This window comes from Labrus bergylta, chromosome 5 (assembly GCF_963930695.1).
Source record: "Labrus bergylta chromosome 5, fLabBer1.1, whole genome shotgun sequence".
Lineage (NCBI taxonomy): Eukaryota > Metazoa > Chordata > Actinopteri > Labriformes > Labridae > Labrus > Labrus bergylta.
Genome location: NC_089199.1, coordinates 33,264,946 through 33,337,034, shown reverse-complemented (window position 1 = coordinate 33,337,034; position 72,089 = coordinate 33,264,946). Strand labels below are relative to the sequence as shown.

At 40.8% G+C, this 72,089-nt stretch overlaps 4 protein-coding genes across 4 annotated transcripts; all 4 read right to left on the bottom strand.

The window, feature by feature from the left end:
- Positions 1-29,864: 29,864 nt before the first annotated feature.
- Positions 29,865-32,890, bottom strand: LOC136179298 (odorant receptor 131-2-like). Its single transcript, XM_065955405.1, has 2 exons — positions 32,741-32,890; positions 29,865-30,656 (listed from the first exon to the last, which is right to left on the bottom strand). The coding sequence occupies exons 1-2, from the start codon at positions 32,888-32,890 to the stop codon at positions 29,865-29,867; spliced, it is 942 nt and encodes a 313-aa protein (XP_065811477.1).
- A 4,650-nt stretch (positions 32,891-37,540) lies between these two features.
- Positions 37,541-38,947, bottom strand: LOC136179297 (odorant receptor 131-2-like). The gene is made up of 2 exons (XM_065955404.1): positions 38,788-38,947; positions 37,541-38,308 (listed from the first exon to the last, which is right to left on the bottom strand). Exons 1-2 carry the CDS (start codon positions 38,935-38,937, stop codon positions 37,541-37,543), a joined length of 918 nt encoding a protein of 305 aa, XP_065811476.1. The 5' UTR covers positions 38,938-38,947.
- A 3,588-nt stretch (positions 38,948-42,535) lies between these two features.
- LOC136179296 (odorant receptor 131-2-like) lies at positions 42,536-44,707 on the bottom strand. Its single transcript, XM_065955403.1, has 2 exons — positions 44,555-44,707; positions 42,536-43,303 (listed from the first exon to the last, which is right to left on the bottom strand). The coding sequence occupies exons 1-2, from the start codon at positions 44,705-44,707 to the stop codon at positions 42,536-42,538; spliced, it is 921 nt and encodes a 306-aa protein (XP_065811475.1).
- A 17,580-nt stretch (positions 44,708-62,287) lies between these two features.
- LOC110002357 (odorant receptor 131-2-like) lies at positions 62,288-63,415 on the bottom strand. The gene is made up of 2 exons (XM_020657960.2): positions 63,260-63,415; positions 62,288-63,170 (listed from the first exon to the last, which is right to left on the bottom strand). Exons 1-2 carry the CDS (start codon positions 63,413-63,415, stop codon positions 62,358-62,360), a joined length of 969 nt encoding a protein of 322 aa, XP_020513616.2. The 3' UTR covers positions 62,288-62,357.
- Between the last annotated feature and the right edge of the window lie 8,674 nt (positions 63,416-72,089).

Sequence of the window (72,089 nt, the reverse complement as noted above, 5' to 3'; positions counted from 1 at the left end):
AAACCCGCCTCAGCTCCAGCTCTCAGCCTGTCGTTAGGTTGACTGAAAGTTAGACTGAGACAGCATTTCCAACATGGAGACCGCCATCGATGGGACTCCAGCGCCCCCCTGCAGGAACAGACAGGGGACTGTTATATCTACAGTCTCTGGTTCAGGACTGATTTGACCCTCTTTACAACCAAATTTCATCGTTGAAATCTCATCAAGACGTGTTGGAGAGGTTGCATGAATCAGTGCAGCGCCTGGCAGTTTTTTCCTTCTCCTCACATACGCTGACATTTCTGTTTTCCATTCATCATCTTTAAACTTTACTATTCACATGTTGAATGGAGGTTAGTGTGTAACAGCCAGGCTCTTAAATCATTTTGATGCAGTAAGATGGAGTTCATGCTCGTTATCAGACAAATTAGTGTAAAAAAAAACCATGTCGTGTTTGTTTTAGATTCAGGAGAAATTTGTTGCAAATAGCTGTAAGTAAATACCAAAGTTTCCTTGATAATAGTTTATTTATCACTTTTCATACATCCAACAATATTATTACACATCACATTTTTTTTTCATATTATGCAGCCTTAAGAGTAACAGACGTAAAGTTCAATGAAGTTGATTTAGCTCATATTGAAGCCCATGAAACTCATTACATTTAATATACATTTATTTATTACATTTATTATTTGGTAGAACTTCCTGTTTTGTTTTTTATCCCAGTCAGAAAAGATATCACACTGCCAGTTTTTTCAATCAGTCAGCCTTTAGATGGTGGCCCCCTTGAAGATTTTGGGCCCATTTGCCTGTTCACCACGGTCAGGGCGGCGCGTTCTGATTTAAGGCCTGCCATATCCGATCTTTTGAGTGTGTTGTCACTATGATTATATTACTGCTCCCGAACAAGTCGGAGCCTCCCCCCTCTGGAATCATAAATGTCAAACATGTCTGATATTTATGATTCCTGGTCGGATTGCCTCAGACGGAAAACCTGAAGCAGCCAATGAGTAGAGCTGGGAATCTTTGGGTGTCTTACGGTTTGATTTCGATTTTTGATTCAAAACGATTCTGGATTCAAAGTCTATTTATGAATGAGTACATACTAGGGGTGTGAACGGTTACACAACGTCATTTTTTTCGTGTACACGGTTAAGAGAAAAGTGGACCGCAGTCATGCTATACAACCAATGGAGGGTGCAGCCGCTTTTCAGAAAGATTCCTCCGCATCACTGCTGCCACTCAAAGTTGTCAGACAGATACAATTGTGCTTTATGAAGTAGGCTATATAAGTAACACAGAAAACTTGCCATAGAATTTGTAAAAACAAATACCTGTATGTATTTATTTTAGGCCTATAACAAGGCTATGATAAAACAACTACCATGATGAGTATGAAATCTCTATTTTTTAAAAGGACAAGAGACAAAGGATTTCTGCGTTAGTTTCTTTTCCTCCGCTTAGTAATATGGTCGTAGTCGAATGGGCCTGACCCTGCGCAATCCCCCCTACCCGGATGAAGCGGAATAGGTGCATTTGTGAGTGCAGTAACGTTGTCAAAGTGGAACAGTTGTAGCTTTATTCATCTCTAAATAAATAGTATTTGTTATTTTTGATCAGAGATGATTGAATGTGTGTCTCTAAAACATTTTAAAATAATAAAAAATAATAATTAAAAAAAATAATAATAAACGGTTTTCGTTGAATGATTTTTCCTAAACGGTTATGATTTACTCACCGGTTACACGTGTACACGTGCACACCCCTAGTACATACTTCAGGATCTACTCCAGTCATCTGTGAGACTGGCTGAACTTCTTGATTCTCCATTTGGCGTTCTACTGAGTTAAAGAGCTAGCATTAGCATTAGCACTGAGCAGGGAGTGACTGATAAAATAAAATAGATTTTTGGACGTTTTGGATCGATTTTAAATCTCAGAAAAGAAGAATCTCGATTTTTACATGAATCGATTTTCTTTCCCACCTCTAATGAGAGCGAGCAGACTTGGAACCGTCACCAAACGGGTTTTGCGTACTATGACAACAAACCCTCAACTTGCAAATTAAATAAAGCTGCTCATAATCTATCTTCCCAGCCAGGATCACATCCGTATAGTTTTTCAGTTTTCCCCTGTGAATGCTGCAGGAGAGCCAGCTAGCAATGTGGATCGTCCTCCATGTTTGATCATGTAAAATCAGAAGTTTGGTCCCTCGAGTTTCTGTGAAGTCGTTTCTACAAACAGCAGGTGTGGTCTCCTGTTCTTGCCAAGTCGTCTCGTGTGTGCGTTCAGAAGACTCTAATATTAAAAATAATCTGAAGCTGTCCTCATGTTTTTGGTCTCCAACATTTTTAAAATCGGTTTATATTTGAGAATCGTCTTGTGTGTGGCCAGCTTTAACCAAAACTCTTCAGACCCAAATGTTGTTGTTTTTTGTACCAGGCTGTGAATCTGATTATTTCTGCTGTCAGAATGGGCATTTCACCATGAGTGTGTGTGTGTGTGACTTCTGCTGACAGCCCCAAGTGGAAACTTGAGGAACTGCAGCGTTTTTTACTTCCGTATTGATTTCATTTCTTAACTCTGGATGCTGCCGCTTGGTTTAGCTGCAGTCCACGGTTTGATGCTTGTTCTCACTGTGCAGAGCAGATACTTAGTTAAATGCTGTCTGAACATCTTGTCTCGTAGGCCGTACACGATGGGACTGATGAACCGGGGAAGGATCTGGATGATGATGTAGAAAACGAAGCCTACATGTACAAAATGTTTAGGAAACCAGTAGATCAGAGACATCTTCATCAGATTGTAAACATATGTGAGAATAGCCAACAGCAGCTGGAAACCATGGAGCAGGATTGTATTCCTGGCCTTCTTTGCATCTCCGTCTGCTCCTTTAGCCGCTGTGAAGATCATCACGTAGGTGTACAAGAGTGTGAGCCAAACACCAATCAGGTAGATCGTATAGCACACATTCTTCTTTTGCTCATGTACCGGGTGTCTGAACACGTTATTAATCTCACAGAAAATGGCAGAATGAAACACCTGCACAGGTTCAGTTGCCAGAAAGATGAAGACGTCGGGCAGTGTAGTGACAGCACTCAGGGCCCAAATCCCACCAATCAGAGCATATGTTCTTCTGATAGTACACAACTCAGCGTGTCTCAGAGGTAAACAAACAGCGATGTAGCACTCCATCGCCATGACGGCTAAATTTAGTGGAGTGTTGACAGTGGTGAAGACAGCCATCGTTACGATGAGGCAGCAGAGTGAAGCATTAATTCTGTAGAAGATATAACTTAAGACAAACAGGCTTATTGTTGTAGTGAGCTGGATCATATCGTTCACCACCAGGTGGATGAAGAGGATGTAACGGGGATTCATGTAGAATACCTAAAGGAGAGAAGAAGACAAAAGTTATCCAGGCCATCCTGCACGCTCAGTGACCAAAGAGCCCCGCCCCCTCCTCGTGTCAGAGTGGGTGTCGGTGTTTACAATCATGGGCTTTGTGCTGAAATGCTTTAGCTCGGTGTCACTTGAGCCCAGGGCAGCGCGGTTAGCATCTCCATTTCAGCAGTTCTACCTGCTGAAGGTGTTTCACCTGATGTCTCGTTGTCTTCAGTCCATGATTTAAAGTAACGGGCTGTGGCGGTGACTTGTTGTCAAAGGAGCAGCTGTAAATGCTGTTGCTCCCGACAGAGTAATAGAAAATCAACAAATTCTTTCCATGAAAGACCCTATTTACTATCTTTGAAATGCTTTTATTTTGAAGCAGCCGGACCAGGAAATAGGATGTTTTCAGCAGGAGCTACTTAAAAAACTCAGAAAGTACAAACACAGGAGAGAAACAAAACTCCTATAGGCGCCATAATGCATATTTTTACCTCAGTTGATTATTTGTTATGTTATGCTCCTTTATATGGGTTTGATAGGATTTCCGGTAATTAGCAGTGGGCGTGGCTTACCTTATTTTTACCTGTGCATTAGGGGTGAGGGGAGACTAGACAAAAAGAGTGAGTGGGTCTGAAACATTTCCTGTTGACTGTCATCATCATCATCTTTTGGACTTTTCGTTTAGAAATAGTTTTTCCCTGTTTTCTTTAATGAAGCTACAAACATATCTGAATGTCTTCACCTTAGTCTCTGTGTGACATTATCCAATCTAAGCTGCCACAGTAACTCCAAACCCCACAGCTTCAGTAAGAAGCTAACACACAGAGACATGTTTCTCTGGTCTAACTACCTGAACACATAATAAACTCTTTCTGTTTACGAGCCAGACAAACAGCATGTCAGTATATAGCTCAAACATTTCACTTCATAAAACAGCCTCATTCTTGAATACTATAGGCTTGATTATGAAATAATATGTTCTTACACAATACTGCTGAACATAAAGTGGCTGATTTAAATAAAAAAAAGAGTAGCTGGTAGATTTCTGAATCCACCAGTCACGGTGGCAGGTAGATAGAAAAGGTCATTTCCAACCCCGATGTTGAAGCAGAGGTGGACTGATCAGAGAGAGCGGGACATGTTTCCCCTGCACCTTAAGGGCTCACAGGACAATAAAGACAGCAGTGATGACAAATGAAAATGTCTAGGTCTGCAACATGGTGCATTCAGTGTTCTCTGTCTCTTTGCATGAAAGACCTCAGTTAAAAGCCAGAACAATACAGATAACCTTCAGAGTAGAGATGGGACCGATCCGATCTTATATCGGTATCTGGTCCAATATTGAAGTCATTTATGTATCAGATATGGGACTGACTGCACCGATCAACATCACTGATCAAGAAATATGGTCGGGCTCTTCAGACATTCTCAGCTCACTGAGTCTCACTTTGAAGATATTCAGACTGAACTGAGAGAAGTGTCCACAAACCGTCTCCATGACGACGATCAGATGAGATGGAACCGCTCCTTCTTTATGTTAAGTACACATTTTACACTTCAGTTAAAAAGATTTAATTTGAAAAACTTGACAGCTGTTGCTACTTCCTGTTTGTATGTCAAGCCAGCACAATGCAACGAACTGCTGGGTTTACTCCAGCTTTGTGTAGCCTCACACATAATACCAAAAACAACTGTTGGAGCCATGGATTGGTGTAATTGTCTTATAGTAATAGTAATGATATAAGATATCAGAATCAGAATCAGATTGGAACTGAAAACATGTGGATCTCTATTTCAGACAACTAGCATAAATCTTCAGCTGAATTTTCACACCCAAAAAGATTGATTCCTCAAATCTCTATACGAGTCAAAAACCATCCTCAGTTTACACTAAAATCACAAACAACAACAATAATCTCAGTGAGGAGTGCTTTCCATCTTTTAATCTCTGAGGCCTCCTTTAGGTCTCGACTAAGACAGTCTGTTTTATCTTTAAATAGACCTGCTTGCTGTAGATTTATTCTTATGCACTTGAAAAAGGCCACTCCAGAAATAAGTTAAAAAAAATTAATACAAGATATTTTTTGCTTGTAATAAGCAAAAAAATCTGCCAGTGGAACAAGTGAAAATTCACTTGATAAGATATCTTGAAATAAGACATTAGATTTAAGCTTTACAAGATAGGAGAGATCTTGAAAATAGCTGGGAAAACTCATTCTTAGCCATGTTTTTCAAGTATTATGACGTTTTGTGTCTCATAATAAGCTTAGAATGCTCAAAATTTGTATTTTTCCTCTCAAAAGTAGCATGTTGTCCTCTTCGTTTGAAGTCTATTAAACTCATTTTTAGTTCTATAATAGTGACACTGTTCTAGATTTAAGTCCACAACCGACTTGACATAAGATTAGAAATTGGCATTTTGAGACAAAATGTCTTGAAGTTAGCATTGCTTACTAGTATTAGGCATTGCTTTTTTTGCCATAATTTTCCAACCCGTAATCATTTCAAGTGTATCTACCTTATTGTAAGCTCTACAATAGTAATACTGTTCTAGATTCAAGACATTCAAATACTTCTTACAAAACAGAAAAAATGAAAACTAGTTTTGCATTAATCCAACACATTTATTTTGTGTTTATACAGCAAAAAGTCCCATAAACTGAGGACTACATAAAGAAAGACATTTTCTTTTTATAAACATTTTGGCTCATTGTGTGTATGGAACTGCAATATGTAAACATAGCAGAACAGTCCAAATATGTGAGCGAGTAGTTACGGTCGGATCCAAACATCTGACCCATGAGCCCCTCAAGACAAACTACTAGGCACACAAACTGCTCGGCCTCTGACATCCATTCTTAATACTAAGTGCTTATTATTGTAACATTCAAACTAAAAGGTTTCAATTACCATGAACATGTGACCAACTTGTCCCCGATACGCCAATGACCATTGTATTATTATTACTATTAAGCATGCACGATAATGGATTTTTTCCAATATCAGCTATGCTAACATTTTACAACTCAACTGGCCAATAACAGATACCGCTATGTTCAATTTTATCCCAACCTAAGTCAGTTAACACTTTCACATTAGAAAAGCCTAAATTAGCAACATCTGTTGAACAGACTGTTGCTAAATCTCAACATTAACTTAAAACTTGAAATGAACTTAAAGATAGGCACGACTGGACTGCATTGTTCAAACTAAACAAGATATGCAGTTTCAGTCTGTAAAGATATAACATTAACCTTGTGCATTTAATCACAGAATAAACAACACTATATTTTTATCAGTTCGATATAACGGTGGATATCGGCATGTTGGTTGACATTGTCCTGTGCCCCTTATTAACACGGGGATAAATTCCAACCAAGAATCAAAAGCAATGAATGTGGACTGTAGTAGCCTTGTAGGGAGAGAGGAAGCACTTCTGACCACATCCACATCTGACCACTGGTTTTATTGGCCAATAAAAGCTCTCCACTCAGCCATGCTCTTCTTGTAAGATGATGTGAGATCTCTCTCATGACTTTTGTCCAAGAGGACCTCCATCTGTATGACTGAAAGCAGAGTGGCTACACACTTTGGGTACGTAAGGTGTAGTGTATAATAGTACGCCAAGAGGTATAAAGCACCCTCAGTAACTTTGTCTTTTGGAAACGTAGTTATTGGCACATCTCCTACCGCTAGGAGGCAGTTGGACGGACTCACAATCAGGACCGGACAGGAGAGAGGGCGCTTCTTCAAGTAGACATTAGGGTCTTCTTTTTCCTTTAACACACAACACAGACATCATTCTATAAGGATAATGCACTTCTGTTTCAAGGATCATTTTGGTATTTTGTAACCAGTACCCTCTGTAGTGTTTACAGCCTGAAGTGAAAACCAAGGCTAGGCTAGTCTTGCTTTTATTAGGATGATAAAATCTGCTACCATGTGATGCATCCATTTTTGTACATATTGTGACATTGAGAGTCACAGACATGTAACCAGTGAAAATCATCTTTCCAAAAACAAGGCTTAGAACATACCGTATAGGAACAGAATCGTCAAAGGCATCACTTTCAGTTCTAATTTTTTTAATACTGCAACATTTTACACAGCTCACCTCAAGGACATGCGCCAGAGCCTCACTTGCATCCCGTACTCTCTTTGGAGGAGCAGACATGGAGGGGAACAGTGATGGCAGCACACGTAGGATCTCAAGAGCCTGTTCAGCTGTAAAGGAAAACATTCATTACTTGACAAAGTGCACATTGTCAAATCTGATTAAAGATATATAATCGATACAGTGCTTTAAAAAACAAACATTCAGCAAGTGACGGGATAGCCATCATAGATGAAAAAGGATGACAAGACACTAGTACATCTACTTGACAATTAACATACCTGAAGGTCCACCCTAAATACTGATCACTACACCAAACACCAAAACATCATTTCTTACCTTGGTCCATTCCCATTGAGGGTTTCAGCATCTTTTTCCATACACCGAAAAACTGCACCTTCTGGCAGAAGTCACACCCTTCCCTTCAGTTCATCGATGAAGCTGCCATTATCCCTATCCAAAATGCGTTGAAGCTCCTCCATCACCTATTAAATATACCAATACAGACGTTTGAATGTATCACTTAGGAGGAGGAAATTGGTATATTAAACATTATGGTTGTCATCATCATGCAGTCATTTCTGACTTACATGTCCAATGTCCTTGAAACAAGGATATGCTTCTAGAACTTTATCGTGTCTGTCCTCCTCGCGAATGGTATTTGAATCAATGAATGCTCTTCTAGCTACAAATTCCAAATCCAGGAGATGAGAGACATCTTGGTGGTTTGGATTTTTTCTTTTATACAATGTTTGTAGGGTCTTGTAGTGCTTGGCCAGGGTTGCTGGACTGGAAGTGTCTGGACTGTCAATATCTGCAGGCTTGTTTGCTGGAAGATACAAAAATACCTAATCAATGTGCCTCACTTTAAAAAACTTCATCTCATGTTGTTAAATGACAAAAGATGTGTCAAAAATCTGCCATAAAAAAATCATACATTTATAGAATACACTTTTAGGGAGTTTATTTTAAGAAACTTCAGTCCTGATCCTTACTACCAAATACTAATTCATTATTCTCATTTTTAACCATTTGAATGCGAGTTCATTTCAATAATGCAAAAAGCAAAAATTTAATTATTTTCTGTTTACTAAATGCATTATAACAACTTGCTATAAACACATATGGTCATGCAGTCAAATACAATTGCAATTAGCCACAAAAGTACACCCCTAAAAAAATTCACACACGCCCACCACACACAGCTAGGAGGCAGTTGGACAAACTCACTATCAGGACTGGACAGGGGAGAGGGTGCTTCTTCACTAAGGCTTCGGGGTCTTCTTTTTCCTTAAACACATAACAGACATCGTTCTGTCAGGATAATGTACTCTAAGGATCGTTACGGATGTGACATCTCGCTACCACAGCCAAACAGTGAGGACAATTGATTTTGATTTAGAAGTTTAGACTGTCAGAATAAAAATTTCAGTTGCTTATTATCAGAAGCCCTCAAATAATTTTAACAGTTCATTTCAGTTAATAGTGTAAGGAATCCAGCTAGCAGTCATTTAATTCAAGAAATCCCCTCGGTAAATTACATAATAGGTCCCTCATAGTTTTAGTTGACTTCTCAAGACAACACAAAACTGATGGTATAATGCCAGATTTCTGTTGAGTTAATTTCTAAAATAATATTAATGAATTGATAATAAAACAGCACCAATATAGTGTAAATGGCTATCCTCAGATGTCCATTTTAAAGCCTTTTACTTGGGTCATGTCAGGACTGTCATCTTGACTCAATAATGTTTTTTTTTTTAGTTTATCTGAAACATAAATACCTCACAGGGGAAATGTGTAAATGCAATGTTAAAACTCACCTTCTAGCTCATTTTGTTTACCGTTCCAGTCTGGGCTGCTACTCCCTTCTGTGGACCGATCCAGAATGATGGTTGAGTCACTTGACTCAATTTCATCTGTGTCTCTTGGCAGCTCAAGACGACGCCTCTTTGTAGAGCTGCAAAGATAAGTTAGTTCATCAATTAGTTGTCAACTATTAAATTAATCCATCGACTTTATTTGTATAGAACTTTTCATACAAACAAAATGTAACACAAAGTGCTTCGTACAATAAAAACCAAAATCGAAAGCAATCACTTTGTAGTCCTATAAAACACTAAAACAGGAGCACTCATTAAATACTGGAACTGAACAACACTATCGCAAGTAAGGAATCACTAGAGGCAGAACACTCAGTCACCTAGTACTTTGACATAGTTGATCATTTTGAGTCATTCCTTTCTTTTTTGTGTAAATTACTGTCCAATTATATTTCATCTTCTGAAATGTGAATATTTTCTAGTTTGTTTAGTCCTCTATGACCGTGAAATGAATATCTATAGGTTGTGGACAAAACAAGACATTTGAGGACGTAACCTTGGGCTTTCACAACTTTCTTCCATTTTATTGATAAAACAACTGATCAATTAATCTTGAAAAATTATTAACAGATTTATCTTCAATGAAAATAATTAGTTGCAGCCTTACCTCTTTGACTGTCTCCCAGTAGTGTTTTTTTGGGGGGAGCTCACATTTTACAAACTTTTATATAGCTGTGCATACACAGTAACATGCACAAGACATTTAATACATTTTTCAAATCGCTAATAAAAATGTCTTGACATGAAGCACTTTGGTCATCAACTGGATGCACTTCACTTACCCATGTATTCTTGATGCCTTCATCCTGCAGCATGGGGTGCTATTCTCTTTGCCATTGCTGTAATTTCTGGTTTTGATGGATATCTGTGTGATTCTCCATCGCTCTTCACCTTTCTTCGACAACTCAAAGTATTGCTGTCTGACTTGCTCAAGTTCGGTGTCGGTGTGCAATACATATTCTGGAAAGGATACCTTCACAACCTTTTCAGGGGTTGCGTACTTTGCAGGAGTTGCACTCACAGGACTGGATGTCTGTCGCATGGGTGATTCATTAATGGAGGAACTGCCGGTAATTTGGAGTCTTCTTGGCCAGTTTCCTGTAAAATAAAAGATAAAGAACTACTGCAAAAGGCAACTTTTCTTTTTCCCCCTGTGATAACACAAATTGCAATGTAGCAGTGTCAGCTCTGCACAAGTATAACTAAACGATCTGTTCCATTTCAGAGGTTGAATATCTCAACCAACTGAACTGAAATCAACTATATGAACACCTATCAATTCATCTATAAACCAGTATTTATTTATTAAGGAGAAATTATTGTTCATTAGTTATAAAAATGTGAAACACTCTTGCAAACAGATGTATATGCGTTATGACGCCATGAATATGCTTAGGTCAGACATGGAGGACTAGTCCTTGATGACATGCTCACTCCATTATTCCCTTTTTTTGACACAATGTGCTTTTAGCTCAATGTGCTGCTGATGACTTAAATACCACATCAAACGCATCCTACAACTCCTCACCCTCCAAATCGAACTTGTGACCTAATGTCACTTGACATTAGGTCACAGCTCCGCAATGAATGAAGCGCATAACCTACATTTGATTTCAAACACACAGTATGAGGCTCAGATTAACTCACCTTGGTTGAAAAGTGGATGAGAGATGCAGCAGGAGGTAGAGACACAAAACTGCAGTCCGGTCAGACAGTCTTTTACTCATCCATCCGCTGTTGTAAATGCATCCAAACTTAGTGAATAGTTATCCAATATTGAAATAGGTGTTGATTGTTGAAATCAGCAGGGTAAAAGCTAGTTAGCTAACTGGAGGAGTGATTAGCATTACTAATGATGCGTTCAAAGTGGGCTCAGTAAAATGACTATTAGGCAAAGGTATATAAAGTGTCATCATGATGTGTTCAAATGTAACTTCAAGAAAAATAAATTTAGGTACACTAAAATTAAATAGCTGTCATAACTTTTTTAGAGATGACTGTAACAGTTTTACATGTATAGTTTATTGTATATCGATTAGATGTATTTAAAGAAGATAAAATAATATACAGATGATTATAAAACAGGCTCAGGATAATAACTAGCTAGTGTATAAAAGGGTAGGATTAAATAAGTGTATCCTTTTTCCTACTCCCTTTCCTGCATTAAATAAAAAATGTCTATGTCCTTTCTTCCTTTCGCTTTATTTTTTCCCCTTTTTTCTTTTCTTGTTCATCTGTTTTCAAGTACTGTTTTATTTTATTTGCCATTTTAGTTGTGATTTTACATGTTTGAAATAATGACATGAGTCAGTAAAAATACACCCATCTTGTACCTTTATAGGGAGAAATCTATCTTACCCAGGTAGTTACTGTCAGATTGTCTGGTGTAGCTACCAACCAATGCCAATATTTTCATTTAATAAATATGTTTGTTGTTAATGTGTTTCAGAGTGGATTTCAAGAAGATGGTGAGGGTCACATGAATGTTGACCTTTCTAAACATGCAACTGCATTTCTTCTTCAAGCCAGAGAAACCCATCGACTGACACAGGTAATTTAAGCCATTCAAATTATTTAATTTAATTTAAGCAATTTAAGCCAATTCCAATGAATTGTTAGTAGCAAGCTTAAAAGCGATGCACTTTAACTGTAGAATGACTTAGGCACTGTTTAGACCTGGCATCTTGGCTGATCCAATCACAAGTGGACAGCTTAAGGTATGTCAGTTAAACACCTGACTTAAGAATGTGTCTTCAGCCAATTTCTAATGAATTTACATATTTTAATGTAAACATTGTCATCAAATTTTACATATTGTACGTTAAAAGCTGCAGAAGGCAATATTATTTAATTATAGTTTTGGTGGACGTAACTTAGTTTGATCATTGCATGTCACTAACAATATTGAATGGAAGGTTTTTTTTGTGTCCTTCCCAGAGAGCTGTTAACCAAATGGTGAGTGGAGTCCAGCAATATCAGGCTGCATTATTGGAGCACCTAAAACAGCAAATGAGTAATATGATTGAGAGACATTCTGGGGACCTGGATCAACTAAAGAGTGAGGCCATTGGAGTATTTGACCAGTTTGTGGACCCTTTCAGTCAAATTGCTTCTACCATTTGCAGGATAAGACCATCAAAGAACTGTTACAACCAGTTGAACCCGAGATTGTTGTCGCAAAACAAACAGTATGTTATACGAAACGTGGAGACTTCAGAGTTCTAACCATTAAGGACCATTGTTTTCATTATATACCATTGGTGAAAAGTTTGGAGCAGCTGCTATTACATCCAAGAATTCTTGCAATGATTGACGAGAGGCCACAGCCATGCAAGGATGGATTTTTTCAAGATTTTTAAGTCGCATCCACTGTTTTTGAAAGTTCCCACAGCATTGCAGTTGATTTTATATACAGATGAAATTGAGCTATGCAATCCTTTTGGATCTCGGGCGAACAAAAAACAGGTTGTTACTGATTTATTACACCTTAGGTAATATCAACCCTAAATACAGATCAAGACTTGCTGCCATCCGATTGCTTGCCATGGTAAAATCAAAAGATCTTTCCCGTTGTGGTATTGATGAGATATTTGAGAGGATTAACTGTGACTTAACTGAGCTGTCTGATGTTGTCCAGGATGTCACTGCAAAAGGTGAGAGGACAATTTATGGGGCACTTATGTCTGTGTGCGGAGACACTCTAGCTCAACACGAAGTGGCTGGATTTAAGGAAGGAGTAGGGTTTGCCTACAGTAAATGCAGGCACTGCGAATGCAACTTTGAAGACATGCAGAAACAATTTAATGAAGATATGTTTGTTAAAAGGACAATGGCAAGTCATAACATGCAATGTAATGACATTGAAAAGGCAACTACTGACTTTCTGAAAGACTGTTTAAAAACAACATATGGTATAAAAAGGAGAAGCAAATTAACAGAATTTCCTCAATTTAATATAATCAATCAAACCCCACAGGACATCATGCATGTTATTCTTGAAGGTGTTGCACCATATGAAATCAAATGTGTTTTTAAGCATCTTGTGCTTTCAGGGGATATGGACTTAGACACATTCAACAGTGCAATTATTTGTTTCCCTTATTCTCCTGTGGATGCGAGGGACAAGCCTTGCCCCATATCTGTCAATACACTGTCATCAAATGACAATAGATTGAAACAGTCAGCTGGGCAGATGCTGGTTTTGTTAAAGATCCTGCCATTTCTCATTGACAAAATTGGAGACAATGATTACACACAAATGCTACTTAAGTTGTTAGAGATAGTCAAAATTCTGTTTTCACCTATTATTGCTTTCTCAACTCTTTCAAGGCTGAAGCTTTTAATAGAACAACACTTAAAACATTTCAGACAACTGTTTCTGGATGCAAATATCATTCCTAAACAGCATTACTTGCTGCATCTTCCTTCTCAGATTAAGGCACTTGGTCCTGCAGTGAGGCATATGTGTATGCGCTTTGAGTCAAAGCATTGTTTTTTTTAAGCAGTGGGCTTTGAAAAGTAGTTTTAAGAATATTTGTAAATCTCTTCTGAAGCACAACCAACTTTATGAATGTAGTCAGAATGTGCATGAGAAACATCCTATTTTTTCAAGTGAAGTTGACATGGGCCCAGCCTCTGAGGTGAAAAATGTTCACTATGTTGAAGGAAAGATTCAAGACTTTTTAGGAATAGAGCAAATTGAACATTTAGTTTCAGTAAAGTGGATTATGCAACATGGAAATAAGCATACATGTGAAAAATCTTTGGTTATTTCTAATGTCATCACTGATACACCAGAGTTTGCACTTGTGAAAAACATCTATATTGTAAATGCGTCAGTGTATTGTTTTGAATGCCAACCTTTCTCTACAGCTGGGTGGAATGATCATTATTCAGCTTACGAGGTAGAAGTTCCTTACCTAGCTCAAGCCAATATTTTTGTGGATGCTAAAAGTCTTGTTGATTATACACCATACTACTATGTAAACTTCAATAATAACAAGTACATTCCAGTGAAGTATGATCTCACAGACATCATCAAACATCATTCTTGAGTCTGTAGAGAGTGTGGGTGTTTTTAAGCATTTTTGAATAATCTGGTGTAGTTTGTTCAGAGTGCAACAGAACAGAAAAGGAAACGTAATTCCAGCTTTTGCCTCTGTCTTTTTTTCCATATCACATGGACATGGTTTGATGGAAATGGCCACACTGTACTTAGGATAAGTCATCATGCAATGTGTGAGTTGTTGACCTGCAGACTTAAATAAAGCAATTTGTTTCTTAATCTTAATTCAAGCAAAGTCGGTTTCTTGAAACAAAGATGATTTATCTTAAACAAATAACTCAGCAGCTTAAAAACCTTATGACATGTCAATAAAAGCTTGTTTCATCTGAGATCTGACTCAAATCAAGATGTTTTCAAGATGATCCGTCTAGAAACAAGTTCAAATATCTTACTGAAATGTTACCGTTTAGGTAATTGTGTCTTATATTAAGTGTGATGAGATATTTTGACTAGAAATTAGAAGAATATACTTGGTAAGATTTTGAGTTTTTGCAGTGAAAGATTGAATGAAATAAAAATCATCTCTGCAATAACATCAGCAATAATAACTTTAAAAAATAAAGAATCGTTCTCACCTGGTGTTTTCTGAAGGTGTGAATCAGGGTCCCATTGATGTAGCTGATTGTCAGACCAACAGCCAGAAGAATCACATTTTTGACCACAGCAGTTTGGAACGAGTCTCGATATCTCTGGTCGCTCGACATGTTGAAGCCAGAAGAGTTCATGGAGTTAATGTGAGAATTGTGCACGTCTGTGTTACAGGAAGAACATGAACATGTGTAGGTCAGAGTCACTGAAAATCCACAGTTAGAATATACGACTAATCAGCTGATCAGAACCGTCCAATGATGGCTGTGATAGTTTTACATTGTTAACATGCTTTAACACACAGAAAAGTTCAAAGCCTAAATGGTTAACAGTTAAATAACCACACAGTAGACACAAATCTAAGAATGTCAAATCACATGAAATCCTTTAAATCCAATGAAAACATGAAGTGTTTACTGTCTGATTGTTTCAGTGACATGTTGAATTTAAAAGAGACTAAACTTTGGTAAATAAAGTTCAGTGTTGGGCATCACATGCAGATGTCCTTCACTGTGTTTTAAAAAAGCACAGACTTCACAATAAGACGTTGCATTAATGTGAGTATGGAATAGTTCCTCACCTGGATGTTTCACTTCAGCCTCCTCGCTCACCGACTGAGTGTGAAACAGTTCGATGGCTTTTTATTAGACAGGATGTCAGAGCTGATGTCACCCAGATGTTGTGGTCGTGTTTGTTTCAGGATGCATACGTGGTCATGGTAATTAATATTAAAAGTTGGATACAGATATCTGCATGGAAGTCAACATGTCGCTCAGCCAATAGATGGCTTTTATTGGAGCGTTTGTCCTTGACGCTCATAGTTAATGTGGAATGTTCAACAAAAAAAAAACTCAAAACATTGTATTTTTAAACCTGTTGAAACATGAAGCCAAAGTGCAAACTGTAGTACCTCAGGTGTCCACTCGGAGCTGGCTCCAAAAGGCCCAAAGTGCCATACACACCCATCAACGTGCCCGTTTTCACAGCAGAAGAAATGATATGGTAGGGTGAAGACGTTCTGTGTCTGGTCAACTAACTAGGGCTGAGTAAAAACATCAATGCATTGCAATATATTTATTCTGATTCAATATTGATCCAGAAAAATCTTCAATAATCAATAATTTCCGTTTTAATGAAGCCCCACTTCTGCGTCATTACAACAACAAAAAAATAGATGTCAGGATTTCCCTGAATCAAATTTGAATTGGAGAAATAATAACTGCAATGCATTTATGAATACATTTTTTAAACCCGCCCTACTAGCCACCACTTTATTATTATTATTACTTATACTTATTTCCTCTCTCTTCCCCGTTATACTCACATCATATTCACCATCGAGGACTTCTTTTATTTTCATGCTCAATTTAGCTCCCTTTACTATTATTATTATTTCTTATCTTTTTTTTAATAACTACCACATCCAGATGATTGTCTGTTCTTTGTTTGCCTTTTTGCTTTTATTTATTATTTATTCATTATTTCTCTCTTACTGTTGCTGCCATCCCGTGTCACCCAAAGTATTCTCCTCTGTCCTGTTAGCTAGCCTCTTATGTCTCTTATCATTAAATATTAAAAAAATAAAAAGTCGACAGAGAGAGCGGCACTTGCGTGCGATGGTTGGAACTCCAGAGTGACCGACCCCTATTTAACCATCATAAGTGGTAATCAGTGTCAAATGTTGTACAGACCGGAGTTATGCAGACGTCACACAGGAAGCAATATGGCGGACTTGTTAACAGAAGCAATGAATGAATGTTGAACGAGAAGAACCTTCAATGGTCACTGACAATGCTGCCAACATGCTACGTGCTATAAGACTGTTGGAGCGTGTGAGATGTCGGCTGCTCTGCTGTCGCACAGCTTCTTTGACCGAAGCACCTTAGCCAGTCGTGATAGAATAGGATAATACTTTATTGATACCCAGAGGGGAAATTCGGGCTTTGCAACAGCACAGACAATTAAGGTCAAAATACAAAATACACATTAAACAGAATAGATTAGTTAAGATAAATAAAAATAGGGGCTACAAGTACAAAATGAATGATGAAGTTAACTATGCAAGGACAGTATGTGCAGAAAATGGCAAGATAAAGTGACAGATCTGTGGTTCCTTCAAGAATTTAATGGTCTGGACACAAGATTTTTTTATTTGACTTTATTTTACCAGGAAAATATTCTCTTTGAGATACAAGATCTTTTTTTAAAGAGAGCCGGGCCGAGTCTGCACCCTCAAAGTTTCAGAATGAAGACAATAAAGAAATATTACATCAATCAATTGTAGCGTATTTAAATTATTAATGTTTAGAAGGATCTGAAAGGAACAAGGTCATGGCACAAATAGAAGGAGTCCCCTGCTTGGATAAAGTTGGGGTCTGAGAAAGTGACAGCAGGATCTGCTGCAGGTGCGCCTGAAGTAGAGTCTGGAGGCTCTGTCTTGGAGCATGGCCATGCAGTGCATTTGTGTACAGTCAGTGAAATCGACTCGACAAACCACTTCTTGGGTTAGAGTCGCAGCAGGGAAGAGTGTTATAATCTCTGATGGTGCTGTATGTACCACATGTACATTTTCATTGCCTGAAAGCACCTGTAGAGGAATATCCCCTATCACTGGAATTCTTAACTGTAAGTCATGGAATTCTGTACTGATCAACCAGCCCAGTGGGGTGGATTTAGGGATCAGGATGTCCTGCCGGGTTTTGTTTTGTACCAGCAGGTGTGTGGATCTGGAGCGGAGATCCATCAAGGGAGTGGCTTGAATGAAAAATAGAAGCGATGGTTGAAAGATCAACTGTGAGTGTGGGCGGCGTTGCCCTGGTTGGATGTTCAATCTTATGTACATCTCTGCCGTGTTGGCAGGTATGACCACACTAAGTTCGTTGACCACCTGACATGCCTCAGGAATGGATTGTCCTGATTTTGGGTTGTCAGTGTCTGGAGCCGCGTCATTACCGACAGTCTTGAGGGACCACAGCATCTTGTTAATGCTGTCGACTTGTACATTCATCCTGATGAGTAGGTCACTGCCTATGTAAGCTGGATGCGGAAGGTTGGGGATAACGAGGAAGCAATGGGTTAGCTCCTGGTGATTCCACCACACCTTTAAGGCACGTACGCCCTCAGAAGTCATGTTTACCTGTGAATGGGGCAATAGAGGAAAGTGTGTGGTACCTGGATAAAACATGATGTCAGGGTTAGCTTCCATCAAAGAGTTGAATAACTCTCTGCTAATGGCTGTCTGATTAGCCCACAGGGCTAAGGCCACTTCTTTAACAGGTGTGCCGTCAAGATTGATTCCTTGTTTCACTAATGGACAGTGTTCATTTGTCTCAGTGGGGTTAGTAAATGCACACAGAAAGTTCTCTTGCTGAGAGAGTGATTCGCTCGGGGACAGTTCGACTACAGGAGGTGTGTTTTTGATCACCCCATCGTCGACGTCCATTTCGGCAGTTGCCGCGAGTTGATCTTTGATCGATTCCAACTCGTCTCGTTTCTCTTGAAGGGCCTTTCCTAGCTCCTCCCTATCTTCCTTCTCTTCTTTTTCAGAAGGATTACTAGCATTTTGAAGCTCTGCGATGAGCCTTTCTGCCTTGCTTAGGGACTGGTCTGTCTCTCTAAGTTGCAGCTGGAGTGCGTTATTCTCCTGCTGAAGTTGTGCCACTATCTGTTGATGGCTTTCTTGTTGTTCTGTTACTCGTTCTAACAGCTTACACGTGAACTTTTCTTGGCGGGCCTGTCTATGGCCATTCGCCCTAGTACATCAGTTAAATCTTTGTCTTTCAGAGTTTGGGTTAAAACCGCTACAATAAGACTCGGCATCATGTCCACCAAAACAGATTTCAACTGTTCTACTGGGTCAGCTACACCAACCTGCGCTGAGTGGGCAGAGGTCTCCATCTCTGGCTTCTGTTAACTGATCAAACAAAACCAAAAGAAGAGAAAAAAAAAAAATTTGAAACCAAAATTAAAATTTAAGATTAAAATCGAAATTGAAATTAAAGTTAAGATTTAAGATTAAAATCAAAATTTAAAATTTGAAATTCAAAATTCAAAATCTGAAATTAAAATTGATAATAAAACTAATGAGTTGATTTGGTTAATGAGATTGAGCTCAAATTCTAATCTGAGAAGGGAAGTACTAGTTAAAACTAGCAGAAGTTCTTGAGAGCAGGATAAAATTTAGTGAAAATAATTTAGCTGCAAATTAATAAGTTATCACCTAAATTGTAGCAGACTAAATGTTGAAATCAAGTTTATTGAAAGGATTTTGGAGTGAACTAAAACTTGAATTAAAATCGAAGTTGGATTTGAATCTCTGTAGAAATTCAAATAAAATCTGTGATAGAAAAATAAATTTGAGTTAAGATCACAATTGAGTGTTACCAATGTGAATCACGTTTCGGTTGCTGTAATGTTTGAATTAAATCTGGAATTAATTGCAAACACACAGCAGACAATTTGGATTGTTATTCAAAATAAAAGCTATGAAAAATAACAATAATGATAATTTTCAAGTCAGTATTACACTGTTAAATGTAATACAGGATCGAAATTGAGACCTAAAAATCCTTTATGTTCAATAAAGGGTGTGATAAGGCAAATGAGGTTTAATGTAAATTTAGGTTCAATCCATAAAATAAATCAATTCCTATTCTAGAAGGAAGACTGGTCAATTTACTTAGTAAATTCTTCTGTTTTAATTTTAAATCTTTAGGTGATGAGAAAGCTGTGTCAGTATTTCAGGGAATTTAATAGGGGAGACGATTTAATATATTTTAAAACTAACCAAAACAATCATGAGATTGGAGACAGTGTCCAAATGTATTCACTCTAGTCTAGACAACAACTAAGTTCCAAACCTAATGTCAAAGCAACAGCCTAAAACAGCCAGCATATGGTGCTTAAGTACAAGCTACTAGCTGGTCTCACAGGGGGTGTGGTCAGGTTACCACACACAGGTACCACCAGGGGGTGATAAATCTCAAACGTAGACTGTAAATGTACTCAAAGTAGCCTCTAATGCTACACGAAGAAGAACACCTGAAGTGTCCTCGGACCTTTAGCTTTGTTGCTAAAAATATGCTATCTTAGCTTTTCTTGCTAAGTTAAATACTATCGTCTCTCTCCTTCGACAGAGGAGGAGGTATAAATAAACAGCTGTTTCAACAGCAGCGATTCTGCTCTTTATAGCAGAATGTGAAAATCCCCCGCAACAAGTTGCGTTTAAAAGTTTACAAGTAGCTAATTCGTTCACTAATAATGGGGTCCCGTGGGTTCGAAAAGATACTAGAATCTCGTAGATATCTCCCGTCCTGCATGACTAAACTGACTTTAATTCGGAATCTCGCGAAAGAAAGTGGTTTAGATTAGGCCTTTACTTGATCAATTGGCGCACGGCGGCGCTTAAAAATGTCAGTTGGAGACGGATTCAAACTGTTACCTGAGCGCATCAGCAGTGCTTACAGAAACTCACACACTCGCTCTGACAGCGAGCAATTCAGCTTAAGTGTTGTTTACACAGCTCAGCTGATCGGCGTACAGTGACGCAAGACAGTGTGACAGCTGACAGGCTGTGACACACACAATGTTTAGAAATAAACGTACACGCACGCACATGAAACATCAGTGAAAGCGATAAAATATTGATTAAGAACGGAGGCTCAGGGGTTTATAAATGAACGTTTGCTGTTATTCTATAGGGCATGATGTAATTTGTCTGTGTCATTTAATTATTTAAGCGATTTCTGCATCGCACCGGCACCATTATGTAGCGTATTTAAATGATTAAGATGTTATATCTTTATTTACCTCAGATTTAAGAAGGGGCACCACTTCCTGTTAAAGGAAGAAAATAACTTTAATGGTATAAGTTAATTAATTAATCAGTCAGTTTCATATCTTGAAAGACGTAAGTTCTGGAAATGTTAAACAAGAAAACACACAGACAAAGTCCTGAATTTTATGTGTAAAATTTAATATAAAAAGGGGTAAACAATAAGGAATAGATGAAACAGATAAAGAATATGATTATTATGATCAGGATAATGCAATTATAATGTATGGTGACATTATATATTTAGTAATGAGATAAGACTCGGTATTGTTTGAATGACTTAATCAGAAAATGGACAAAAAGAGAAAGTTGATAAAGGAATTTTGGGATTCTATTTGGATTTAAAGGAGGGCTCTGAATAGACACGACTCAAGACTCAATCTTCCAACACTCCTTGCCACCAGCAGTCTTACTCTGAGATGTGTTCAATTGAACTCCGCCGGCTGGTCCTGCGTTTCAGTCTCTGGCAAGCGGTTCTTTTCAGGCCCAGAGAGGTCCACGGGCCAGATTAGATGCCTTGACACCTTGGTCGGAGTGTGCAGCTGGGATAGAGATTGTACGTCGGTTCAGCCTTCATCTCAGAAGCTCCAAGAGGATCCAACAGGAAAGAAATTATTAAAGAGTCTTTTGATACGCCGATTTCCAATTCAGAGTAACCGGATGGCCATCTAGATGAATCCAAATTAAGGAATTGGCATTCAAAATTGAAGAGCAAAGACTTTGGAGAAGAAAGTTCAAAAACCTTGCTTCAGCCAGAAAGAATTGATGTTCTAAAAATTGTGCGTGAAAAAGAAAGTTCGGCAGAGAGTCGTCTCTACGGCACAAACTTAAAAGAAGTGATTTGGACCGAAGTCCGAAGAGAAGCGAGCAAGAGCTGAAGCTCTAAACTTCAAGAAACCAAAACTAAAAAGAACCCAAGATCTGAGCTGAGTGTGAACTCTTATCACCTGGATGGGAGGAGGGGGGTCTGCAGGCAAAGAGGGGTGCCGCCCACGGGTGACTCCCATTCTGACCGGAGGACAATTGTTTAAACTAAACCGAGTTTACTCAATAAGATTAAGAATAAGAATCTAAACATATATACGTCACCATACATTCATTTCGATATTATTTCTATCAGATCCACGTTGATGTAGGTTCACGTCATATATTTAGACAAACATTTCTATCAGATTCATGTTGAGATGGAAATCACACCATCTGGGAACATCCTCAGTTAATCCCAGCCTGTAGGTGAACAAAAACATGTTATACAGTCAGCATTCTTAATAAGACATATTAATAAAGTAGTAAAGTTGCTGTCTTTAAATAACACCTTCTATAGCTAATATCAAAGAGTATGCTTTATAACACGTCTAAATGTATAATTATGAAGATTACGTATTCATGGATATTCTAACACTAGATGGCAATAGCGCTCCACGTCAAATTCCTATTAAAACTATACTATAACTCTTATTACTGTTCTGAAGATCAGATTTTGAGTTTAAAAAGATGATTATAATACATTCAATGTGACAATTACAAATATCTAGATGAAGAAAGACATAAATGTTCATTTGATGCAGAATTGAACGCTGTGGTTTAATTCAGCTCTTCAGCAGTCCTTCAACAGATGGTCAATTTTACGACTTTGCAGAGACTGGTTTCGGTCACAGTTCATGTCTTTGGGGTTAATTCGTAGATAGCAGAGTGTTCTGTTTCCGCTTGGTTGTTTATTCCAGGTGTTGTAAAAGTTCAAAACATCCTGTCTGAGAGGGATACTTAAATCATTGATCAGTTCCTTTGTTCCTTGGTAAAAGTAATCAACATGTTAATCCACAGTCCTGAGTCCTGCAGGAAGAGAGTTGTAAACGTGGCTGCCGATAACGGCTACACAATAAATCAACAAATCATAAGTGTTAAGCAGAGAGATGTACACACACAGTCATCAATGATCCTTTATCCTGGTTTTAAATCTTCAGTGCAAACTAAAAGCTTGATTTGTTATTCTAATGTTAGTCAATACATTTGAAGAGTGTATGTCTGCAGCCCTGGATGCTCTCGCCTGGTGGCCTGAAGCCGTGCCCGCTGAGCTTCTAATTTTCAAAATAAAGCTCTGGAAATCATGCAATTGAATTGTCACGTGATACAAACATACTAGGTGCTTATGCATATACATTCAAGAGTAAATAAAAAATAAGCAATTTCCAATTCTTTTGTGCTGTATATGCACTCTAATTGTTGTGTTTCTGGGGTTAGCGTATATTATTATTATAGACGATATTAGCATTTGTAACTGCGTTAGCATTTAATGTGTTTTTCAACAAATTTAAGCTAGCTAGCGAGTTTTATGGTTTACCCACTTTCGTACATTCAAGACTAAATACATTTTTTTTGCCATTCTTGTGTTCTGTATATGCACTCACACATGCCCTTGTCTTCTTTTGGTGCGGTGGTAATGTTTGAATTAATGCACGAGTTTGGAAACTGCTTCTTGACCCAACGCACTTGCCGTTGTATATTTCGGGAGGAGCGGGTGCCACATCACATGAGACAAGAAAGCGCCAGGTCTGCAGCCATACCCGTCTCGGCGACGTTAAGGACAAACTCTCCTTAGCCTCAGCTTTGGACCCCCTCTTCAAGGCCCTCCCCTTTTCTGTCTGATGAAGGTCATGAGGATACGATTACTCGACTAATCACTGAGGCATCGAGAACTAATGAAAACTAGGCAAGCCCATATACATAAAATTAAATGAAGATATTGACTCTCTGTGCACACAAATAGGATATGTTAGTTGTGTTTTTCTTACAGTACGGTTCCACTGGTTCTGACAACGGATAGCTTCTCAACGCTTTCTATTCATTTCCTTTGGAGAGCCGGAGAGGCAGTCCAGAGCTCTATTCCCTCCATATGAGTCCAGGGACCGCCCAGACTAGCCGCACGTTTATCCAATCAGGTGCATTCATTGAGGCTATGTCACCTATTGCGTAACCTACAGAGAAAAACTTGGCTATCAAGAAGAGGTCCAGGAGAACATCGGAACAAGCCAACCCTGAAGCATTGGTTGTCAACAGTCTACGGCTCCGTTACTTTTTACTGCATGTTTTCTATTTGAGATCGTTTATTTCCAGATCAGACACGAAGTGAGAAGGATGTGGGTACAAGACACGATCTGTAGGTGGCAAATACTACGGGGAATATCAAACATTTGGAACTGACAACTTGGGTACATGGAGCTGCGGTAGAAAAAAGGCGGAACGCTTGGAAAAAGGGTTGTAGTGCCTGAAGAGTCAGAATCCTCTTTCTACACACCTCCATTCATTGCTTCCTCCGTCATCCACCCACATTCATCTCACACGCCAATGAAAAACAGCCACAGTGCCGCAAAGTCTGAATCCGTCCTCCAGGAAGGGCATTTGTACAGGTGCAAGTCACCAGTGATCGAGGCAGAGAGTCATTTAAAGAAAGTCAGTGAAGGAGAAGTGTTACCTCGGCATAGAGCGTGTTTGAAAGTCCATGTTATATCCATTTTGTGTGACATCTTCGTCGCTGGAGGTCCGTTGCTGTCAGGCCGATTACCTGTTGGATTTGTTTATTTCCCTGTTCCTGGCGGATCAGCTGTTCCCTGGAGTCAGGAGATGCTGGTCGCAATGGATCAAAGCCAACTGACTTAACCTACTGACTGACTTAAAAAACTTGTGGCTTTTGTTTTTTTGTGTTTTGATTTTCGCACCACGAAGAGAGACGCTGGTTTTCTTTTGAGTTTGTTTCCTTATTTGTTTTCGAGGCCCGTGGTAAAGTCCAGAGCAGAGTTTTTGTTTTGTACTTGAACATTGAACTGACATGGACTGAACTGTGGGTTGTGGGTGTACCGGAGTGAACTTTTTCGGCACAGGAGTGAACATGCACACACAGTACGCACATTCATTTTGTTTGCAGTGTGGTTGATACCTGTGAAAATATATATTATTGAAATCACATTGCTGTTTTGTTTGATTGTTTTGTGGCTCTTGCTTATGTCCTATTTTGTGCAGGTTGACTATTTTTTGTTAGCATTTAATTTTTATTTGTCAGACTTGACTCTGACAGGCACCCCAAAATTAAAACTTTGTCAAACCCGCTACAAAAAGTGGCACCCCAGATATCTGGATTCACTAAACCCTGGATTTGTGGAAAAAAAATTGCCACACTCTTCTAATTAACCTTCTCAGGAATGGATTTCTTTTCCCCAACACCTGTTGAAATGGCCTCATCAAAGCAAGGCTGCAGTCAAACTCAGCCATTTGCAGAAAAAAAGGACCACACAGTCCTTATTAGATATGGATAAATGTGTGACATTGAACCCTGATCTATCTCAGCCTCTCATTCCATTGGCAGTTCCATCTCAGGAGGAAGTTGGGAATCAGGCTGGTTGTTCATCTTTATGGAAGACTGAATTAATGGAGGAACCAGTTGACACTGATGAAACAATTAAAGCAACTTTGAGGAGCTTGAAAAAACAGTTACAACTTTATTTAGAAATGTCACAACAACATATGAACAACACTTTCAGCACTTACATGAAACTCTAGACAAACAATCAACCATTCTAATTAATCAGTTTGCAGCACATCTTAACTGGCGCTTAGCACACCACCATATAGAGATTTTAAAGGACATCAAAGAGTTCATGAGCCCAGTCGCACAATCAATTGATCACCTGCAGGATGATGTGTGGAAATTGTCGCAAAGCATGGATTCCATGTCCCAGGAATTGGGTACAATGAAGCAAACACTGAATGTATCTACACTTGCAAAAGTCCCTGTTCAAGCAGCACCCAAAAATGTTCAGTTGGAGGAGGCTCAGAGTCAGCGCCTCCAGCCTACTGTACTAACTGATAAGGAAGGTGTGCTTCAGTCTCCTCATGATTCTTCCGTTCTGCCTGAGGTCAGGACAGTTAACCGGAAAATGTCCTGTAAAACTGCAGTTTTGTGCAGAGTCCTCTCTTTCTGGGGAGGGGGAGACTGGCAACTCCATTGCCTTCTTTTCTGCAGAAGCTCCATCAGCCACTGCACTGTTCCACAGTGGTACACAGACCACTTTGGAAGACTCGGACTTGATGCTGAGGGCAGTTCAGGAGTCTCACTTGGAGGAGCATATTAAACCCCAGTTACATAACCTGTTACTTAACAATGTTGATGTGTGTACAACCAAAGTGGGATGCACTGAGATATTGAAACATCAAATCTTTCTCACCAATCCTGTACCCATTCGACAGAAACCCTGTCGAGTCTCCCCTCCTAAACACAAGGTGATGAAGGAACTCATCGAGGACATGCTAAAAGAGGACGTAATTGAACCTTCTTGTTCTGCTTGGGCCTCGCCTGTGGTTCTGATTCCCAAAAAGATAGGGAACCCAAGGTTTTGTGTCGATTACCGAAAAGTGAACGATAACACAGTCACTGATGCTTATCCCATTCCCACAATCCAGGAGATATCGGATAGTCTCTCAGGTGCTGTTGTATTCTTATCACTAGATCTTACTAGTGGCTACTGGCAAGTGGAGATGGATCCAGAGGTGAGGGAAATCACTGCCTTCATATGCCCTCATGGACTGTTCCAATTTAAAGTTATGCCATTTGGTCTTAAGAATGCCCCTGCCACCTTCGAGAGGCTCATGGAGAGAGCATTGGGAGAGCTGAAGGGACTCATTTGTTTTGTCTACTTGAATGATATTATCATCTTCTCTTCGTCCTGGGAACAGCATTCCTATGATGTCCAAGCTGTCCTGGACAAACTCCGGAACGCGGGCCTCTCTGTGAACATGAAGAAAAGCAAACTGTTCAGAACCTCTTTGAAATTCCTGGGTCATCTTGTCTCTGCTACAGGAGTCCATGTTGACCCAGACAAGGTTGAGGATGTTCAGAACTTCCCTGCACCCACCAACCTGAAAGCCCTACAAAGGTTCTTGGGCATGGCTAGGTGGTATCACAGATTCGTCCCCAACTTTTCTCAGATTGCTGAACCACTCAATGCCTTAAAGAAAAAATGAGCAAAATTCAGCTGGTCACCTGCATGTCAAACAGCGTTTAATACCCTGAAACATCACCTGGTAAAACCACCTGTCCTTGACCATCCAAACTTCAATGCTCCCTTTATGGTGTACACCGATGCCAGTGAGATTGGACTTGGGGCTGTGCTTGTTCAGAAATCCAACTATGGAACCGAGGAAGTCCTTGCCTTTGCCTTGCCTAAACCCTGCAGAGAAAAAACTATGCTGCCACCGAGCTGGAATGTTTGGCAGTGGTGTGGGCAGTTGAGAAGTGGAGAACTTACCTTGAAGGCAGACTGTTTACCGTTGTGACTGATCATGCCCCTCTTCTGTGGGTGTTCAAAACCACCAAAACCAGCACACGACTCATCAGGTGGGCACTCCGGCTTCAAGAATTCACTTTCACTGTAGAATACAGAAAAGGAAGATACAACACTGTACCGGATGCCCTCTCCCGAGCCCCTTCAGAATCCATCCATACTTCCCTACCTGGAGGCACTGTGGCTGTTTTTCATTGGAGTGTGAGATGAATGTGGGTGGATGACGGAGGAAGCAATGAATGGAGGTGTGTAGAAAGAGGATTCTGACTCTGCAGGCGCTACACTCCTCCCCCCTTAGCAGAAGCCGACCAAAGGTAAGGCGCAGTAGTTGTCCTACACAGAAACACAGTCCAGGTGGTTGATTAATGTGAGTTTGAATTGTGACCGTAGTCATTGTCAGAGTCATAAGTATTGTCAGAATTTTAATTTTTCTTTTCCTCCATCCTTTATTAGAAGTTGGACAGGAGGTGTCCGCGAACCCAAGGAAGTCCTCTTCATCCGACTCCTCATTCAAGATTTCAAGAATGCGTTTTTTCTCCTGCTCCTCTAGACCCTGAGCAGTCGGATAACAAGGTTTAAGACGGGCAACGTGGACAACTTTTAAGTACTTGCCTGTCTCTTCGAGAACAACTTTATAATTCACAGGCCCAACTTGTTCCACTACCCGATATGGTCCTTGCCATTTTGGGGCTAATTTGGCGGAAACGATTTCTCTGCCTTGGAGAGAGGATGGGCTCTCAACCAGACTCTGTCCTTTTCCCGAAACTCAAGGTCACGTCTGTGTTTGTTGTAGTTTCTTTTCTGCCGTTGACGAGCAGAGTCCAGATTTTTAGAAACAAACGAACAAAGATCTTTTAGCCGTGTAATTTTTGTGTAGCAAGGGGTGTCTGGAGCAGTTTCATGAGGTTCAAACATTGCATCCAGAGGTCCTCTAAGGGAGCAACCAAGATTAAGCTCTGCAGGAGTAACGCCTGTTGACTCCTGGACTGCAGAGTTAATCGCAAACCGAAACTCAGACAGTGATTGTCCCCTACATAGGATGCTATCATTGATTTAAGAACACGGTTCAGTCTCTCTATAAGGTTGGTTTGGGGGTGGTAGGCTGAGGTTAACACATTCCAGGTTCTGCATACAGTTTGGAAAACTGATGAAACAAACTGTGTTCCACGGTCAGACAGGATGTAGTCAGGAATGCCCCACCTGGTCAAGATGTCTTTGACCATGACTTGAGAGATGGTTTCAGCCGTGGCATTTATGATTGGGAACAGTTCAACCCCACGGGAGAAATAATCAACGAAAACCAGGAGATAAACATTTTATTGAGAGCTTTTGGGGAAGGGACCCATTAAATCCATTCCAAGCATTTCCTATGGGCGGTGAGTTTTAGTTTGTTGGAGTTTTCCTGCAAGTTTTCTGTTTTCTGGTTTGTAGAGTTGACACGTTTGACAATTTTTTACATGTTCTCTGGCATCCAAGCTCAGCTTTGGCCAATAGACAAGATGTTGAAGTCTTCGGTAGGTTTTGTGCCTGCCAAGATGTCCAGAGAGAGGATCTTGGTGGAAGTAGTCCAGTAACTGTGTACGGAAGCTAGGAGGTATGTAGAGTTGGTAGATGGTTTTGTATGGGAGGGTGACGAGACGGTAGAGGAGATCATCCATGATGGTGTATGAAGGGTTTGAATTATTGACTTGTCCAGTTTCTACCACTTTTTGATAAAGAACCTGACATTCTGGGTCTTCCTGTTGTGCCTTCCACAAGGGCCTCAATTGAGATGGGAAGCACTTTTGATGGTTTTGGAGAGGCAGATGTGATGGTTGCACACACAGGAAGGGCATTTGTATAGGTGCAAGTCACCGGTGATCGAGGCAGAGAGTCATTGAAAGAAAGTCAGTGAAGGAGAAGTGTTACCTCGGCATAGAGCGTGTTTGAAAGTCTGTGTTATATCCATTTTGTGTGACATCTTCGTCGCTGGAGGTCCGTTGCTGTCAGGCCGATTACCTGTTGGATTTGTTTATTTCCCTGTTCCTGGCGGATCAGCTGTTCCCTGGAGTCAGGAGATGCCGGTCGCAATGGATCAAAGCCAACTGACTTAACCTACTGACTGACTTAAAAAACTTTGGTACCGTGAGTACCTGGTGTGTCTTTTGTTTCTTTGTGTTTTGATTGTCGCACCGCAAAGAGAGACGCTGGTTTTCTTTTGAGTTTGTTTCCTTATTTGTTTTCGAGGCCCGTGGTAAACCCGGAGCAGAGTTTTTGTTTTGTAATTGAACATTGAACTGAAATGGACTGAACTGTGGGTGTGTGAACTTTGCTTTACAAACACAGACTGTGAAACACGCACACACAGTGCACACATCATTTTGTTTGCAGTGTGGATGATGTCCTATTTTGTGCAGGTTGACTATTTTTTGTTTGCATTTAATTTTTATTTGTCAAACTTGACTCTGACTGGCACCCCAAAATTAAAACCTTGTCAAACCCGCTACAGGGTTTTTTCTCTAGGCGGCCGGCTGCTGCAAACACTCTCTCCTCATGGAAAACAATTTAAAAAAGACTATGGTGCTCAGAAAAACACACTATGTGGACACGGGGCTTTAGTTCACCTCTGTATTTGAAAGTGTGTCGACCTTTAATATGAATAGCTGTCATTGTAAGAATGTTTTTGTGACCCCGCTCTAATGGAGGTTACGGATGGTTGAGGACCGCACTGTGACTTTACAACACAGATACCTTTTCAGGTACCTCCTGAAGGTGTTGTCTCGTACGCCATAGATGAACGGAATAATGGATCTGGGCAGGATTTGTATAGTGATATAATAAGCGAACAGATGGTCTGTGTAGTCTCGAGGCAACCATTGCTTTATGATGGTTAATAATGGAGGGCCGACATACGTGGACATACACAGCAGCAGCTGGAACCCGTGCAGCAGGACGGTGTTTCTGGCTTTCTTAGCATCTTTGCTCGCTGCTTTAGCCGTGAACAGGATCTTAAAGTAAGTGAAGAAGATAGTGATCCAGATTACGACTAAAAACACTGAATACAGGGCGTTCCTCCTTTTTGTGTTAACTGGATTTGGAAAGACCGTTTGTCTGAGGCAGAAGACCCGGGAGCCGAAGAAGTCCAGCGGCTCGGTGGCCAAGGTCACAAAGAGATCAGGAAGAACCGACAACATGCTCGTAATCCAGATCAAACCGATCAGAATCAACGTTCTCCTGACGGTGCAGATCTGCACGTGGCGCAGCGGCATGCAGATAGCAATGTAGCACTCCACTGCCATGCAGGCCAGATTGAGAGGCGTGTTCTCAGTGGCAAAGAGAGCCGTTAGCATCAAGAAACAACAGACGGAGACGTTTATTCTGTGGATGGTGTAGCTGATGATGAACATGATAATAGTCAGCGTCACCTGGATCATGTCGTTGACCACCAGGTGAATGAAGAGGATGTACCGAGGGTTTCTGTAGAAGATCTGAGGGAGGGAAGCAAAATATATCTGTGAAGGTTTTCAGTCATTTAGGCCCTGACACACCAAGCCGACGGCAAAGAACTAGTGGTAAATGAAGGCTGCCTGTTGCGTTGCTTCACGTCGTATTATAGGTAGCCTACTAATCCAGAATAATGTCTGATAAAAAGTTGAAAATGGCGCTGGCGTTGTCAGCCCTTGGTCTTTGAGTGGAAAATTAAAAGAAGAGGCGGAGGCGACAAATAAGGAGAAACCGCACTAATGGGTGAAAGCATGGATACTACAGCGGCATGCTCAAGGGGCTTTCCTGAATGGTAAATGGACCTTAGCTTTTATAGCGCTTTTCTAGTCTTCTGACTACTCATAGCACTTTTTACACTCCTGCTGCTTCTGTGGCGGTGTATGAATGTATTAGTTACTTCTGATGGATGATACTACTACCATAAGTGTGTGAATGGGTGTGACATGGAGCAACTGGGGGTTAAGTGTCTTGCCCAAGGACACAGCCGACATGTTGCCCAGCTGGGGATCGAACCCTTAACCTTCCAGTTGAGAGGTGATGACTCTACCAACTGAGCCACAGCTGCCCCTGAACCTGTGTTGAGAGCTGGAGAGAAATGAAACCTTCAAAACAGCAAATCAGAGAGATTCCTTTCACCGACCGTTGACGCCGATTCAACATTTCGAAATTGGCCAAAAAAAGGCAGACGGGTAGAGTTGGACACACCGCAAAAACTAGGGCGAGAACCGCTCACCAACTGCCCAAAGAGGGAAAATTCCTCTCATTTGAAACAGGCAATGGACACAGACGACTGTCGTTGTCTTTAGAAATGACTGTTTTGAGGAGACGGATAACCCCTGGAGTTGTTGTGGTACAAATCTAAACAGATCTGACATTAAAGGAAAATGAACACTGTGTCCAGAAGTGACCAGCCTGCTGTACAATGGCTGGACATTTTAGTTACAGTAAAAATCAAACAGATATTTCTCTAAATGGAGGTTCTTCATCTGTTGTTCATTAGAGGTGGGAAAGAAATCGATTCAGCATGGTATCGCAATATGTTGTGTGGCAATATTATATCATCTCATGGCCAAGTATCGATATTTTTTTATCTTAATAGGAAATATGCTTTTTTTAAATTTTATTTGCTGAAGGGGTTGCACAATTCAATTGTAACGAGTTGCATTGTTAAGAGTTCATCTTAAAATTCCATGAGACTGAAGTACCAACAGTTCAGATTATGAGGTCCATGCAGCCTCACAGGGTTTAACTTTGATCATGTTGGTCAGTCTGAGGGCTCGACTCCCTCTGTGTAGAAATAAAAAGACTGAAGTGAACGGACTGAGAATTGTTTCTTATTTGACAAAACAGTTCAAAACAATACATTATAATATGCAGTTAAAAAAGCTTACTTGCAATATATAGAATTGTGACTCAAGTATGGAGATAATATCGTTTCACACCACTATTGTTCATGTTCAGCTCCAAAACCACATTTTGTTCCGTTTATTTCTTCATGTGCCGTCGTCTGTTTGGTAGATTTCTCTCTTCCTGCCTGAAGTTGAAGCACTATTCTCTTTTTTTCTCCACACTAAACAGCCTGACATCCAGTGAACTGGGCTTCTTTCTGCAGGTCAATATGATAACAGATATTCCTCTGGAGTCTGTGAATACAGTCGCCTCCATTAATGAGATTCTTTTTTCAAATGATACCTGCTCAGTTTTCACAATGAAAACGTTTCATCTGACTGAATGAATGAATGGAATCGCCCAAATATAATGAGTAAAAATACATCAAGAGACAGCTGCCTGGATGATGATGATGATATTGATTTCATGTTACAAATCTAAAGTCAGAATCAGAATCAGAATCTGGGTTTATTGCCAAGTACAAACACAAACAAGGAATTTGACTTGGTGTATTGGTGCTAAACAATTAACAAGGAAATGAAGCAGAACTAGCAACAACTTAAATAATACAGTATAAGAAGATATTAAAATATATAAAATAGAATATAAAAATGTAAAATATAAAAAAATCAAAAAACACAAAAGACTTGTTCCTGCTATCATGACATGAAGGTCATACCTGGTGTTTGCTGAAGGTGTGGACAAGGCTGGCATTGATGTAGTTGATGGAGATCACCAGAAACACGACGATCACGTTCTTGGTGACGGCTTTAGAGAGGGAGTCTGGAAACCGAACGACCACGGTCATGTTGGCAGACGACACATTCATCTCTGAAGACAAAGAAATGTCCAAAAGAGAAACACAACAAATCAATCAATGATTATAGGAAACAAGAAAGTGGAGCACGATGTTCAAGTATTAGGAGCACTGACACTTTTTAAGAGAAAAAAAATGAATTCTGATATTTTATAATGTTTGTTCAGGAGAACAGAGGGACGTAGATTTATTATAGTATCCCACTAAAACGGGCCTACGAGCATTTGACCTCAAAGACCAACTTCCTGCCTGGTGTGTAAACCCTGATGAGAGAGACTGTATTTATAGAGCACATTTAAAAACAACAGAGTTGACCAAAGTGCTTTACAACAAAATAGATAAAAGCATAAAAGAGAAAAAAGGAACCAGACAAGCTCTTATACTGGGTCTAAGAACGCCAAAGCATTCAGATAAACTGTTAGAGGTGATTTAAACACGGGCAACGTGGGTGCCAGCCTAACCTGGGGGAGCAACTGGTTCCACAACTGCAAAGGCCCGGTCTCCCCTTTGTTTCAGCCGAGCGTCATGTGCAACCAGAAGTGACCTTCTGTGATGACACCTTTGAGGCTTTCTTCTGAAGATAACACATTTTACTTTATTCTAAGCTGCTTGTTTGATTTGTGGCTGATGCACATCTCGACTTTCATCAGTGTGAAACATGTTGACGGACGTTTGTCCAACGCTCCTCAGTAACGATGAATGTTAGGTTCAAAGACCTCATCAGGTGTGTTTCTCTGTTGCCTGCTGATCCATATAAAATTCAATTTAATCCATATTAAAGCGCTCAGTGTTTAAGAGTTCCTGTTGATCTTTAATGTCTTCATACCGGGCTGAGGTCGGCTGTGTTACAAGTAAATATGCTCATTTATAATAAATATGTAGAACAACATCTCTCCTCTTTCCATTCATCTCTCCTACCAGCTCGTCTGTTTAGAGTTTCACGTTTATAACATTTTAAAGGACAAGTTTAAGTCATTAATGTAAGACTGTATCTGAATGTTCATGAGTTATAAAACTTACAAACGTACACAGTTCAGAGTGATGTGAAACTTCCACATGTTGGAGGTAATCTAGCTTTAAATAAGAGTGGATAACTGTTTCATTAAGTAGAGTATAATGAGCCCTGAAGCACGTTGCCTCATTATTAACAGCTTTAAGAACATTCACTCAAACGCTCCTGTGAGTGAAAATACAGGCAGCTGTTAGACTATAATCCCAGAAGAAGAGAGAGACTCACCTCAGAGGAACATCAGAGCATCAAGATTGAATAAAAAAATATACAAATGTAAATTTAGATATCGATGCAGGCAGACTCGAGGAATATTTAAACATCACAGAATGAAACAGTTTCTAATTCAGCAGTCTCAATGATTCCTCAGAAACGTCAGAAAGCAAACCATTAAAAACACTAAACATGCATCACATGTTCCTGTCTTTGTAGTCTAATGCAAACGGCCAGTCTGAAAGTTTAAAGCCACATTAAATGAACCGCTCTGATTTCATAGATGAGATATGAGTGCAGTGAAAAGATGTCGCTGCTCACCTCAGACGACCTGTGGAGACTAGCTCATCGTCAGGAAGGCCTCTGTTAATCTCCCACTTTATATGTGTGTTGTGTCACGCACACATTCAAGGGATCCCTTATTTTTTCTTTGCACGCTAATGTGTTGCCTGCGTCCAAGTGAGGGACGTCAGTGATACTTGATTCTGGAGGGACAAAAATGTTGTTTGACTTCTGGGTCAAAGTCCAGGGTGGGGTTTTGTGGAGCATGCTCAGAACACCTTGGGCCAATTTGGGTCTGATTGAAATGAATACAGGAAATCAACCCCTAACAACATCATCCAGGTTAGAGTAGAAAGCATCATTCAGAGTTGGTGTACACTGAGCCTGTGTAGCGAGCAGTTGTTGGTATCTGTCATGTGTAGACAGAGACGTCGGCCATGATGCAGCAGAATTTTACCTTGTTTTTGCAAAGCTCCGTAGTGTTTCTAAAAATCCAAAATGTTCCCATAATCTTTGGTTTCAGTTTTGCTGGCGTTGGATCGAGTTTCTCATTGAAGGACGTGCCTTTGGACCATGGAGTTTGGCTTCTACTGCCGCCTGTTGGCTTTATTGTGAACTGCACCTTCGGCATTGTGTCTTTCTAAGCTGCCATCACGGCTCTGCGTCTGTATCGATTCTGTCAAATCTGCATTGATGCAATTATTGCCATGTCGTCTTTTTGAGACAAGGTCTAGTAACCGTATCATAGCAGTTTAGAAAATGTTTGAAAAGCTCTCAGCCTGCCATTAGGTTGACTGAAAGTTAGACTGAGACAGCATTTCCAGCATGGAGACCACCATCGATGGGACTCCAGCGCCCCCTGCAGGAACAGACGAGTGACCTCACTCAGGCCTCGTATATTAATGTTTACAGTCGATCAGTCAGGGCTGATTTGACCCTCTTTACGAACAAATCTAAACGTTTAAATCTCATCAAGACGTGTTTCATAAATCAGCGAAGCACCTGGCACAGTTTTTTCCTTCTCCTCATATACGCTGACATTTCTGTTTTCCAGTCATCATCTTTTAACTTTAGTATTCACATGTTGAATGGAGGTTAGTGTGTCACAGTCATTGTACAATTGTACAATTTTGATGCAGTAAAGTGGAGTTCACGCTCGTTATCAGCTAATTCAGTGGTAAAAAAAACATATTGTGTTTGTTTTAGATTCAGGAGAAACTTGTTGCAAATAGCTGTAAGTAAAAACCAAAGTTTTCTTGATAATAGTTTATTCATAACTTTTCATACATCCAACAATTTTATTGCACATCACATTTTTTTTTCATATTATGCAGCCTTAAGAGTAACAGACGTATAGTTCAATAAAGTTATGATTTATATTGAAGCCCATAAAACTCATTACATTTATAATACATTTATTATGCATTTATTATTTGGTATAACTTCCTGTTTTGTTTTTTATCCCAGACAGAAAAGATATCACACTGCCAGTTTTTTCAATCAGTCAGCCTTTAGATGGCGCCACCCTTGAAGATTTTTGCCCATTTGCTCGTTCACCACGGTCAGGGGGGCGCGTCTTGATTTAAGGCCTGCCGTATCTGATAACTGCTCCCGAACAAGTCGGAGCCTCCCTGCTCTGGAATCATAAATATCAAACATGTCTGATATTTATGATTCCTGGTCTGTCGAAAACCTAAAGCAGCCAATGAGGAGAGCTGGGAATCTTTGGGTGTCTCACGATTCTGGATTCATTGATTTGTGGATTCGAAGTCTATTTATGAATGAGTACATACTTCAGGATCTACTCCAGTCATCTGTGAGACTGGCTGAACTTCTTGATTCTCCATTTGGCGTTCTACTGAGTTAAAGAGCTAGCATTAGCATTAGCATTAGCACTGAGCAGGGAGTGACTGATTAGCCCAAATGAAATTAAAAAATAAAATAGATTTTTGGACGTTTTGGATCGATTTTAAATCTCAGAAAAGAAGAATCTCGATTTTTACATAAATCGATTTTCTTTCCCACCTCTAATGAGAGCGAGCAGACTTGGAACCGTCACCAACCGGGTTTTGTGTACTCTGACAACTCATTCTCAACTTGCAAATTAAATAAAGCTGCTCATAATCTATCTTCCCAGCCAAGATCACATCCGTATAGTTTTTCAGTTTTCCCCTGTAAATGCGGCAGGAGAGCCAGCGAACGATGTCAATCCTCATGTTTGTTTAAAATCAGTCGTTTCTACAAACAGCAGGTGTGGTCTCCTGTTCTTGCCAAGTCGTCTCGTGTGTGCGTTCAGAAGACTCTAATATTAAAAATAATCTGAAGCTGTCCTCATGTTTTTGGTCTCCAACATTTTTAAAATCGGTTTATTTTTGAGAATCGTCTTGTGTGTGGCCAGCTTTAACCAAAACTCTTCAGACCCAAATGTTGTTGTTTTTTGTACCAGGCTGTGAATCTGATTATTTCTGCTGTCAGAATGGGCATTTCACCATGAGTGTGTGTGTGTGTGTGACTTCTGCTGACAGCCCCAAGTGGAAACTTGAGGAACTGCGGCGTATTTCACTTCCGTATTGCCTAACTTTCAGTCAACCTAACGATAGAAATATAAATGTAAAACATTTTTTTTTAACCTTTGAGTGCAACGACAAAAAACAGGTGACACTGAGGAGTATTGGCCCTTAGGACGCTGATTTTTAAAAATGAAGAACTCAGGTTCAGGTTCAGGTTACTTTGTTTGTACCCGCAGGTAAATTTGGTTGCAGGGAGAGTCACTTAGTACAACACAGACAAAACATAAAACATACAAAGTGTCTGAACTAATATATGAGCTGTATTGGTTTGAAAAGACGCTGCCAGCACTTAAAAAACCCTGTTGGTGGACCCAGGCCCTTATGAGCCACTTCGACCTTATGACCTTTCGACCTCATGTTTGTCCATGAAGATTTCTAGTCTACGTACTTTTAAAACTGTTCACATGAAGTTTCTAGATATCAGTTTGGGGTTCCACAGGGCAAACTTTTGTTTTAAACCTCATGCGTGTTACTTGGAGGACTTTGAATAATTGAAGAGATGGAGTGAGAGCCAGGAGTTTTGCTAAGCTTAAGCTTTACTTTATTTTTGGGACATACCTTCTTTTTGTTGATGTAGGTTCTGAATGGTTACTGGATGGTGACTTTACAAAACAGATACCTTTTCAGGTACCTCCTGAAGGTGTTGTCTCGTATGCCGTAAATAATCGGACTAATGGACCTGGGCAGGATTTGTACAATAATATAACAAGCAAAGAGACTGTCTGTATAATTCCGAGGAAACCTTTTGCCTAGAAAAGATAATAATGGAGGGCCGATGTATTTTGCCATTCCCAGCAGCAGCTGGAACCCGTGCAGCAGGATGGTATTTCTGGCCTTGTTAGCACCTTTGCTCGCTGCTTTAGCCGTGAACAGGATCTTAAAGTAAGTGAAGAAGATAGTGATCCAAACTGTAACGAGAAGCACTGAATGGATGACGTCTCTCTTCTTGATTATGAGCGGATTTGGAAAGGCTGTTTCTCTGAGGCAGAACACCTGGGAGCCGAAGAAGTCCAGCGGCTCGGTGGCCAATGTGATGAAGAGATCAGGAAGTACGGACAACACGCTTGTAAACCAGATCAAACCGATCAGCACCAACGTTCTCCTGACGGTGCAGATCTGCACGTGGCGCAGCGGCATGCAGATGGCGATGTAGCACTCCACCGCCATGCAGGCCAGGTTGAGAGGCGTGTTCTCGGTGGCAAAGAGAGCCAGCAGGATTATGACCCAACAGACGGGGACATGCACACTGTGGATGGTGTAGCTGATGATGAACAGGGTTATAGTCAGCGTCACCTGGATCATGTCGTTGACCACCAGGTGAATGAAGAGGATGTACCGAGAGTTTCTGTAGAAGATCTGAGGGAGGGAAGCAAAACACATCTGTGAAGGTTTTCAGTCTTCATGGTAGATCATAGTTACATCCAAAAGGCAACAGGACCTGGTTGAGAGACTTGGTTCAAGATTCAACCAGGTCCAGTTACCTTTTGGATTTAGCTTTGAATAACTAAACATGAGTTATAGAACAGTTATAAAAGAAACAGCTGTACCACCTAGCGTTTTTGTCCAGAGCACCAGCGTCTTTGTTCAATTTTTTTCAATGAGTAGAGAGTGTTCAGAGCAGCAGATGGCCGACAGGAGTTTCTGTACGGCTGCTCCAAAGGCTATAGTTGAAAATCTTTAAACTTTTCAGAAAGACAGCGTTGACATCACCGGTGCTCTGTTCCAAATGTGTCTGATCGGGAAATAAACAATTTAAAATAAAAAAGCATGAAGTAAAAAGTAACGAAGCAGTGTCGGCCATACAGCGGCCGTTGTCAACAGACTGTCATGGAGACCTGGTGTTTGCTGAAGGTGTGGAAGAGGCAGGCATTGATGTAGTTGATGGAGATCCCGAGACACACGACGATCACATTCTTGGTCACAGCTGTAGAGAGGGAGTCTTGATACCAAACGACCACGGTTGTGTTGGCCACTAAGCTGTTCATCTCTAATATGAAAAAGTAATTTCTACAAAGGAGAAAGCATCATATTAGTTAAATGATATTTGTCATCAAAATGATAACAGAATACAGTAAATAATCTGATCTAAAGGAAAACAAGTTAAAGGAGCTATAACTCTGACACGTAGTGTTTAAAATGGACAAAGTGGACACTGAAGCTTCAGTGTTTATCCAGCTCTGCATGGGTCTGTAAACCTTTCTGTGTTCTAACCTCTCTCCATTTTTCAAAAGCATCTCCAATATTGATCCTAGTTTGAGCACGTTTCTGCTCGTGGAGCTTATTAGAAACATGCAGAGGCTTTTTAGGTCGGGTACAATCACTTCTATCTGAACCACTTCTCTTGACCGCTTCCATCACTGCAACACCTGTTGACCTGATAACTGCTCTCATATCTGACAAACCGAGGGGGTGCCTTAAAACCACCTATCTTCTCTGGTCCAAACAAATCCAGAGCATTCAGGAGCAGAATCTAAAGTTAGAAGGAGGACATACTGGCTGCTGCATTGTTGTCAGAGAAGTCAGCACTTCAACATAGCATGTTTCCTTAATGTCTGATCATATAGTAAGCTCACTTTATCATTTCACTCTCTACACATCTTACTGATTGGACCTTAAATGTTAATAATAGGACAATTTAACAGCACCTATTTCAGGAAATGTGCTTTTAAGGAAACATTGAAAACTTTCAGAATACCAGAACTATAACAACAGAACTTAACTATTATCTAAAAGTATAGTAATCTACAAATAACAAACCTACTATTTTCATTTCAACATAAAGAACTCTGAGTAATGGACATTCACCAGATGTTTGGTTTTCTAACAGAACATCTCAGAGAAGATGTCCTCCACTCAGAGAAACCTACGAGCAGGTCTTTATTTCTGTCACAAGCAGACGTGTGAACGAGGACACAATCCCCTCTTCACTTAGTCCTCGTCTTATTAACATCAAAAAAACATCAACAGAGAAGTGTGCACGTCCGTGTTTCATGACAGTAAAGAGGTCCACGTGCCTCTATGAAACATGTTAGCAGGACTTAAATGTGAGGTTTTATCTTGATGGTGTTTGTTAAACATACTGGTGAACAACCTGTGCTGAATGTAAAGAGCTTAAAGCCTGACTCAACAAATATAATGTGTGAATGTTTACATACAGCAGCTCAATGTTCTCATGAAGGCTGGTTTACTATTTCATATCAGACAGCAAGGTCTACTCATGCATATAAAATGACCTTTTTCTACATGGTAGCATCAAAATCTTTGAATAAAGCTCAGAATCTGCTATTGAAAGAAAAAACATCAGTGCACATTTCCCCTCCTCAGGCCAGCTGTCAATCACAACCTGATGGTGAGATGAAGTTTATACAGATTCATTCTGCAAAGAGAAACTCGCCTCAGAGCATCGAGCTGTAATAAAGACACACAGATCATACACGTAGCTACAAGAAGAGATACCAACGCATCGGGAATCATTGATTAAAAAAAAAGGTGACAGAAAAATGTAAATCACTCAGTCAGACAATCAAGTTGTTAAAGTCTTTCATCAACAGCAAACACGTTCGTTTAAACCAATTCTTCAGTTTGAAGAAAAGGATGTTGGAGCAATTGGATAAACTGTTTAGATAAAATATGAATCACATTTGACAGAAAGAAGATTCATGAAAAATCTGCAAAATGTTTAAGTCAGACTATGAGAAGTTTGAAAGATGAACAACATGAGAGCAGAGAAGAGAAGTTGGTTCTTACCTAGTTCATACAATAAGACGAGTACGTCAAGAGTATGGCTTCAGTAAGTGTCTGACTTTATATATGGTGTCTTACCATCCACTGTGAATATTACTGGATGAAGCCTGAGTGAGGTCACCCGTCTGTTCCTGCAGCGGGCGCTGGAGTCCCATCGATGGCGGCCTCCATGTTGGAAATGCTGTCTCAGTCTAACTTTCAGTCAACCCAACGACCACTGTTACACCGCGCCCACCTGTCAATCAGGTTAGCTACACACCTAACTATGGATAACACACATCATTCGTTTAATCAAAACTACATTGGCTGGGAAGTGCAAAACAAAATTACAAAGTGTAAAACACTTAAACAAAGTTTGAGACAAATTGACATTTTATAAAACAAAATTACAAAATCAAAACAGTTTTACAGAGGACAAAAAAATTTACAAGATGTGAAACACTTTTACAATATGTGAGACAAATTTACACTTTTACTTGTCCCCAAACAAATTTACAAATGACAAAATCTTGACGGAAAGGGAATGTACCAAATGCCAGAAGTGCATATCTCGTCCTTCCGTCTCATAGGTGTCCTTCAAAAGTTCGAGAGACTGTCCAAATGAAAAGCAAAACTGACTAATCTGGCTCAAATGAGTTCCACAAAACAGGCAAAACACCTTTCCGTCATCGCAAACTCCGTTATCACTCCAGATCACTGCTGGTTGAGTTTTTCCGCCAAAACAAACAAAATGACCCCTCGCTCGAACGCTACCGCTATGGAGAAAGTCAACGGGATTTTTACTTCCGGATCCACAATATTGAGCTCTACTTGGAGTTCATTTTCTAACACTTGCTCTGTTTGTAACCTGTTTGTAACCTGTAACAAGGCCCACCGCAGACTCGTGTGATGAACGTGACTTGCTGAATAAAGAAGGCAGGGCCGAGCCAACGGTAGACAGCAAGGGTCAATCGAAGTAGCATTAAACAATGATTGACAGTCGCACGCAGCAACGTGCAGTCTAAACATAACATGGTCATCACAATATGTTTATTACTGATCAGGCCAACCGCCAGAGCCACCCTGCCTTTACTCGCAAAACGATAGTTTGACAAGCGTCAGGCGAGTGGCGGGTGCTAGTGTTCGACCCCGATGCAGCGATCCATCTTTTTAAAGGGATACTTCACCCATTTGCATTAAGCTTTGTATCATTAGAAACCTGGTAGTATTTTTGAATGTTCGTGCATCCTGCCCTCATTTTCCCCTGAGATGGGCGAGACGGTTGCTGCCGACTTGTGTTTCGGCTGCTGCGTCCTCTGGTCGCCGCTGGCCACCAGGGCTGTTGCGACAGAAGAACGGCCTGTCGGCAGCAACCGTCTCTGGGCTATATTGCAGACGAGGAGCCCGGGCCGGCTCTAGCTGGGGCGGCCAAAAGACACTTTCTGCCTTTCCTCGGCCAAGAAGGCACCAACTTCAAGATTTATTTCTACTACATATATGACCCAATGTCAATACAGATTCATGTTTCAACGGGTGAAGTATCCCTTTAAGTTCTGATACTAATCGGACACCTTGGTTTCCGGTTTGGGTAACATCACAGAGTGACCATCAGATATCAGTGATAAATGTGTGAACCGCTTCATTGAGTCTGCCGGCCATCTTTGTTTGGTGGAACTCATCGGTCCACCTCCAGAAAATACACGACTAAGCGCTCTGCGGGAGTGAAGTTCTGACTGATCTAAAAAACAGAGCAGGAGTGTTTTTATTGAGTGAAGAGAATATAAAAACAAGAACATGAAGAAGAAGTCAAGAACACTTTGTGATTCTTTTTTTAGGTTTTATGATCATTTGCCCCAACGCTTACTGTGTGCTCACTTTACACAACAGATACGTCTTCAGATACTTTCTGAAGGCCTTGTCTCGTACGCCATAAATTATGGGACTAATGGCGCGTGGAAGGATGTGTATGATGATGTAACAAGCGAACAGGGAGTCTAAAAAGGTCTTGGGGAACCATTGCAACAGAGCGGTCATTAACAGAGGCTCTGCATACGTGGCCATACACAGCAGCAGCTGGAAGCCGTGGAGGACAATGGTGTTTCTGGCCTTCTTGGCGTCTTTGCTCGCCGCTTTAGCCGTAAACAGGATTCTGAAGTACGTGTAGAAAATGACGAGCCAAACGATGACCAGATACATGACATAAGTGACGTCTCTCTTCTTGATGATGTGCGGATTTGGAAAGGCTGTTTCTCTGAGGCAGAACACCCGGGAGCTGAAGAAGTCCAGCGGCTCGGTGGCCAACGTGATGAAGAGATCAGGAAGGACCGACAACATGCTCGTAATCCAGATCAAACCGATCAGCACCAACGTTCTCCTGACGGTGCAGATCTGCACGTGGCGAAGCGGCATGCAAATGGCGATGTAGCACTCCACCGCCATGCAGGCCAGGTTGAGAGGCGTGTTCTCGGTGGCAAAGAGAGCCAGCAGGATCAAGACGCTACACACGGAGACATTTATCTTGTAGAGGGTGTAGCTGATGATGAACAGGAGGACGGTCAATGTCATCTGGATCATGTCGTTGACCACCAGGTGAAAGAACAGGATGTACCGAGGATTCATGTAGAAAATCTAAAGAGGAACACGCGGAGGGGAAACATGGAGGGGGATGATGTCAGAGTTTAAAGAAAACTCCAACAGTCATTTATTGGACCAACAGGTGTTATAAACTGAGTTTGTTGATTTTAATCTCAATGTTTAAACATCTCAGTGGTGGATTTAATGATTTGGAGGCCCCCAGATAAGGACTACTATGAGACTTCCTCCTCCTCCTCCTGTAACTATCGAGTTGATGATATTTTGTATCTTTTTAAGTTGATCAGAATGTAAATGAAGTTCTGTGTCAGTGTTTTTGTTCCCCATTTTCAGTAAACAAATCCAAAGAACACAACCGAGTTTTAATCTTTTGGTTACGGTAAATATTATGTTAGTAAACAATTTATTAAGCTATGTGGATTAGTTTATCAGAGATCGTCTGAAGCATAACGGTAGTGACGTCACAATCATCCGACCGTGGTGTAGTTAGCTTTAGCATAACGTTAGCTTTTTACTTCTGTCGGCCGCATTAACGCTTCAAACATCATAAAAATGGCGTTCATCTGTGAAGATTATCCTGCTGAACAAAACGCCTACGCTTCAGAAACGTGTGTTTACCACAGAGATTATTTTCTGTAATGATCCAAAATCTGATGAAAAAATCCCATAGGAGAATTTTCGTTAGACCCCATGGTGATGCTACTTCAGGGTTGGCCTACAAAAATACGTCATATGGTTTGTTCTCTATTGGGAACAATTTGATTATAGACTCTGATGCAAAGAAAAAAAATACCAGGTGGTCACGGGGCCTAAATAATCACAGCCAGCAGTACTCAATATCTCAGGGGAAGTCGACAATCTGGCAGTAGATTCACAATCATATTCTAAATCTAAATGTTTGTGGCTCTCGCCAACAGAGGTCGGTGTCCCGGGCGATCGTTCATGACCAATGACCTGAGGCTATTTTGGGCACGAGGCCCCAGCCAGGAATTTTCCAACCTTTGCCTCTTTGTAAAACCGCCTTTGTTCCTTCTGTTGTAAATATTGGCGGTGTTCCTACTTCCTAATACTTTGCTCCCCTTGTGAATGTTAATTGAGGGGACAAAACATTCGGGACAACTTCCAGTTTAAAGCTCTCCAGTCCAACACCAAATTGGACATCAAATTGCCCCTCGGGGATAATAAAGATACCTTGAACCTTGAACACCACCATCGCCCACTACGACAGAATGATTTCTTTGGTTAAAGTGTTAATCGTGTTATAGTACAATGTGAAGAACGTCGTACCTGGTGTTTGCGGAAGGTGTGTATGAGTCCTACATGGATGTAGTTGAGCGAGATGCTGAGGACGACCACGATCACATTCTTGGCCACGGCTTTGGTGAGGGAGTCTCGGTACTCGATAACCACGGTCACATTAGTCACAGACGACACGTTCATCTCTCAGGTCTGATAAAACAGGACACATCAGAGTTAACCTTGATGATGAAGTATCCAGTCACGTTTATGACGTCTCGTTCTCCAACACGTGGAGTCCTCAAATGAAACATGTCTGACACCAGAATCTTTAACTTTACTACAAAACTACCATACCTGTTTGGATGCCATGGCAACAAAAAGACAGCTGATATTCTGTAATTTCTTGTTTCTTCAATTTGTGCTCTCTCTCGTGAAAATCTGATGTTGTGTAAAAGCTGATACTCTCCCATCCATCCATCAACAAAACCACATTTACCAGTACAGGGTCGCGGGGGTCAGGAGTCGATCCCAGCGGTCACTGGACGAGAGGCGGGGTTACACCGTGGACTGTTCACCAGCCAATCACAGGGCTGACATAAAGAGACAGACAACCAGCCACACTCATTCACACCTACGGACAATTTAGAGTCAGCAGTTAACCTAACGAGCATGTCTTTGGACTGTGGGAGGAAGCCGGAGTACCCGGAGAGAACGGGGAGAACATGCAGACTCCACTCCCTGGGATTGAACCAGGAACCTCCTCAGGGCTAGACCCTGCACCAGCATCAATCAATCAATCAAACTTTATTTGTATAGCACTTTTCATACAACAAATGTATCCCAAAGTGCTTTACATCAAACATCTCCCATCTCATTTTTATCCCATCTCTCCCCATCACTTTTCCAAGCCCGGTGCAGTCTAGACCTGTGAAGGCTGTTTCATCATGAGCCGGGGATCCAGCCCAAGATTTCTGCCTTTTAATAAGGCAGTTTTTTCTTACCACTGTAACTTTTGCTGCTTTGCTAAAGTGCTCATGATGGATATAGCTATAAACTTTGTAATATAGCAATAAGTAAGGTACCTGCTCTTTTGTAATGTTAACAGACAAAGAGTAAGGTATTTTACCTGCTTTTTGTAAAGTGTCTTGAGATAACACTTATGAGTTGACGCTATACAAATAAAAATTGATTGATCAACATAAATCAAACAGCGACAACATGACTCCCTTCCCCCACCCCTAACATAACATATCATTTATTATAAATGACGAAACACAGGAGGTTCAAAATGTAATAAAACTAGATAAAATGAGATTCAGTTAAAAGCTCTACTAAAAAGGTAGGTCTTGAGTTTGCTTTTCAAGCATGCAGCACGATTCTATTGTTCATTAAAATTCAACTCAAACCTTTATTTATTCTTGATAGAACATAGAGGTTTCCCTCGTTTCAATGCTGTCGATATTACAAGCAGATTAAAGTTAGAAAGAAAACAACAAACACTTCAAATCAATCAGAAAACAACTGAGATCAGAGCGCTGATAGACTAGTGGTTATGTTGCACGCCCCATGAACCGAGGCTATAGTTGGTTCATATCCGACTTTCGCTCTTTTCTGCACTTCATCCTCCACTCTCTCTCTTCCCAACATTTCCTCTCTCTTCAGCTGTCCTCTCCAATAAATGTAAAAAGGCTCGAAAAACAACTTAAAAAAAAAAAAACACATGGTGCATCGTAGTCTCACATTTTAATAAACAATCATTAAAGATATTCTCATCAGAAGTTTCACTATTAAAACCGTCATCACAAAACATTCAGAGGTTTGTTCCCGACCAGCGGCTCGTTTTCAAACACACACGAGCACCTGAACGCTTCAAACATCATGAGCTCGCCATCCAGTCACAGATACTCACACTGATGTTCAAACCATCCACATGAATAAGTGAAGAATGATGTAGATGTGAACATGCAGCATGCTGTTAAAAAAAGCAGTAGCTGAGATCAACATAAGATGTGTTGATCTGAAGTTTAGATATTCAGTTGATCTCCTTCAGTAACTTTAACCATTTGTTGTCTGAACTGTGATTTAAACATCAGCACATTTATGAATATGAAGTCAAATATAATCAGCAGTGTTTATAAGAAGTTCATCATCATAAGAAGTTCACATTTAATTAAAAATATGAATCATGTTAGCCACTCTGAAGCAGCACGAGTGTTTATTTTGGACCATCAACCCTCATGTCCTGTTTGTGTTTTATGTTAGACTTTAAAACCAGACAATAAAATAGTTTGTGCACACCCAAGCCAAACACAGCTGCAGGACAAAAATTGTTTAAACCGCAGACTAAAGAGAACGTCCCTCACTCTGTTCATCTCTCAATGAGCGACTTCATGAGGGTCAACGTGTGGATCCAAAGACCCCTGAAGAAGATCTTTACAGCCAAACGTTGCTTCCTCTTTGGGAGCTGAATAGAGTGCAGACCTTTCTGCAGATTTTAGACTTGAACAGACAAAAGTTAAAAGTGTCCTGCCACAGATGAAAGAAGAATCACCTGAAACATTTAGAAGATAAAAACAGAAGTTACACACTCACACACTGTTTGATGTTTCCTTTGTTAATAACACACCGAGCAAGCAGAAGATACACACATCAGACCTTTACACACTATGTGACTGTGGAGGTCTTACCTGAGTCGATGCATTCAGAGCGGAGAGCGCAGCCAAGCTTTATGAGTGTGTGTGTGTGTGTGTGTGTGCGCGTGTGTGCGTGTGTGCGTGTGCGCGTGCGTGGGTGCTTGCGCTTTACACCATTCTTTAATAAGAAGTATCAAAGTCAGTAGAGCTCAATAGTGTGGTTCCAGAAGTAAAAGTCCTGGATGTTCTCCTTAGTGGATTTGATTATGAGACATGATGTCATAACCATCAGGTAGACTGACCATGAGCTACCTGAGTGTGAAACGATAGTTTATGCTCCTGTAGGAGACACAAGTTCATCTAATATCTACCCATCTATCTCGTTTCAAGAGAAACATTGTTTATTCACAATATCAGGAATAGAACTACATTACCCACAATCCTTGATACTGGAGTGTCACAGTGACGTCACTGATTGGTGGAAACCTGTTGCTGGTACCAAAGACCCCCTACGATCTTCTGCTGTCGGTTCATCTCTCTCTCTTGTGGTGTGTGTGTGCTCCCCGCCTGCTCTACTCCATATCACGCAGCGCTCACCGCGTCCTAACAGGAACGCTCTTCAGCTCTGCTTCACGCTAACATGCTAACAGTTAAACTAGATTACCATGAGAAAACTCAAAGGCCCACTTTTGTGTTCCGACCAGAGACTGTAAATATAAATGTTTGAAGCCTGAGTGGCGTCCCCGTCTGTTCCTGCAGGGGGCGCTGGAGTCCCATGCTGGAAATGCTGTCTCAGTCTAACTTTCAGTCAACCTAACGACAGGCTGAGAGCTGGAGCTGAGGCGGGTTTTAAACCTCCTGACAAACCGTTACACCGCGCCCACCTGTCAATCAGGTCAGCTACACGCCTTATTGTGAATAACTCTTATCCTTCATCAAATCCTCTTTTACTCTCAACGGGCGCTGAGAGTCGGCAGCCTGTTGCAGCAGCTCCGACTCTTTTTTCTTTATTTCGTCTATTTTCTTGCTTTTATTAAGTATTTTTGCACTGTTTCTGTGTTTATTGTTGGACACTGCTGCAGCGTTTTAGTTGCGGTATTACTCGTGGAATTACATGTTTCTTTCGGGACTTTTTTTCTACTGTTAGAATGATCACGTACACTCGTGAGGAACTACTGAGCTTCAGGCATGGAGCCGGTGTTCCTCCTACACACATCCCTGAGGAGTTATGGAGAGGTGTCCGCCGGGGGAAGACAGCCTGCGCTAAAGTCAGGGAGCGGATCGAGAGAGACAGGGAATTTAAACCATTTCTACCGTCGGTCATCATGGGGAACGTCAGGTCACTCGCCAACAAAGCGGACGAACTTACAGCTTTAGTAAACAGCCAGAGTGTCTACAGGGAGTGCCGTTTACTTTGCTTCACGGAGACATGGCTACATGGGAATATACCGGACAGTCACATCGATCTGGCTGGCTTCACGCTGGTACGAGCGGACAGGGGGAGACAGAGCGGTAAGAAGAGAGGAGGAGGTCTTGCTGTCTTTATTAACTCTAAATGGTGTAATCCCGGACGTGTAACTGTGAAGGACTGTGTCTGTACCCCAGACGTTGAAATGCTGGCGATGGGATTACACCCGTACTATCTGCCACGGGAGTTCTCACATGCTATTGCTGTTGCTGTTTACGTCATTTTTATTTAAATGATGTAAATATGTTTGATCTGTTTTTAACTTCTATTTTTATTTTTAATAATTATATTCCCGTCCCCTGTTTTCTGGAGCTGCTGTAATGCACAAATTTCCCCCACGGGGGATCAATAAAGTTTATCTTTATCTTTATCTTTACCATCAGCTGTAGCCGCTAGCGCGAGTGACGTCATCCACACTATGATCGCGGGACTACAAACCCAGCATCCCAGCGCCCTCATACTGATCAGCGGGGACTTTAATCATGTCTCTCTCTCCCCTGTCCTGACGAACTTTAAACAGTATGTGCACTGTGCTACAAGAGGGAATAAAACCTAAAACCTAAAAAATAAAATCCTGTATGCCAACGTGAAGGGAGCATACAGCTCTTCTTCCCTCCCCCCTCTTGGGGAATCAGACCACAACCTTATCCACCTTGAGACCACCTACAGGCCCCTGGTGAAGCAGCAGGGGGCCAACACAAAGACTTTGAAGGTTTGGTCTAAGGATACAGAGGAGGCCCTGCAGGAGTGCTTCAATGTCACAGACTGGGAACTGTTTAAGGAGGAATATGGTGATGACATTGAAGGCCTCTCTCATTGTATTACAGACTACATCCGTTTCTGTGAGGACACCATAGTCCCTACCAAAAAGGTCCGCTGCTTCTCAAACAACAAACCATGGATCAATAAAGACATTAAAGCTCTCCTCAACAGAAAGAAGAGGGCCTTCATGACTAGGGATCGAGAGGAGCTCAAGGCTGTCCAAAAGGAGTTAAAGAAGAAGCTGAGAGAGGCCAAGAACAACTCAAAGGAGGTGTGGAATGGCATGAAGCAGATGACATCCCCTGACCCAGTGAGCTCAAATAGTGGGTCTAGGTCTCCCCCCACCACCTCAGCCCCCATTCACACCTCTGTTGGAGACTCTGCTCTTCCTCCCATCAAGGTCCTGACGACCTCCCCCCCCCCTCTCTCAGCTTCTCACCAGCAGCTTCAAAGGACAGCCCCCCCTCACCCCCCAGCTCCCTCCCTTCAGGTACCTGCATGACAATACTACCAGCCAGGTACAAAGAGAACTTTCCAGACTCCACATCAGAAAAGCCAGTGGACCAGACAACATCAGTCCCAGGATCCTCAAGGTGTGTGCTGGGCAGCTTGCAGGAGTCTTTCAGATGAAGGTGCCTGACCTGTGGAAGACCTCCTGCATCGTCCCAATTCCAAAGAAAGGTCGTCCCAGCGCTCTCAATGACTACAGACCTGTGACACTCACGTCACATGTCATGAAGACATTTGAGAGACTGGTTCTCCAGCACCTGAGGACCCTGCTCACTGTTTTCCAGGATCTGTTGCAGTTTGCATATCAGAGGCACATTGGTGTGGAGGATGCTATCATCTTCCTGACCCACAAAGCCCTGTCACACCTGGAGACGAAGGGAAGCACTGTGAGAGTCATGTTGTTTGACTTCTCCAGTGCTTTCAATACCATCCAGCCCTGCCTCCTGAGAGACAAACTGCTGGATATGCAGCTGCACCCTGACACCACAGCTTGGATTTTTAACTCCCTCACGGGCTGGCCACAGTATGTAGTGATGGGCAACACAGGAGTACCTCAAGGAACTGTTCTGGCGCCTTTTCTCTTCACTCTCTTCACATCAGACTTCAGGTTTAACTCTGGTTCCTGCCACCTCCAAAAGTTTTCCGACGACTCCTCCATTGTTGGGTGCATCACTGATGACGACGAGAAGGAGTACAGAGGACTGTTAGAGAGCTTCGTCACATGGTGCGAAAGCAACCACCTGAAGCTCAACATCAGCAAAACAAAGGACGTGGTAGTGGACTACCGGAAGAAGAAGAGGCCCCCTGCCCCAGTCATCATCCAGGGGGAGGAAGTGGAGAGGGTGGACTCATACAAGTACCTTGGGGTCCACATCAACAATAAACTGGACTGGTCTCACAACTCTGACGCCCTCTTCAGGAAGGGACAGAGCAGGATGTTCTTCTGAGGAGACTCAGATCATTCAGTGTCTTGCAACAGACTCCTGAAGACCTTCTACCAGTCTGTGGTGGCCAGTGCCCTCTTCTTTGCTGGTGGGGTGGTATCAAGACTGGTGAGGCAAACAGGCTGAACAAGCTGGTGAGGAAGGCTCGCTCTGTAGTGGGTCTGGATCTGGACAGTTTGGAGACAGTGGGTGAGAGGAGGATGAAGGACAAAATCTTATCCATCCTGGATAACTCCTCTCACCCTCTACATGGTGAGCTGTGGCAGATGGGCAGCTCCTTCAGCCAACGCCTCATCCCCCCCCAGGTGCAAAACAGAGCGCTTCAGGCACTCCTTTGTGCCCACTGCCATCAGACTGTACAACAGCAGCCTATGACAACAATAACAGTCCATCCTGACACAAAACTTCACCCCCATAAAACATTACCCTCATGACCTGCTTCATTATTATCATTACTAACATTGTTTTATTATTATTATTATTATAATTATTTAGCATCAATATATATATATATATATATATATATATATATATATATATATATATATATATATATATATATATATATATATATATATATATATATACTGTACATTCTATATATTTTTATTATATTAGTCTATATTATATAACATTTCATTATATTACACTATATTGTTCATATTGCACTAATATATTATACTACATTATATTATATAACTGCACTCTGCATTACTGTGGTACAACACTGCCTCTCTTCTCTGCTGTTTACATTACTTGCTGCTATTTATCATACCAAGTCACTTTAATCACTTGTCACTTTATCTTGTCATTCTCTGCAAATACTGTCTCAATTCCCTGCATAGTTAACTTCATCATTCATTTTGTACTTGTATATACCCCCTATTTTTTATTTATTTTTTTATTTATCTTATCTATTCTGTTTAATGTGTATTTTTGAGCTTTCTTGTCTGTGCTGCTGTAACGCCCGAAATTCCCTTCTGGGGATCAATAAAGTATTATCTTATCCAAATCAAAACTGATGAGTCATCAAAACATTCACCCCCCGTACAGTGTGTGTCCATCCAGACATGAGCTAATCACACCTATTTGGTTTTTTGAACCAGGCTGTAAACATGTTCATCTCTGCTGTAAAAACAGGCTTTTTAGAATGGGTGTGTATGTGACTTCTTGTGCTTCTGCAGCCAGCCTCTAGTGGACACTCCAGGAACTGCAGGATGTTACACTTCAGGATTGGCTTCACTTTTCAACACCTAACTGAAAAGCCCTTCAGCTCTGCTTCATGTGAAGATATGGAACGTAACCATCCTAACAGTTAAACTAAGATCACCATGATAAAACTCAAAGGCCCACTTTTGGGTCCTGACCCACCAGTTGAGAACCCATGGTTAAAGTTGAAGTTCAAGCCTACGTTGGAACTATCTCTTTAATGTAGAGCGTGAACTTCCTCCTTTATTTGACATCAGGTACAAGCTAGGCTACGTCTGAACTTCCACAGAGCTGCTGACACCGGATCATTCATACATCGTGTCCACTGAGTGCTTTTTATCTGAGCGTCTTTTTTCAGTTGTTTTAAATGAGTAGAGAGCGTTCTCAGCTGGAGAAAAGTCACAGCGCCCAGCGTCTTTTTTCCGAGCACCTTTTTTGTGCGACTGCTCCGAGCGCTCAAGTTGTAATTCTTTTAACTTTTCAGAAAGGCGCTGTTGACATAACCGGTGCTCTTTTCCAAAAGTTTGATATTCCCTCTTACAAATTGTGTCTTGTACCCTCGTCCTCCTCGCTCCGTGTCTGATCGGGAAATAAACAATCTCAAATATAGAACATGCTGTAAAAAGTAACGGAGCAGTGTCGCTCATACAGCGGCCGTCGTCACCAGACTGTTGTCATGGAGACGGGACGGACGTGCAGCGCTTTTCTATTTATGCAACACTTGATGCTAGAACTCCTGAACGCACAGTCAGCACTTTTCTGCCTGGAACAAACGCCAGGTGGACACAGGGCCTGATGTCTTTTCTAACTTTGTGGGTTTTCAGGCTCTGAAAGGATGAAGGACAAGATTCAGGCTCTTACTGCTGAATTAGTTTGATTAGAGTCCGTCTTCTTCTTCTTCATTCTTGAACTTCTTTACTCTTGTAAACAACAATAGAAACATCCTCTGTGTCTCAGCCTGACTCTTGAAACAAAACCTCCTCAGACTTTCTTCAGAGCAGTCGCTCATGGTGGACTTTAGGGACCTGCTGACATTTTCACGAGTCCTCGGTGTGTTCAGGAAGTGAACGATGCTGCAGGACAAACGAGCATCTCTCCCATCAGCCCTCATTAGAGTCTGTTAGTAAAGGTCACACACACAGCATCAGAGGGAGTTATTACCCTCGTCTCTCTTCTTTGTCATTAAGATAACCTTTAATAATGATCTGTGAGGACTCAGATCATTACGAGCTGCAGCGTCCTCACAGAGAACAGCTGATCAGAGGTTATAAAACTAAACGCTCTCTGGAGACGTGATCATGATCTAATGACGGTCCCAGAAGAGGACAGCTTCGTTCCTCATGTTTTTACTCTTTTATAAACTTTAACATGAATCAGTGAACTTCACTGACCTCTGAGGAGATGAAAGTTTGATCCTAATGATGACAGACTTTAACGTCAAGTTGAGTTTAGAAACCTTAAAGCTGTGAAGAACATCTTTATTACGAGCTTTATTTCTGGGCTTTGAATACATTTAAGTTTTACAGACAGGACAGTGGATAGAGTCAGAAACCAGGGAGAGAGAGAGAGAGAGAGAGAGAGAGGGGGACAACATGCAGGAGAGGAGCCACAGGTCGGATTCAAACCCGTGCCACCCTCTCTTGAGGACTTAAGCCTCTGTACATGGAGCACATGCACTAACCGCTAGTCCACTGGCGCCCCTTAGCTTTAATTTTTAACCAAATAAGCAATTAAGACTTTTCTTTTAGATATCTTTAAATAATTAATTCCTTCATTAATGTGCCATCAGATCGTAATCATGTGGCTCCTTTCCTGCATGCACCCTCGCTCCCCGGTTTCTCACTCGATCCACTCTCCTATCTCTAAAATAACGGTATAAAATAGTATGTTTATAAAACACCATGATTGACAGCTCTGTTGACCAATGAGACTCCTCAGAGTAGCAGTGAGAGAAAAGGTAAAGAACACAACCTGCTGCAGACTGAACCCACCTGAATGACCTTTGACCTTTTACCAGAATGATAAATGTTTGTTTTTGTGAGAGGAATGCTTTTCTCTCCAAGGAAAAAGGCGGGAAATCCCTGCACTAGACGATTCTGCCTGACTACGAGACCACACGCCTGCTGTTAGTAACGATGTTACAGACATGAGATCTCACAGAATCTCACGTGATCAAATGTGACTTCAGATTAGAAACAAACATGGAGGACGATGGGCGTGGTCAGGTTATACAGGTTACTCATGTTGTTGCCATAGTTACGCAGGCTGCTCTTCTTCTTCACTGTTCCTCTACGCTGGGGGCTCAGCTGTGTTTGTGAGCGGTAAAAGTGACGTAACATCCGGTTAGCGACACTCACTTCCCGCTCTGCTCGCCTAAGATGGCGCCGTGTTTATCCAGCTCAGAGTCAAAAACAAAGATGAACAAACTGGCGTTGCATCAGCGTCCACAGAGAGGCGTTCAGAAGGTCAGTGTCAGTAATGAGTCTCTGGGTTTGATCCCTGTGGAGCTGATCTTTAATCAGAATCCTCCAGGAGTTTCTCCTATCAGAGGCTTCACTCACCGCCACGTCTCTTTAACCTTTAAAGAAGAACGCCGTCTGTTCCCCCTCCAAGAGGAAAACACACTTCAGTCATCAGGGGACTCATCGGAGCATTCAGAGTTTAGTTTGTAACATGATGACCTCACAAAGAGAAAGTTTACCCACTACAGAAGAAGCATTAGGGCCCCGACAGCGAGAAAACCACATTTCGAGATTAAAGTCGTAATAGTACGAGAATAAAGTTGTCATTTTTTTATGACTAATTTTTGTGGCGTTTTCTTTTTTTTTAAGATGTATTTTTGGGCGTTTTTGTGCCTTTAATGGATAGAGAGTGGATAGAGTCAGAAATGAGAGAGAGAGAGAGTAGGGAATGACATGCAGGAAAGGAGCCACTGGAATTGAACCTGGGCCGCCCACTTTGAGGACTACAACCTCCACACATAGGGCGCACGCACTAACCACTGATCCACCAGCGCCCCTTTTGGGGCTTTTTCTGCCTTTTTTAGAGACAGGAGAGTGTGTAGGCCTCCAGCACCCCCTAAAGCCGTAAAGATTCAGATTAGGCTATATGGTTAAAAGTAAACTGTCCCTGACTAAGGATTTATCCTAAAATCTGCCGTATCAGACGCACTTTTAATATAAAGTTTCCATTAGGAAATGCGTTGAAATGCTAGAATAAAAAAAAGAAATGTATAAAGGCATTTGCAATCATGAAAAGACAAGAAAAAAAACATTTTGACCGAAAAGGTGTAGGCTGAAGCTTTAGCTTATTACACCTACCCTTGTTACAAATCTTATTATTTAAGACACTACTAGTTTGGTTACAAAAAAAAATGAAACAAACAAAAACAAAACAGAAGTTACACAAAAAAATAATCAAACCGACCTTTTATATTTGTTAAACACCATTGCTTTAAACAAAGATTTAAATCTGGAAAGTGATCTATACATTCTTAATTCCATGGCGTAAATATTCCACAAGTTAACCCCTTTTTGTAAGTTAACCCCTAATTGTAATTCCGGGATGAAAAAGACACATTTTCCCATACTCTTTTCCAATTAATGGGCTCCTGCAAGTGCTTTAAATCAAAATTCCAAACCTTGGTCACACCACACCCATTGACGGACCTGAAGTTCCTAATATTGATATGTCGCTAGTTAAAAACATTATTGAATGTATTGTTAAGCTATTGACGCATATCTGCAATCAATCCCTCCAAACAGGTACAGTATATTTCCCAACAAAATGAAAACAGCAAAAGTCATCCCTATTTAGAAAAATGGAGATAGACATACAATTATAGACCAATCTCTCTGCTTTCCCAGTTCTCAAAAATTTTGGAAAAACTATGGCCCCAAACTATTTATACTGTACATAAATGATATCTGTCGAGTGTCTAAATTGTTAAAATGACACTAATTTGTATTGCTCCGGGAATAGCTTGGACCAGTATCAATATCAGAGCAATCAGTGGACTTTTTGTTCTAAATTTGTTTGTGATGTCAAGTATTTCCTTTTCATCAACACCACTAATAAAGATGGTGTCAGAGTTTTTATAAACAATATCTTCATCTACTCCCTCTTTATTTGTCGGCTCTACAATAGCATTTGCTAAATTGTATAAAACATTAACAAAATAATGATTTAATTCGTTGGTGATTTTTTTTGTTGTATTTATCATTATGTTGTTATCTTTTACAAAGTAAATAGGGCTATCTGCTTTTTCAGTTTTTAATGATACTGTTTAGCACTCTCCATGTTCCTTGTATGTTATTCTTATTCTGCTCCAATAACTTATAATAATGTTCTTTCTTGCTAGATCTCATGATGCTAATTAATTTATTTTTATAAGTCTTATATTTGTTTTCTAAGTCTTTTGTTCTTTCTTTAAATATCTCTCATATCATACATTTTTCTTTTTGCATGCGTTTTCTATCCCCTTAGTAATCCATGGCTTGTCAGCATAGTTTTGTTTGTTTGTATGTTTTCTTAACAGACCGTTTTTTCCATATAGTGCATTTAGTATGGTCATGAACATCTCATAAGCTTTCTTGGGGTCATCCTTAGCACAAACCTCATTCCAACTTTGTTTCCCTAGGTCCATCTTGAGGGCAGCAATGTAGTCTGGTGTTTTAAGTCTAACAAGTTTGCATGTGATCGACTTGATTTCATTCTGTAGTCAATTTTTTTGGAAAAAAAGCAAAAACAGGAAGGTGGTCACTTATATCATTTATGAGAAGTCCACTTAGTATTGTGCATTCCATTTTATTTGTGAATGTTGTCTATAAATGTTACAGTTGTAAATATAGTGTTTGGCCACTAGATGACACTCTTTGATCATGCAATGCAATGGACATGTTGAGCTGTACAGGAAGAGAGGACTGCAAAAAATCTGTTTTTAATCTCAGGACCAATCCCCTCATTCCATCGAGGTGTAGGCCGCTTCAGCAGGTTGATTAGCCTGAACACCTGGCTACAATCAGTGTGCTCCTCAAACAACCTTGTTTTTATTGATGACTTCAATATGTTCTGGGAGTGTGCATCCTTTTTTAATAGAGATGGCATCCACCCAAATCCTCAAGGCAATCACGCACTAGCCTCAAACATTTTCTATGCTATCACCTCCGCAAGATGCAAATGACAAATTAACCCTTCTGCACACCTGGACACTAGCGACCGGAACTCTCTCTCCTTACCACTCTCATCGTCCAGATGGCTCCCTAGCTCCATCTACTGGTGCATGAAGCCACTTCTTTCCACTAAAATTAGACAGGATCTAGATTCTCGGTTTTGTAACCAGGATAACTTAGTTCTAATTAAACCAAAACCATTGCTATCTGCTAGTGGGCCCTCCTGTGACTCTGAGCAAGTTTTATTTAACCCACAGACTTTTAAGTCAAGAAATGGCTTAGGTTTTATGCATTTAAATATTAGATGTCTTTGTGCTCAGTTTAAATTAGACCATCTGAAAACTCTTGTATCACAAACTGACCCAGATATCCTTGTACTGACAGAAACTTGGCTTAAAAAGAGTATCCATGATTCGGAAGTTGCAATAAATAATTACAATTTGTACAGAAAAGACAGAGAGGGACGAGGAGGTGGCGTGGCTATATATGTAAATGACTTTATATCTGTTACTGTTTTAAATGCCGTCTCTATACCTCACTCATTTGAATGTATTGCTCTACAAATTCAAATCTCTTGTAACAGATCATTGACTGTGCTAGGTGTATATAGACAAATTCAACAACTACCGGCCAATCTCCAAACTGTCCAGCCTCTCTAAAATCCTGGAGACATTAGTCAACAATGTCATTCCTTTCAAGAAATTCTATATTAAGTCCTCACCAGTCTGGGTTCAGAAAAAAACACAGCACCACATCAGCAATTACCTTTGTCATAAATAATATTGTATCTGCTGTTGATCAAGGGAAATACTGTGCTGCCCTCTTTGTTGATTTAACTAAAGCGTTTGACACTGTTGATCACACCATACTCCTGCAGAGGCTACATGATGTTGGTTTTGACAACTCCTCATTTAAATGGTTCCAGAATTATCTGTCTAATAGATTGCAATGTGTGACTGTACAATCTGATCGCTCTGAATACTTACCACTATCAAAAGGGGTTCCACAAGGTTCTGTATTGGGTCCTGTGCTGTTCACGATCTATATGTTAATAATATTGCTTCTGTATTTACAAATTGTAAGGCCCATCTCTACGCTGACGACACAGTTTTGTATTGTTTTGCTGAGACTGTACACTTAGCAATGGAAACTTTACAAGAAGCACTTCACAAATTACAAAATGCACTCCTTGACTTAAAATTATTACTGAATGCAGACAAAACTAAATACATGCTCTTTACATGAGCCAGAAATACCACAGACAATGAGTTGCATATAACAACTCTGGAAGGTCACAATATTGAAAGAGTACCTCATTATAAATATCTTGGCATCTGGTTGGATCAATCCCTTTCATTTAAATTTCACATTGATACATTAACCACTAAACTACGACAGAAAATTGGATACTTGTACAGAAACAAAATGAACTTCCCTTTAGTGAGTATAAAGTGAATAATTGAAGCCATCTTCCTATCTGTTCTGGACTACGGGGATGTCATTTATAGACATGCTTCTGCCTCCACCCTAAAATCATTAGACACAGTTTATCACTCCGCCCTCAGATCACTGGTGACAAATATTCCACTCATCATTGCATCCTGTACGATAAAGTTGGTTGGCCTTCACTAACAGTTAGACGTGAACGGCATTGGCTGCTATTTATTTATAAATCACTTGCGGATAATCTACCAGCATACATCACTTCTTTATTAATCTGGGCTGATAATCAGTATCAGACTCGATCAAGTGACTGGCTAATGTTAACGGTTCCACATGTAAAAACGAACTTTGGGAAAACATCCTTCACCTATTGTGCTGCACACACCTGGAACACAATACAAAACACATTCAAACACGTTGGTGACTTGGAACCGTCACCAACCGGGTTTTGCGTACTATGACAACAAACCCTCAACTTGCAAATTAAAGAAAGCTGCTCATAATCTATCTTCCCAGCCAGGATCACATCCGTATAGTTTTTCAGTTTTCCCCTGTGAATGCTGCAGGAGAGCCAGCTAGCAATGTGGATCGTCCTCCATGTTTGATCATGTAAAATCAGAAGTTTGGTCCCTCGAGTTTCTGTGAAGTCGTTTCTACAAACAGCAGGTGTGGTCTCCTGTTCTTGCCAAGTCGTCTCGTGTGTGCGTTCAGAAGACTCTAATATTAAAAATAATCTGAAGCTGTCCTCATGTTTTTGGTCTCCAACATTTTTAAATCGGTTTATATTTGAGAATCGTCTTGTGTGTGGCCAGCTTTAACCAAAACTCTTCAGACCCAAATGTTGTTGTTTTTTGTACCAGGCTGTGAATCTGATTATTTCTGCTGTCAGAATGGGCATTTCACCATGAGTGTGTGTGTGTGTGACTTCTGCTGACAGCCCCAAGTGGAAACTTGAGGAACTGCAGCGTTTTTTACTTCCGTATTGATTTCATTTCTTAACTCTGGATGCTGCCGCTTGGTTTAGCTGCAGTCCAGGGTTTGATGCTTGTTCTCACTGTGCAGAGCAGATACTTAGTTAAATGCTTTCTGAACATCTTGTCTCGTAGGCCGTACACGATGGGACTGATGAACCGGGGAAGGATCTGGATGATGATGTAGAAAACGAAGCCTACATGTACAAAATGTTTAGGAAACCAGTAGATCAGAGACATCTTCATCAGATTGTAAACATACAATCAATACAATGGTTACCATGGGTCAATTTTAAAACTTGATCACAGTTCACTGTACTCATGAGTGTAAATGTTATTAACTGTAGTTACCTGCTTACTGCTTATTCTTCTTTGTCGTTTTTTGTCTTTTTGTCTCTTATTCGTTTTAATTGTACTCTCGACGTCATAGTAAGTGAGGGTTGCCCTCAATGATTTCTCGAGAATAAATAAAGGTAAAATGAAAATGAAAATGAAAACCCGCCTCAGCTCCAGCTCTCAGCCTGTCGTTAGGTTGACTGAAAGTTAGACTGAGACAGCATTTCCAACATGGAGACCGCCATCGATGGGACTCCAGCGCCCCCCTGCAGGAACAGACAGGGGACTGTTATATCTACAGTCTCTGGTTCAGGACTGATTTGACGCTCTTTACAACCAAATTTCATCGTTGAAATCTCATCAAGACGTGTTGGAGAGGTTGTATGAATCAGTGCAGCGCCTGGCAGTTTTTTCCTTCTCCTCACATACGCTGACATTTCTGTTTTCCATTCATCATCTTTAAACTTTACTATTCACATGTTGAATGGAGGTTAGTGTGTAACAGCCAGGCTCTTAAATCATTTTGATGCAGTAAGATGGAGTTCATGCTCGTTATCAGACAAATTAGTGTAAAAAAAAACCATGTCGTGTTTGTTTTAGATTCAGGAGAAATTTGTTGCAAATAGCTGTAAGTAAATACCAAAGTTTCCTTGATAATAGTTTATTTATCACTTTTCATACATCCAACAATATTATTACACATCACATTTTTTTTTCATATTATGCAGCCTTAAGAGTAACAGACGTAAAGTTCAATGAAGTTGATTTAGCTCATATTGAAGCCCATGAAACTCATTACATTTAATATACATTTATTTATTACATTTATTATTTGGTAGAACTTCCTGTTTTGTTTTTTATCCCAGTCAGAAAAGATATCACACTGCCAGTTTTTTCAATCAGTCAGCCTTTAGATGGTGGCCCCCTTGAAGATTTTGGGCCCATTTGCCTGTTCACCACGGTCAGGGCGGCACGTTCTGATTTAAGGCCTGCCGTATCCGATCTTTTGAGTGTGTTGTCACTATGATTATATTACTGCTCCCGAACAAGTCGGAGCCTCCCCCCTCTGGAATCATAAATATCAAACATGTCTGATATTTATGATTCCTGGTCGGATTGCCTCAGACGGAAAACCTGAAGCAGCCAATGAGTAGAGCTGGGAATCTTTGGGTGTCTTACGGTTTGATTTCGATTTTCGATTCAAAACGATTCTGGATTCAAAGTCTATTTATGAATGAGTACATACTAGGGGTGTGAACGGTTACACAACGTCATTTTTTTCGTGTACACGGTTAACCGTTTTTTTTTTTTTTTATTAAGAAAAAAAGAAAAAAGAGAAAAGTGGACCGCAGTCGTGCTATACAACCAATGGAGGGTGCAGCCGCTTTTCAGAAAGATTCCTCCGCATCACTGCTGCCACTCAAAGTTGTCAGACAGATACAATTGTGCTTTATGAAGTAGGCTATATAAGTAACACAGAAAACTTGCCATAGAATTTGTAAAAACAAATACCTGTATGTATTTATTTTAGGCCTATAACAAGGCTATGATAAAACAACTACCATGATGAGTATGAAATCTCTATTTTTTAAAAGGACAAGAGACAAAGGATTTCTGCGTTAGTTTCTTTTCCTCCGCTTAGTAATATGGTCGTAGTCGAATGGGCCTGACCCTGCGCAATCGCTAGCATTAGCATTAGCACTGAGCAGGGAGTGACTGATAAAATAAAATAGATTTTTGGACGTTTTGGATCGATTTTAAATCTCAGAAAAGAAGAATCTCGATTTTTACATAAATCGATTTTCTTTCCCACCTCTAATGAGAGCGAGCAGACTTGGAACCGTCACCAACCGGGTTTTGCGTACTATGACAACAAACCCTCAACTTGCAAATTAAAGAAAGCTGCTCATAATCTATCTTCCCAGCCAGGATCACATCCGTATAGTTTTTCAGTTTTCCCCTGTGAATGCTGCAGGAGAGCCAGCTAGCAATGTGGATCGTCCTCCATGTTTGATCATGTAAAATCAGAAGTTTGGTCCCTCGAGTTTCTGTAAAGTCGTTTCTACAAACAGCAGGTGTGGTCTCCTGTTCTTGCCAAGTCGTCTCGTGTGTGCGTTCAGAAGACTCTAATATTAAAAATAATCTGAAGCTGTCCTCATGTTTTTGGTCTCCAACATTTTTAAATCGGTTTATATTTGAGAATCGTCTTGTGTGTGGCCAGCTTTAACCAAAACTCTTCAGACCCAAATGTTGTTGTTTTTTGTACCAGGCTGTGAATCTGATTATTTCTGCTGTCAGAATGGGCATTTCACCATGAGTGTGTGTGTGTGTGACTTCTGCTGACAGCCCCAAGTGGAAACTTGAGGAACTGCAGCGTTTTTTACTTCCGTATTGATTTCATTTCTTAACTCTGGATGCTGCCGCTTGGTTTAGCTGCAGTCCAGGGTTTGATGCTTGTTCTCACTGTGCAGAGCAGATACTTAGTTAAATGCTTTCTGAACATCTTGTCTCGTAGGCCGTACACGATGGGACTGATGAACCGGGGAAGGATCTGGATGATGATGTAGAAAACGAAGCCTACATGTACAAAATGTTTAGGAAACCAGTAGATCAGAGACATCTTCATCAGATTGTAAACATATGTGAGAATAGCCAACAGCAGCTGGAAACCATGGAGCAGGATTGTATTCCTGGCCTTCTTTGCATCTCCGTCTGCTCCTTTAGCCGCTGTGAAGATCATCACGTAGGTGTACAAGAGTGTGAGCCAAACACCAATCAGGTAGATCGTGTAGCACACATTCTTCTTTTGCTCATGTACCGGGTGTCTGAACACGTTATTAATCTCACAGAAAATGGCCGAATGAAACACCTGCACAGGTTCAGTTGCCAGAAAGATGAAGACGTCGGGCAGTGTAGTGACGGCACTCAGGGCCCAAATCCCACCAATCAGAGCATATGTTCTTCTGATAGTACACAACTCAGCGTGTCTCAGAGGTAAACAAACAGCGATGTAGCACTCCATCGCCATGACGGCTAAATTTAGCGGAGTGTTGAGAGTGGTGAAGACAGCCATCATTATGATGAGGCAGCAGAGTGAAGCATTAATTCTGTAGAAGATATAACTTAAGACAAACAGGCTTATTGTTGTAGTGAGCTGGATCATATCGTTCACCACCAGGTGGATGAAGAGGATGTAACGGGGATTCACGTTCAGGACCTGAAGCAGAGAAGAAGACGATCGTTGTCACTGAAAACATTTTGTTTTAAAGCTGAAGCTGATTGGTTCAAACACAAACACACTCTGACCTGGTGCTTCCTGAAGGTGTGGATCAGCGCACCGTTGATGTAGTTGATGGTTATGCCCAGAGCTAAAATGATCACATTTTTGGCCACAGCATTGCTGTAAACGTCTGGATAACTCACAGCACCTGTCACGTTACGGACGTTAGATGAGGCGTTCATCGAGTTCATCTGAGGCGTCTGTGGGAGAGAAACAATATTTAAAGGTTTTTATTTCGGTGCATGCTGTAAACCTAAACCTCAAACATAATCTCTGAATTCTGACTTTTTTCTCAGAACCAGAATCTCCAAAAAAAAGTCAGAACCAAAAAATTTTTTTCAGTGGCCCTAATCGTCTTCTGTAAATCAGAAATCCAACATAATGTTTTCTCTTCGGGTCTTCCGTCCATAGAAAGTTACAGAGTCCTTTAAATTACGTACTTTTTGGAGACCTTATGAAAGTTTATGTGAGATCCCAAACGTTTTCAGGAGTTATCGCTAAAGTTCAGCAGCTTCTCTGGTCGATTTCTCATCAGTATGTATTTCTGTAACAAAACCATCACCTCTTTCTAAAGACAGCCGGGTAGACGGAGAGCTACAACCTGATATTCATCAACACCAGCCACTCTCCAAGCTGGACCGCTTATATCAGCCACCAGGGTCTGCCTCCTGCCACCTGGCCTTTCTTTTTGTATTATTTGTAGGCAGTAGTTCCCAGACCCCCCCCCATCCCGCTCCCCTCTGAACCGCCCCTGCATTACAACATTACAGACTAAAAACAAAAATCCATCAGCGAATAATAAATTATTAATCCTCAAAACAAGTTTTTTCCTGATTTAGCTTTGACAATATTAGACACTTAATATAATCAGCCTGTTCGTTATGGGACGTGTGTTTATCTCTGACTGCTCCTGCTGCACGTGATGGAAGAGAAAAGTGGAGCGTGCGTTCAGCGTCCGCTAGCCTATCTAAAGTGTTTGTAACACAGCGCTGTTTCACAGAGTCTGTGTGGAGATGTTCACAGACTCATGATGTTGCTTTCGCTAAGTTAGCTGCAGACACGGTGAGAGTGAACGGAGAAAAGTTGAACCGACCGTTTGACTGGATCACGTGTTCCTGACTCGGTCCGTACGGATCACGGATCAACTGTTTACTGAAGCACGAGAAGTAAACCGGTGCGCGTGGTGGCTGGCGCTCCGGTGTGTGTGTGTGTGCGTGCGTGCGTGTGTGTGTGTGTGTGCGTGTGCGCGTGCGCGTGTGTGTGTGCGCGCTGCAGTGTATGTTGGTGTGTCTCAGCGTGCCCCGTGATGCTCACAGTCATGACAGCAGAGAGAGGAGCAGGGAAAAGTAGCTGCAGCTAGGCTACATCAAACGTGCTGAATACTTACAGCATAGTTATTCTGACTTTTTGATAAAACATTTACCCGCCTCTGAAAAGTACTCGCCAAACAGAAAATCTACCCGCACTTGGCGCTTGCCGGGTGTTAATTTCGGACCCTGTCAGCCACTATGCACAGAGTGAAACGAGGGAGCAGCAATCGATTACCAAGTTACAAAACTGATCAAATCTGCTTCAATAAAATGTTCTTCTAAGAGATAAGAAGACTTCTAAGAGAACTCGTTGTTATTGCTCTTCTCATGATGCACTTTGTTTACGGTCCCTGCACGCTGGGCTTACATGACACCATAATTGAAAAATGTTCCCGGATCAGAGTGCACTAGGTAAACTATAATCATTCTCAAGAAACAGAAAGAGAAAGCAAGAAGTCAAACTAATTAAACAGAATATCCTGTCCTCTTTTCCAAACTTTTGAAACAAAATTATCAAGTTTAAACACATGAAACTTAAACAGCCATTCCAGTTTCTGCACATCTGTCCGCTCCAATATTTCAGATTTTATTTCATGAAACAATAATTCTCTTAAATCATCAGATTTTGTAACAATGCAAAAGAAAATGGGACTCTGTTTCAACTGTCCAACTCACACATCTCATAAAGTCTGTTTTCTACTGGAATATTTTTTATATTACGATTCAACTTTTTTAACTGCATGTTATGAACACAAACTCAAACTAAATCAAGAACTGTGTTGTCAAATTAGAAAACACTCTCAGCGAATTCATCTCACTTCAATCTTTTTATTTCTACACATTGGGAGTCGAGCCCTCAGACTGACTGTGATTAAAGTTAAACCCTGTGAGGCTGCATGCACCTCACACTCTAAACTGTTGGTGTTTCAGTCTGATGGAACTGAACTGAAACGTAAACATGAACGACTGAATAACTGCAGTAAACCCCTTCAACAATTAAAATAAAAAAAGAAGCATATTTGCTGTTAATATCATAAAACATTCCGATACTTGGCAAACCATGAATCAATAAAATATCTCCACTCAAAACATTGCGATGCTATGCTGCACTGATCGTTCCCTCTAGAAACAAAACATGCAGACAAGACGAACACGACTTGAGATCATGAGGCACAGTGATCATGAAAATTAGATAATGCAGATTAAACCATCGTGGGAAGATACAATCACAACTGAGATTGGATTAGATGCCCAGCCATTGTCTTTCAAAAGAAGATGAGAACAACCATCTTGGATGAAAACATAGAAATTCAAACTAATAGAAGGAAAACACAAAATGAACTCTTTCAGTTGTTTCAGTCTAACTCGCTGAATATAAAAACACTTGTGCACATTCAGTTCATAAGACAGGAGTGAAGGAGAGCAACAGACTGATGACGGTGTAGAGCTGAGACCATTCAGTGTTTGTTTGAAGGTCAGAGTGTGCCCGACTTTACCTTGAAACATTATCTGAACCATATCAACTTGTTGAGTTTTTCTAAAGACAGTGAGACCCTCCTGCGATCTGTCACACTCTCAGCTGTTCAATGATTCTAGAAATGTTCTGACTTTAAGAGTTCAAAACAGACAGCGGTGAAGAGGAAGTGTTAAAGCAGTAAAACACCATAAACACAGTTTACATGAAAGAATACAACATGCAGAGTAAACAACATTCTTACATCACAGCGCAGCAGCGTGAACACATTCCTAACTTTCCTACCTCGGACGGTGTCTTTGAGTCTCCACTTTGAGAAGTCGCAGATAGAGTCTGAGAGAAAGTCTGACGGCTTTTTATGAGGAGGAGGGTGAGTCTCGAGTTCTGCAGACTGACAGTCCGTTTCATTGTGACATCCATTTATAAAAACAGTTAAGTCTGGTTATTAATGGAGGCCTGTCACTCAAACCATTACATGAGTTTATCTGGGAGGGGGAGGGGTTTACTAGCATAGGTTATATGTTTTTTTAGATATTTTTTAGGCCATGTTTGTCTTTCCAAAAGTCCTGGATGTTCTCCTTAGTGGATTTGATTATGTGATGTCATAACCATCACAGGTAGACTGACCATGAGCTACCTGAGTGTGAAACGATAGTTTATGCTCCTGTAGGAGACACAAGTTCATCTAATATCTACCCATCTATCTCGTTTCAAGAGAAACATTGTTTATTCACAATATCAGGAATAGAACTACATTACCCACAATCCTTGATACTGGAGTGTCACAGTGACGTCACTGATTGGTGGAAACCTGTTGCTGGTACCAAAGACCCCCTACGATCTTCTGCTGTCGGTTCATCTCTCTCTCTTGTGGTGTGTGTGTGCTCCCCGCCTGCTCTACTCCATATCACGCAGCGCTCACCGCGTCCTAACAGGAACGCTCTTCAGCTCTGCTTCACGCTAACATGCTAACAGTTAAACTAGATTACCATGAGAAAACTCAAAGGCCCACTTTTATGTTCCGACCAGAGACTGTAAATATAAATGTATAAAGCCTGAGTGTCTTCCCCCGTCTGTCCCTGCAGGGGGCGCTGGAGTCCCCTCGATGGCGGTCTCCGTGCTGGAAATGCTGTCTCAGTCTAACTTTCAGTCAACCTAACGACAGGCTGAGAGCTGGAGCTGAGGCGGGTTTTAAACCTCCTGACAAACCGTTACACCGCGCCCACCTGTCAATCAGGTCAGCTACACGCCTTATTGTGAATAACTCTTATCCTTCATCAAATCAAAACTGATGAGTCATCAAAACATTCACCCCCCGTACAGTGTGTGTCCATCCAGACATGAGCTAATCACACCTATTTGGTTTTTTGAACCAGGCTGTAAACATGTTCATCTCTGCTGTAAAAACAGGCTTTTTAGAATGGGTGTGTATGTGACTTCCTGTGCTTCTGCAGCCAGCCTCTAGTGGACACTCCAGGAACTGCAGGATGTTACACTTCAGGATTGGCTTCACTTTTCAACACCTAACTGAAAAGCCCTTCAGCTCTGCTTCATGTGAAGATATGGAACGTAACCATCCTAACAGTTAAACTAAGATCACCATGATAAAACTCAAAGGCCCACTTTTGGGTCCTGACCCACCAGTTGAGAACCCATGGTTAAAGTTGAAGTTCAAGCCTACGTTGGAACTATCTCTTTAATGTAGAGCGTGAACTTCCTCCTTTATTTGACATCAGGTACAAGCTAGGCTACGTCTGAACTTCCACAGAGCTGCTGACACCGGATCATTCATACATCGTGTCCACTGAGTGCTTTTTATCTGAGCGTCTTTTTTCAGTTGTTTTAAATGAGTAGAGAGCGTTCTCAGCTGGAGAAAAGTCACAGCGCCCAGCGTCTTTTTTCCGAGCACCTTTTTTGTGCGACTGCTCCGAGCGCTCAAGTTGTAATTCTTTTAACTTTTCAGAAAGGCGCTGTTGACATAACCGGTGCTCTTTTCCAAAAGTTTGATATTCCCTCTTACAAATTGTGTCTTGTACCCTCGTCCTCCTCGCTCCGTGTCTGATCGGGAAATAAACAATCTCAAATATAGAACATGCTGTAAAAAGTAACGGAGCAGTGTCGCTCATACAGCGGCCGTCGTCACCAGACTGTTGTCATGGAGACGGGACGGACGTGCAGCGCTTTTCTATTTATGCAACACTTGATGCTAGAACTCCTGAACGCACAGTCAGCACTTTTCTGCCTGGAACAAACGCCAGGTGGACACAGGGCCTGATGTCTTTTCTAACTTTGTGGGTTTTCAGGCTCTGAAAGGATGAAGGACAAGATTCAGGCTCTTACTGCTGAATTAGTTTGATTAGAGTCCGTCTTCTTCTTCTTCATTCTTGAACTTTTTTACTCTTGTAAACAACAATAGAAACATCCTCTGTGTCTCAGCCTGACTCTTGAAACAAAACCTCCTCAGACTTTCTTCAGAGCAGTCGCTCATGGTGGACTTTAGGGACCTGCTGACATTTTCACGAGTCCTCGGTGTGTTCAGGAAGTGAACGATGCTGCAGGACAAACGAGCATCTCTCCCATCAGCCCTCATTAGAGTCTGTTAGTAAAGGTCACACACACAGCATCAGAGGGAGTTATTACCCTCGTCTCTCTTCTTTGTCATTAAGATAACCTTTAATAATGATCTGTGAGGACTCAGATCATTACGAGCTGCAGCGTCCTCACAGAGAACAGCTGATCAGAGGTTATAAAACTAAACGCTCTCTGGAGACGTGATCATGATCTAATGACGGTCCCAGAAGAGGACAGCTTCGTTCCTCATGTTTGTACTCTTTTATAAACTTTAACATGAATCAGTGAACTTCACTGACCTCTGAGGAGATGAAAGTTTGATCCTAATGATGACAGACTTTAACGTCAAGTTGAGTTTAGAAACCTTAAAGCTGTGAAGAACATCTTTATTACGAGCTTTATTTCTGGGCTTTGAATACATTTAAGTTTTACAGACAGGACAGTGGATAGAGTCAGAAACCAGGGAGAGAGAGAGAGAGAGAGAGAGAGGGGGACGACATGCAGGAGAGGAGCCACAGGTCGGATTCAAACCCGTGCCACCCTCTCTTGAGGACTTAAGCCTCTGTACATGGAGCACATGCACTAACCGCTAGTCCACTGGCGCCCCTTAGCTTTAATTTTTAACCAAATAAGCAATTAAGACTTTTCTTTTAGATATCTTTAAATAATTAATTCCTTCATTAATGTGCCATCAGATCGTAATCATGTGGCTCCTTTCCTGCATGCACCCTCGCTCCCCGGTTTCTCACTCGATCCACTCTCCTATCTCTAAAATAACGGTATAAAACGATATGTTTATAAAACACCATGATTGACAGCTCTGTTGACCAATGAGACTCCTCAGAGTAGAGGAGGAGCAGTGAGAGAAAAGGTAAAGAACACAACCTGCTGCAGACTGAACCCACCTGAATGACCTTTGACCTTTTACCAGAATGATAAATGTTTGTTTTTGTGAGAGGAATGCTTTTCTCTCCAAGGAAAAAGGCGGGAAATCCCTGCACTAAACGATTCTGCCTGACTACGAGACCACACGCCTGCTGTTAGTAACGATGTTACAGACATGAGATCTCACAGAATCTCACGTGATCAAATGTGACTTCAGATTAGAAACAAACATGGAGGACGATGGGCGTGGTCAGGTTATACAGGTTACTCATGTTGTTGCCATAGTTACGCAGGCTGCTCTTCTTCTTCTTCACTGTTCCTCTACGCTGGGGGCTCAGCTGTGTTTGTGAGCGGTAAAAGTGACGTAACATCCGGTTAGCGACACTCACTTCCCGCTCTGCTCGCCTAAGATGGCGCCGTGTTTATCCAGCTCAGAGTCAAAAACAAAGATGAACAAACTGGCGTTGCATCAGCGTCCACAGAGAGGCGTTCAGAAGGTCAGTGTCAGTAATGAGTCTCTGGGTTTGATCCCTGTGGAGCTGATCTTTAATCAGAATCCTCCAGGAGTTTCTCCTATCAGAGGCTTCACTCACCGCCACGTCTCTTTAACCTTTAAAGAAGAACGCCGTCTGTTCCCCCTCCAAGAGGAAAACACACTTCAGTCATCAGGGGACTCATCGGAGCATTCAGAGTTTAGTTTGTAACATGATGACCTCACAAAGAGAAAGTTTACCCACTACAGAAGAAGCATTAGGGCCCCGACAGGGAGAAAACCACATTTCGAGATTAAAGTCGTAATAGTACGAGAATAAAGTTGTCATTTTTTTATGACTAATTTTTGTGGCGTTTTCTTTTTTTTTAAGATGTATTTTTGGGCGTTTTTGTGCCTTTAATGGATAGATAGGAGAGTGGATAGAGTCAGAAATGAGAGAGAGAGAGAGTAGGGAATGACATGCAGGAAAGGAGCCACTGGAATTGAACCTGGGCCGCCCACTTTGAGGACTACAACCTCCACACATAGGGCGCACGCACTAACCACTGATCCACCAGCGCCCCTTTTGGGGCTTTTTCTGCCTTTTTTAGAGACAGGAGAGTGGAGGCCTCCAGCACCCCCTAAAGCCGTAAAGATTCAGATTAGGCTATATGGTTAAAAGTAAACTGTCCCTGACTAAGGATTTATCCTAAAATCTGCCGTATCAGACACACTTTTAATATAAAGTTTCCATTAGGAAATGCGTTGAAATGCTAGAATAAAAAAAAGAAATGTATAAAGGCATTTGCAATCATGAAAAGACAAGAAAAAAAACATTTTGACCGAAAAGGTGTAGGCTGAAGGTTTAGCTTATTACACCTACCCTTGTTACAAATCTTATTATTTAAGACACTACTAGTTTGGTTACAAAAAAAAACAGAACATATGAGAACACATTTTTTTACAAGAATTTCTTTCAAAACAAAAAAAATGAAACAAACAAAAACAAAACAGAAGTTACACAAAAAAATAATCAAACCGACCTTTTATATTTGTTAAACACCATTTTTTTAAACAAAGATTTAAATCTGGAAAGTGATCTATACAGTCTTAATTCCATGGCGTATATATTCCACAAGTTAACCCCTTTTTGTAAGTTAACCCCTAATTGTAATTCCGGGATGAAAAAGACACATTTTCCCAAACTCTTTTCCAATTAATGGGCTCCTGCAAGTGCTTTAAATCAAAATTCCAAACCTTGGTCACACCACACCCATTGACGGACCTGAAGTTCCTAATATTGATATGTCGCTAGTTAAAAACATTATTGAATGTATTGTTAAGCCACTGACACATATCTGCAATCAATCCCTCCAAACAGGTACAGTATATTTCCCAACAAAATGAAAACAGCAAAAGTCATCCCTATTTAGAAAAATGGAGATAGACATACAATTATAGACCAATCTCTCTGCTTTCCCAGTTCTCAAAAATTTTGGAAAAACTATGGCCCCAAACTATTTATACTGTACATAAATGATATCTGTCGAGTGTCTAAATTGTTAAAATTTGTTTTGTTTGCTGATGACACTAATTTGTATTGCTCCGGGAATAGCTTGGACCAGTATCAATATCAGAGCAATCAGTGGACTTTTTGTTCTAAATTTGTTTGTGATGTCAAGTATTTCCTTTTCATCAACACTACTAATAAAGATGGTGTCAGAGTTTTTATAAACAATATCTTCATCTACTCCCTCTTTATTTGTCGGCTCTACAATAGCATTTGCTAAATTGTATAAAACATTAACAAAATAATGATTCAATTCGTTGGTGATTTTTTTTGTTGTATTTATCATTGTGTTGTTATCGTTTACAAAGTAAATAGGGCTATCTGCTTATTCAGTTTTTAATGATACTGTTTAGCACTCTCCATGTTCCTTGTATGTTCTTATTCTGCTCCAATAACTTATAATAATGCTCTTTCTTGCTAGATCTCATGATGCTAATTAATTTATTTTTATATGTCTTATATTTGTTTTCTAAGTCTTTTGTTCTTTCTTTAAATATCTCTTATATAATATTTTTTTCTTTTTGCATGCGTTTTCTATCCCCTTAGTAATCCATGGCTTGTCAGCATAGTTTTG

Bases quoted from the DNA above. Each gene is read 5' to 3' on its own strand.
- LOC110002357 (XM_020657960.2), bottom strand. From the start codon at position 63,415: ATGAACGCCTCATCTAACGTCCGTAACGTGACAGGTGCTGTGAGTTAT. The intron at 63,171-63,259 runs GTCAGAGTGTGT...TCTCTGCTTCAG, and splicing joins ACACCTTCAGGAAGCACCAG to GTCCTGAACGTGAATCCCCG.
- LOC136179297 (XM_065955404.1), bottom strand. From the start codon at position 38,937: ATGAACAGCTTAGTGGCCAACACAACCGTGGTCGTTTGGTATCAAGAC. The intron at 38,309-38,787 runs GTCTCCATGACA...TCCCTCCCTCAG, and splicing joins ACACCTTCAGCAAACACCAG to ATCTTCTACAGAAACTCTCG.
- LOC136179298 (XM_065955405.1), bottom strand. From the start codon at position 32,890: ATGAATGTGTCGTCTGCCAACATGACCGTGGTCGTTCGGTTTCCAGAC. The intron at 30,657-32,740 runs GTATGACCTTCA...TCCCTCCCTCAG, and splicing joins ACACCTTCAGCAAACACCAG to ATCTTCTACAGAAACCCTCG.
- LOC136179296 (XM_065955403.1), bottom strand. From the start codon at position 44,707: ATGAACGTGTCGTCTGTGACTAATGTGACCGTGGTTATCGAGTACCGA. The intron at 43,304-44,554 runs GTACGACGTTCT...GTTCCTCTTTAG, and splicing joins ACACCTTCCGCAAACACCAG to ATTTTCTACATGAATCCTCG.